The sequence below is a fragment of the Mercenaria mercenaria genome, chromosome 5 (genome assembly GCF_021730395.1).
Source record: "Mercenaria mercenaria strain notata chromosome 5, MADL_Memer_1, whole genome shotgun sequence".
NCBI classification, from domain to species: domain Eukaryota; kingdom Metazoa; phylum Mollusca; class Bivalvia; order Venerida; family Veneridae; genus Mercenaria; species Mercenaria mercenaria.
In genome coordinates this window covers 6345306-6417394 of record NC_069365.1, presented here as the reverse complement: position 1 = coordinate 6417394, position 72089 = coordinate 6345306, and the positions used below count along the sequence as shown (strand labels likewise).

The window sequence follows — 72089 nt, the reverse complement described above, 5'->3', positions numbered from 1 at the left end:
TTCGCTGTATGGTTAATGTTGCTTAATTAGTTGAATATAACACAAAAAACTTTCCAGCATACGAATATCTACAACACATTTAATGTCCTTTAATTAAGTAGTAATGGGATAAATAATGTTTTGCTAAAACAAGATGGATGGTTAATTTCCGTACCAACCATGTGGAACATTTCCTGGTTTATTTTTAATAATTTCCAACCAATGTCAGCTGGCAGAAGATGAATGACATAATTGATATTACAACATTTCTTCGATTCAGTTTATTTACAGAACTGTGACGTCATGTCATTGACTCTTTTATTCTTAATTGATTTTAATTGATGATAGTTTTATTGAGTGCCAAAAAATATATGGTTTTCCGTTACTTTAGGCATACGTTTGCTAATCACGAGGTCCTTGGTGTCAGAGAAATACCCCCGTCTTGTAATTGAATGTTATGTAAACAGATTCTAATTGTCATTGTGTGGAACAATCTTAGGTTACATCAGCTAACGAGGGTTATGTCTTGGTCCCGTGCCTGTGTTTTTCTTTGGCACTTGCAATTTATCCGACTACCGAAGTAAAGTGATCAATCAAAAATAAATTTAATTAGTTACGGAATCGGCCTCCTATTTTTTTTAGACAAAAAGACAATTTTTAAGGCGGGAGAAAGCAGCAGTGGGATTTTTGTGATATGGTGAATATAAATAATCTTTTTATTCCATACTAATTAAGCATTTTGATACTATAAGCCAATATGCAAAGCAGAAATGAAAAAAATACTACAAGGGACCTTTCAAATTACACTTCATTCAATTCATTACTATTCTCCTCCCACTTTAACCGTTGCAAATTATCAAGTTACCCTAGGACCCATTGAAAAACTGTCACAATTAATGCAGTGGACAAGAAAAATGAAAACAAGATTTTTGGAGAGGTCACAAGCTAATTTGATTATTTTCAGTTTTTTGTAAAACCATGAATTCGCTGCAGGACAAATGTGTTGACAGATGTGAACAGTTAATATTTGACATATAAATTATAAAGATATAAAGAATTTGTTCCATTGTACATGTATGTCTCATCCGGTGAGACATTTTTCACCAAAATTAAGCTGACAACTAGCGGTTCTGTTCAGCATAACCACAATGTTATTAATAGGTGTGATAATGAAATGTTGAAAGAGTTAAAACTTAACATGATATCTCCCGCATTTGGTTAAATGTCTAATGATATGTAATGCCAGCTGTTATAGAGTGGAAACTTTCATTAAGATATATTCATGTTGCTAAGAATTAAGCCCTTATTTTTCCCGCATTTTTCCCTTTTTATATACATGTACACATACTGATTCTTAATTTTGCGTAAGGCTTACTTTGATAGCTTATTCTAATCATACATGTTTCAATGTATATCTATGTTGCTAACAGTAATATCATTATTTTCTTCATTTTCATTTATGTACATGTGTAATCTCATTCTCCTGTTATCAGTACCTTATCTACCTGTATTCATTTTCTTTTCTTTTCTTCACTTTTTTAGTAGAATGAATAATAACAACCTTGATGTAACCAACCATGTAAGCTGTAAAATTGTTTACCAATAACTATGTACACAATGTTGTATACGTTATCTAATAAACATTCTGTTCTGTTCTGTTCTGTTAAACCTTTCTAAGATGAAAAAGGTAATTGCAACTACAGTGTTTTCAACACTTTTTTTTGTATTTCATGTATGATGCACTGTTTGCGTTTTACATCAGTCTGCCATTTTTTATTGTGATGTATTTAGTATTTAAATTATCAGAAAACTTTCTCAGTTTTTAATTGTAAATTTATTCTATTATTAAGTGTTACTAATGATATATATCGTATTTACCGAAACATATATATCAATTACAGAAATGTAGTATATCAATAATTAAACTTAAAGTTGACTAGATCATTAAGCAGACGTATACCAAATATTTATTTCAATTTAGATGACCGTTTTTAGTCCAGTAGCTTACCAGTAATTTATTAATATAGAAGAAATGAGAAGTGTGCAAGTCAGGGTAAGGAATTATCAAAAAGAACTGTACTCAATTAGCCTAATATGCAATTATTGTTTTATTTGTTGAATTAAGATAATTCTAGCCAAAATCTCTCTTTATGTTGTTTAGTCATGCTTTTTACAGTTTTAAAGAAAGTAACCATGAAGTATTGATCCCTAAGAGCTAAAATATATGTTTCTTCTCTTAATCCAGTAGATGTAATGGCCTTTCAGTTTCCCATGCAAGTTGAGAAAACGATTTGATTAAGAATATGAAACGATGTTACTTATATTCAAATGACAGTTACATGTGCAAGTATGCAAAAAAAAAATCAAATTTCATTTTGATAATTATAGGTGTAAAATAGTCTATTGATTTAAACATGTAGGTATGCCAATTAAAGCTTGACAACTTTCAGATTGTAAATAGAAAAAGAATACATAAATTTTATCTTATTTCATTTTATTTGAGTCTCATCCATTTACATAAACATATAAAATATTGCACATAAAATATAATGTAAATGACCGCTCTAGTAAGAGTTACACGAGACTTTATACAAATACTACACCATTTTGATATATTATACAACAAGTTTTTATATTCCACTTTCAATTTAGTATATGTATACTATAAGAATTAGGAAGTGTTCGCTTATCATGCACTGAAGTGCATAAAAGAGCCTTAAAAGGCGATAGGTAAATTTTGACAAATGCGCTATATATGATCTAGTAAAAAGAAATTAAAAACATGTACCACCTCTAATCAGATTAGAGACAGACAGATTAGCAAACACTTCCTAAAATGATATATATATATATATAATACAAACAGCAATGCTAAAAAAATGAAATTACAACAATATTTTAAAATTCTTTTCAAGCATTAAAATATTGTATATCAGTGATTCCAAACCTACCAAGCAATATCTTGTGTATTGTATCATTCTGTTGTTAAATTATGTTGTTAAGATGCCGAATAACTAGATTTATAAGCCAAACTAATATTGTCACTATTCTATCATGTGAAAAATTCAGTAAACAAAAAAAAAAAAAAAAGAAAGAGAACCGAGTTTGAAGCTGATGATCGTTAGTCAAACAGTAAAAGGAAACTATACTATTAGAATCTCACAAACCTTAAAATAAGATATGTAAATATGACAACAGGTGATAACCAGATATAAACGTGTACATGTATGCTGCTAAGTGGTTTGGAGTCAAAGATCATATGACTTACAAGTTTTTACTAGACAACAGGTTTTTTTCTAATTTTTAAAATAGTACAGCAGGTTTTGGCTACAACTCTGTTAACTATATCAGGATGGGTGAACATAAATTTTAATTTATCATCATCAGGCAGTAACTGTTCACTTAAGTTACTCAATATGGAGCCAAATTTCTCTAACAGCCAATGCCTTTCGTCATATAAGAAAATATTTGAGAGAAATTTGTTATTAAAAGGATAAAAAAAACTCATTGTTCATCCCACATTGTATCCACTTAAGATAATGAATTTACTTTGATTTAAATGGCCTAACTGGAGAAAAATGCTCATAAATGCAAAGCTTCATTGCCGCACATTGCAATTAAAATGTTGCTGATTATTTTATACTGATCAAATTGTGAGCTGCAACTTTAGCGCTTCTTTGTATTTCATTGTATAAAAAATAGGGTGGTATTTTTATGACCATGTACTGAGTGATGTAAACGTCATATTAGTGGGAGGTATAAATTAATAACTAGCTTTTAAAACTTTCAAGTTTAAATCAATTGTAAAGGCAATTTCTGAACTGGCGCCGCAATATTTTCGTTACTAAAATTTTATCGTGCGATGAGGGTATATTTGCATTTTTTTAAAGAAAAATAAGAACAGATTTGGTAGTTTTAATAGCAGAATGTCGTCATCGTGTTTTGTAATGTCCCAAACAAAGACTATCCATGTAAAAGGTGCCTGAAAATATAACAAAACATTTTTATGAACTACTGGATAGGATTTGTATAATTGACGAGTTTTATGCCAATTAAGGCAATAGTTCCAAGCCAATCCTTTTTATTTTGCCTAGCTACTAATGCAGTTTATTCCATAAATGCTGCTTAATAAATAGCCTTGACATTTTGTCTCCTTTAGTAATTTCAAGAAAATATAGTGTGCATTGATATTGCAGTGACTACATCACATCAGTTTAAGAGTTTGCACTTTGATAGTTTTGCCCGTTTCTGTTTTAACTGAAAAAAAAATGTTCATATCTCAAGCAACAAATTGTTGATATAGGTACAACGGAAACGATTCAAAAATTTATGTTTGATACATATTGGTTTATAAGCAAAGCATAATTTGATGTAATTATTTTGACAGAGTGAAGGGTTTTGCACGCTCACATACAAGATACATATTGCATCGAGAAATATACAAATTCAAATGTTTTATATAAAATATAACAGTATTGTGTATTTTATATTGGAAAGGGTCGCACTGTAACGTGGTAACATAATTATACTGGCAATACAATATTTATTTTATCTGAACATATAAAAGCTTTGTATTAAAGCTGACTTCTTTTCTTAATAACTACCGAGCAGCTGTAGCCACTTTTGCCTTTCGGATAAATTTAAAAATACACTACACCTCCTTTTTTTAAAGAAATAACATTTTCAATGAAAATAAAGTCTTGATAATATAAACATGTTATAAATTATCAAAAATACACGAAAAATATATGCGACGTTTTAAGCGGTTATACTCTTCCAAATCTAATATATATACGGACATTTCAAATAATTGACGAGTTAGGAACCAACACCAGAAAATATATGGTACCTAGTGAACTGAAATAGAAATGTTCCTCACAAATGTTCTTGTTTGAAACTGGATACTTTAATACTCCTACTGGCGGAAAGCATTCGTTCCAACCGATGATCCAACATTCTGCCTTTTGATTTAATAATCGTGTAGCTTGGCATATACGTGTTGTTACTTTATGTACGGTTAATGCAGACATGAAGTCTCGTTTGGTGAATTATCGGTTGATTTTGCTTACTGTGCCGTAAAACCACAATTATTCCTATTGTTGTAAAATACAAGTTGTATGGAAGAAACTCTTTTTTTTGAACTTTCGTACATTTTAAGGACAACTGATATTAATCGGTTATAACCATGATGGAAGGAGCAAACAAAACATTTATTTACATACGAGGAGTTTTATATTTCAATAAATAATTCACACATATAAGAAGTGTAAAATTATAGAGTTTAAGTTTTTGGTAAGTTTTATTTTTCAAAATTCCATAAGGCCAAATGGCCCATGAGGACAAACAAAACATAATACATGGCAGGACAGTGTTTAACAAATGCATATAATGATATAGTTAAGCGGAGAAGGTATATAATAATTGCCTGTTATCATTGTCATTTACAACAATATCAAACATTTAACAACACTTGATTATAATAATAAAAGTAAACAATAATACTGTTTTCATTAAAGTAATAAAAATCAGTGCTTAACAGAACTTATCACAATTTGCATATGAAACATGTTACAGATTTTTGTCATTTTACATATATTATTGTGTTGTAATTAGTGGATACATGTAGTAGCATTCGACTATCAAATTATTGTTTGATACTTAGTGGGTAGATGTGGTAGCATTCGATCGACAGACATATTATATGCTGTATGCTAACAGCATATATACTTTCATATATATTTACACAATATGTACACAATATGAATTGAATATGACTTGTCGAAACAAAACACAAGGTCAACATATCAATTAAAACTGTAAATTTAGCTATAGCTTAATGGTACTATTACGTTTCGACAAAATACACTGCAAAATAGAATTAAACTAAGATTCTTATGGCAGTCTGTCTAAAGGAGATACAAATTAAAATGACTATAAATGAGAGGTTAGTATATTAGTTAAAAGTGTACAGCACATGTGTTCATTTTGTAAATTAATTAAATAATTTATTTATCCATACATAATACAGAAGGAAATACATACATCTGTAACAAAAGAAAATATCTATTATTAAAAACTATTTACATTATTTTCATTGACAGGAGCTGCGTATATCCTTTCTTTTTTACAGCAAAGTCTCTATTCATAAAATCCCCTAATTTACGTATTGTGCAAACATTCTCAGAATTTAACAGTTCAATAAATTTTGGCATATTTGGGTCTTTTCCAGTAATACATGGGAATAAAACGTTTCCTTAAATTATTATATACTTTACATAGTATAACACCATTAAGTACTGAACACTTCTAACGCAACCAAACCGCATTTAAGTTCAACATACATATATTCTCAAATATTGAATTTTTAACAGTTGTAAAATATATTCCACATTTTTCTTTTTTCGTATATTTCTTTTGACAGAGGTATGTGTATTGTCCGCACGAAGTTGGACAGCAGGGGATTTATTAAACGCTAACTCCCGAGAAATTTGATCCGGCGCCGCAACATACAAAATATCTTTTCAATCTACCAAAAACACCTAAACAAATAGTACATTTCATCTGCACAATCTGTCTTTTTTAACAATTGTACAGAAAGTTAATTTTTCAATTTCTTTTGCGTTTTTGACTTTGGTCCAAACAATTAGGCAAAATCTTCATAAATAATTTTTTTTATATGTACGAAATAAATACTTGAATAAAAAGTTAAAGCCTGAATTTAATTGAACGTACTGTTAGTCAAACAGACTTATTCGCTTGAAGAACAGAAAAGAAATATATATATATACCTGCTTCTTTTCCGTAATACGTCCTTCGGAATAGATGCAATGAGGAATACATGTACACAACAGAAAACACGAAGGGGAATTGTAATTACAAAATCTAGAACGGGACTAACTGTGTAGCGGTAGTCGTCATGAATGTTTGTCCTTATTTACCTTCATACTTCAGTATAGTTTAAAAATAAATGTGTTTGGTAGATTAAAGTCCAGTTTATTTTCTTGGGTTTTAAGTCACACAGTGTGCTGCAGACATATTTTGACGTTTTTTAATAGCTGATTCGGATCCGAAATTGTTTAAGAAACAAGTAAGCAGTCAATATATCATTTTGGTTTATACAAAATATTGAAAATAGACAAGAATGCAACAAAACTGAAAAACATTTAATTGATATCCCTCCATTTGCTTGTAAAATACATAAAAACATACTTTGTAAATAAAGTACTTTGTGCCGATACATTCAAGGGAAATAAATCTATAATTTCATTTGTACTTGCGATGCTCGAATTAAATCCCATATAGCTATAAAGATTATAAATTAGATAAACCGCCCACTTGGTTTGGGTTGGTACGGGTAGTAAATTAGGTTCATATAAAGGCGTCTAAAATTACTTAAAAGCACATCTTGTCACTTTAAAATGACACGCCTCTGGATTTATGTCAAACGTTTTGATCTATAAAAAGTACGTTCATTTGTTAATGTAGGGATAACGCATGTTTTTTTTTTCGTGTTATAACGTCTGCAGAATCCCGAGGGATTGGTTGGGGTGCCCGAACCCGTAGGACGAGGGTACCAGCGTATCCCGAGGGACGTTGATATCATTTTTATTTGAATTATCCGTTTTGGGGCCGTAATACGTTTACGTTTTGCCACGGAACGCACTTTTATAAAAAGATGTTATAACAGCACTTCTGCGCGAGAATCTCTTGCAAACACCCCCGAAAAGTGACAAGAACAGCAGTTTTATGATAGAATAACTACAAAAAAGGTGAAAACAACGCGATTCATGTAGGTCATATACTAATACATGTAGAACTATTTATAAAATATATATTGTATATAAAAGAAATAGAAACTCTGTCAAAGTGTTAGTCACGCAGAACAAATCTGTGACAATATAATTCAGGAATTATATATGAATTTACCTGCACTTCCTATCACCATTTTAATCTTTTAATACTCGAAATACTTATTTAATTGTTCTTCAAATTATCATGAAAACAGTAACATTAACCTGGGACCACTTACGGTGTTCCAATCTTTCTTGTCGGTCAACAATAAAAAGAAGTCGTCTGCCTAAAATTTTTCATGCTGTTTTTGCTGGATTGGAACTCAAGCAAGTTTTCATATTGCTCGTCTATGAAAACCACAGTTTTGATAATATTTCGAGTAAAGAAAAACCTTACAATTTTGATTTGAATGAGGCTTCTCACAGTCATGAACTTACCTATTTTCAGTCAAGTTGTCAAATACAGAGCATGAGTCTATGTGCAGGATGAAACTTGCTGAGAACTCAATATTTGAAGCTGGACATTATTTGGAACTATTTCACGTTCAAATTGCTAATATATCCACGAAAGTTAGTAAAGCTGCTAGTATTAATACTCACAATATTTTTTATGTTTTTTAAACCCGGACCCAAAATATATGATAATATTATGTAATCTGACATCGAGTATATCAAACGTACGTAACAACGGTGCCCTATGGTATATCAAACGTTCTCTGCTATTATCATTAAATGTGTGTTATCATTGTTCAATATTATAAAGTTTATTGTTATTATTCTATATTTCGTTATTATTATTATTGTATGTTTCATATTTACATTCAATGTTCATTATTCTTTTTTCTTTTTTTTTTTTTTGGTATTCTTCATTTCGCTATTATTGTATGTTCTTTTTCCCTTCAATGTTTATTTATTATTAATGTAAAACTCTTTATCATATGACCTTTCAATCAACTACTTCCCATTGGTCAAAAATGCCACTTTTCGGGAAAAAATGAAATAAATAAATGTTGTATTTAACTTGTGTGGTATATAAGGTCGAAAGTAGTATATTTCCATTATATAGCGCTGCTTGGTTCCCACCTCGCGTTGTGTCTCATTATCAAATATCATCAGTAACCATTCTTCATCATCATTCATAATCATAAATCATCATCATTATCATTATCATTATGTTCATCATTTATTCATCATTTTTATTCATCATTATATTTATCACCATCATCATCGTCATTCATTATCATCCTTTTTACGCATTATTCATTCATCATCATCATTACCGTTCATCATAAGCATCACTCCTCATCATTCATTCAATTGTCATCATTATATTCACCATCATTCTTTCAATCCTCATCATTGTTATTATCATGTTTCATCTACCTTGACCTTATTCATCACACTCATTCATCATCATCATCGTTTATTATCAGCATCTTTTATCATTATTAATCCAGTCATCATTCTTATTCATTGTTTTCATTCATCGTTATCATCACCACCACCACCATCATCATCATCAGTCATTATCAAATACATTATCATCATCTTCTCGATTCATATGATAAAAAGCACTTCGCCTCGGTCGTTATTACTGATCAGATCATATTCTATGGGCAACTAGCCAATAACTACATCATTCTTAAAGTTTTCTTTCACATATGCATATATTATACTAGACCGGGTTTGATTGAGGATTTTTATGAGAGTAAAGTGAATGTGCAGGAGTCCTAAGGCCCCTAGCACCAGCTTAAGAGGTATAAACTGAATTGACTGCATGATCCTAAACGGTCAGAAAATTTATTTACACTGAGTCCTCATCATACTGGTTGTTTTGTATCTCCTGTATAATAACGAAATCTTTTTCATATGTGTTCATGTTATCGTCTTTCAGAGGTAGTAGACATTTTTTTCGTACGATTATGTTTTCCCCGGAAGCGATTTCGGCATTTTCCTGAAGCGATATCGGCATTCTCCGGAAGCGATTTCGGCATTCTCCTGAAGCGATTTCGGCATTCTCGCATTCTCCGGAAGCGATTTCGGCATTCTCCTGAAGCGATTTCAGCATTCCCCGGAAGCGATTCCGGCATTCTCCTGAAGCGATTTCGGCATTCTCCTGAAGCGATTTCGGCATTCTCATTCCCCTGAAGCGATTTCGGCATTCTCCGGATGGTTGCTGGTATGGATTTCATTGTAAGAAGTAGAATGTCGAAACTACATTAGAAAAATACGTAATCAAACGAAATATTGCAGAATGTCATAACGGGTCAATTACATTAAGATTTTTATTATACATGAATGTACACCACAACCAAGAACTGAATACATACCGAGCAAAATAAGTGAACCAATGAAACATACCATTTTTTTATGTTTAATAACAACAAATAAGACAGTTATTGCTGAATGTTTCGTTTCCTTAACTATTACATTTATTTATGGAAACCAAGACAGTCACATAAACATTTCACATAATTTTTATGAATTTGTGCATTTTGTATACAGTTATTTGTCGACATGTTTCATAAATACAAGTTCAAATAATATTCATTACAATAATATACACAATATAATCATTAAACCAATGTTACAATTTTTTGAAATTAAAAAAAAAAATACGTAAACCAAAACCCTTCAAAATTTGAAAAAGCAAAGGTCAAATCACAGACGTGTAATTTTCTAAATTTGAGAAAGCTCATGTCAGACAGTTTATTCACTACAATGATTTAATGAAAACAAGTTTACTTAATTCAAGTAGATACAAATAAACTACAAATGCGTTAAGACTCGTTGTCAATAAGGACTAATTTATGTAGGAATCGTAGCGTAAATCTTCATTTCTGCCGGGACGTTCAAGTGGCTGAGATTAATTTCTTTGGAATAGAGATTAATTCGATATAAATATGCATACGGGCTGTAATACGCATCGACAACAACCATTTATTTGCTTATTGACCGTATGATACGGGACCGTGATTCAATTGACTGTGATTTGTTGCTAATATCTGAAATAATAATAAATTGTTGTACAGAGTGTCTTCGATTTTGTGCCATCCAATCCACGTCTATATGGAACCGATGCTGGAACGATGTAACTTATGCTAGCAATGTGTACGTATTTGCTTTGGACAAAAATCTCTTAAAAGATCTTTGCCGAAGGTATTTTTCACGTATAGAGCTCACTCATATATTTCATTCACTATTGTTCAAAGCTTATGTGTTATTCATTACCATGGTGAGTTTAGGTGCCATATGGTGACTGTCTTATGATGTATTTATAATTTGTATTACATGTCACAATAATAAACAATTTACTCACTTAATCGTCTTCAATAGGCCACCCACTTAGCTCAATAGGGAGAGCGCAGATCTACAGATCGCGGGGTCGCGAGTTCGAGCCCTGGGCGAGGCGTATGTTCTCCGTGACGACTTGAAAAAAGACTTTGTGTCTGAAATCATTCGTCCTCCACCGCTGTGGAGAAGTTGGCAGTTATCTGCGGAGAACAGATTGGTACTGGTACAGAATCCAGGAACACTCGTTAGGTTAACTGCCAGCCGTTACATATCTGAAATACTTTTAAAAAGCGGCGTTAAACCCAAAACAACCAACCAATCAATAGGTGGACTGATCCACAACAACGTGACCTTATTGTTTGTTATTGAAATATATTAACGTCAGATGATATTCTACATGTTATTGCATAAACTGTATAAGATACAGCCATCCATGTAGAATAAAATCTGGACTCGGTATACGGTTTAAGAATTAATGGCAAGTCATATGTAAATTTATTAAAATGGTAACACTTCTATCTTTCTAAAGACAGTATCCAAAATTTTGGCCTTTCGTTTGGGAATACTCTTGACCTGATATAGCAAAAAATATAATTTCGGTACCCATACATTTTATCAAACGTATTTGTGTTTTATATCTAAGATTAAGATTTTTTAATGAAATTCTTATGTTAAGCAGATATAATATTTTTATTCACTCTTTACCTGAGTGGTCCTTACTCAGCCACCTGACGATGACTTTTGCCTTCGCGAATTAACTGAACATTCTCTTTTATTCTTAACTCTGTGATTGACCACCGTTTTTTATATGAAAATTATTGAAAAGTATGTATGAAGTTTTGTCTTGTGTTCCTAAGAAATTAATTGATAAATTAATTAACTAATAAAATTACTCTTTACTAATGTCATTACATGGGGAGGTCGGAAAATATCAGGATATTTCATGCTCCTGTCTGTGCAGCTACCTACACATAATATGCAAAAACCTCATTTTATCATCTATAACTCGGTCAATTTAGGTAGGCGTGAGGGTTACCATGGACTGTAAGCTGGAAGAACTGCGATAGATCTGTCCTGCTTTTAGAAGCACCTAAGGTAGATTTCCCGGAAGCACAGAGTATCCCCAAACACAGCCATAGAGCCATGCATCGCAAAGTAGGCCCAAAACAAAAAGAAAATATAGTAGATATGTTGCTTCAAAAATCAGACAACAAGAAATTTGGGTTCATCGTCAAGAGCTGTCAAAGCAGTGGAAAGGAGCTGGTTCCCCATCTTCCAAACAGTTGAAGTTGTCTCCCTCAGTTGGCAAGGTTATGCTGGTTGCTTTTTGGGATTCATGTAGAATAATAATGGCTCAGTTCATGCCAAAATGTTAGATACTAGTTGGAAGTAATTTTTAGAAAAAAAAAACTCAAAGAAAAACTGAAAAAGTTGCGTCCCAAGCCGTCCCTCCTTTACATGACAATGCCTTCTTTCATACACCTCATCTACAGTAGAACTTGTCAACTCCTTCAAGCCTTCAAGTGCCTCAACCTCCTGCGACTTTTATTTGTTTTCACAACTGAAAAAAGGCTCGCTTAAAACAAAATATGAGACATTGAGTTCAGCTGTAAATCTGTACCTCAGCAGTAGGTTTACTTCTTGGTTTGCAGAGGGAATACAAAAGCTCCCCCAAAGATGACAAAAGTGTATAGACGTAGATAGGGAAAACTTTGAAAAAGAATAAAAATAATTTTTGAAAAATATTGAAATGGTTTTTGAAAAAGAGCAAAAAGTTCGGATATTTCCCGACCGCCCCTCATACGTCACGTACTTCAGAACGATTTTAAAGGAAAGCATATACATTAGAGAAGGCTGATTGAGTGAGTGAGTTGGGTTTTACGGCGAATCGACACAAAATGGTCATATATCGCCGAGAAAAAGTCATATTGCAAACGCCAACTGTAAAGAATAAACATTGATGTAAAAATGTAAAGCATACATAAAAACATCCATGTAAAAATGTAAAGAACACTATGAATAATGTAAAACATCTTTAAAAAATCCGTGTAAAAATGTGAAGCATATCTAAAATCAGTTATGTAAAAATGTATATACGTATGTGTTAAAATATCAGCTGCAAACATAATAATATTGCAAGATGTAAATAAAAATATGAAATGTTAGATTTTTTGATATATTCCTATCTGCCTTAAAAACGATAATTTATTTCCGACTGAAACGTTTTCAAATAACTCTTTCAAAGATTGAACGTCATAATATGTACTGCGTTCTGTAGCAAAGTCCACACAGTCGATTAAAATATGTTTAATAGTTAGCGGTGTTTGACATTGTACACATTCGGGTTGATCTTCTTTATTCAAAAGATAAGAATGAGAGGAGGCTGAGGTGGCTTGCTGAATCGCAAGTTTTAACAATAAAAGAATATTGAGAAATTTGATTATATATTCATTCCTTAAAAGATAAATGTAAATCGAATGCACTTGGTTGATTGGATTTTGAAGCCCTCTGTCTGTTATAGCTTTCCACTACAGTTTTCTATAAGTTTTGTTGATGACCTGCTTTGCGGTGTGTTGCTCTGGTTGCGATCGCCGTGCTCTGTGACCTCCTGTACAGTGTGTTGTTTTGTTTGCGACCGCTGTACTCTGAGCCCTCCATTGCTGTATGTTGTTTTGTTTCTTGTTGTGCTTTGTTTGCGATCGCTGTACATAGTGCTTCCAGATGGTCTACTTTTTTCAACAAATTGACCTCCATATGGCACAAGTCAAATGAAATATCTAACATCTTAATATATTTGTATAATAACGTATTAATCACTCAATATAATGACACCGCATTTAAATGATTTTAACTATTTCCTATCGTAACAATAGACATCAGATCAGCCATGTATGGACAGTTCTCTTTTGGTGGTACACTGATGTGTTTATGATATCAGAAATTAAGATCTTCTTAATCAACTTATAGCAGCTTAAACATTTTCTCATTTATATTCTTTCGATTGCATCAACTGAAATGTGGCCATTACTTATTCCCACTAGTTCGTTTACATACATCAATCTACATGGTGTTTCTTAGTCTCAGTCGCCATAATGGAAATACATACTGTCAGTCCGAAGTTTCAAAAATTAATTACTTACTGTTTTCATTTTGATGTCTAGATCTGTTAGACGTACAAATGACAATTAGTTCAACCCTCTTTTCTCAATATGTATTATTTTGCACATTTGATTGTTCGATCATCACCAGACTCCATATCATTACGGTAAAACTGTTTATTATTGTTTTTGTGAGTTCTCAGACAAGGAAAGTTTATCATTTTTATACTAGTATACGATAAACAGTTTCTAAATTATTTTTATAATTATTATATATATACTTACACTGTATACTATATGTTTACAAACAGCTCCGCCGTCAACCATATAGACAGATTGCCCAATCGTCATCCACACAGACAACCACACATCGTCAGTTACACAATAAAGTCCGCCACGCCGTCACCCCAAAACCAAACCCAATGATGTCTGAAACAGCTGATTAATTTACGGATCATCCATGAACAATGTGCATTTACAATACAATATAATATGTAATTTTAAACGTGGTAAGACACTAAACACAGCTTAAACTAGTATCTTAAAAGTACGGTTACCACCAAAACGAACATCCAACGATTGAAGTGAGTTTGTAAACTTTACAAAGAACATGTCATAAAATTATATTGATATTTGATTAATGAAACTATACTGTTTGGAAACCATTTTGAGGTGATGAATGAAATTTAATTTCTATTTTAGATAGATTTGCACTAATTTTTATTAGATATTTTTAAAGTAGATATATTTTACACCAAATTCTTGTGTTATTAAAACAATCAAATTTCTCCCTACATGTTTATAAATAAATAGCAATAACGTCATATTCTACAACTTGATAAAAGGTGTCTTACAGATTTAGGCTGAAACAATCAAAATACTCTATGGGATGTTTCCATTTCCTAAAGCAAACTTATTGAATCATTAAAAGAAAATCATTTCATTATCAGAATATGTTAAATGTATTAATACATAGATATTTCCAGCAAATTGAATTTTACTTTTGTTAATAATTCTCATCTTCATTTTGCACAATTATATGTTTCGGATACGCAATAACAGCGTTGTCTGATTTCACAGAGAAATCTTGTATAATTTATAAGGTTTTGAAAAACGGCACACCTTCGGCCACGTGTTGGTAGAAAAGGTTGTGCCGGTATTCCATCTGTTCCTGTTCCGTGTAATTTTATATGCAAGATAAAAAAGTCGCATAGAATGTAGAATATTGATTACACCTGAGCATTTTTCGAACAAAACATTTGATTCGAATTCCCTTAAAACTGGTCCATTTCCGCACCTTTAAAGAATGCAAACGGAAGCAACGGACATGGGAATACCGGCCTAACACGTAAACATGCATTTGTTAAGATTAATTCAGATAATACCTGTCAGTGACCTAGGAGCCGACGGTTTGAAAGGTGGTGGGGAGTGGTAAAAGAGATTGGATGGTTATGAAAAACATTTTCTGATTATATATATATATATGTAATTCCTGGCTCCAAATTCACTGAAAGATATCTTTCTCCAGATCAGAATTATAAAACAAAATTCGTTACTCTAAAGGGTATATTGTTTGCTTTAAATTTATCGTTTTCTCTTTGTCTTTCAATTTCGTAGAATAGATATATACCTTATTTGGAACACTCCTCAAGTTCGTTTCTTCCTGTGTATATACGTATATACGTTTTAATGGGACATTTATATTTGTACGAGGGTTGTCAAATTGAATCATACACATTGGGCTGAAAAACAGTTGACATCCATTCATAAGTTTACAGTCATTTAGGAATACACATGGAAAATTACAATAAAATGTTTATGAGAATTATGATTCTGCATCAAGTTAAAATGGAACAGAACACGGCAACCTTCGCACAACGTAATGTCTTTACCATCAACCACATAAAGATACAGCCTATTGTTCATACTTCCTCACACATGTATGCTCAATGCACTTTCTATGGCCGAGGAACCCACGCGCAGATACACGCGACAATGTTAAATCATTGGTAATTAGTTGCTATATAGTTGTACAGTTGAAACTTCCTGTAACGAACAGATACCTTTTATATACCTCTTTGAATTTGCAAAAGAATAACAAAAATATTTTTTGAAAGAAAGATGTATTTAGTTTACTCTTAAAAAGTCTGGCCTTCAAGTACTGAAAATAACTATTCTGACTTTAAGACAATGCTCCTCGAAAATTCCAGACACCTCTTCCCTCTGCCACTAGAAGTTTAAATAATCGGCCCTTTATATCATAAGAAAGGAATTGCCAAATACTTTGTTCTTCAACCTCATAGCCAACCTTACTTTAATATTAACCTATGATTTTCATTGACCTGCAGCATATGATTGTGTGTAGGGTGTTATTAACAAATGATAACACATATCATTATTGACTTTGATATTTTTTCAATTAAGTTAATGACTTGATGCCTTAATTTTCTCAAAGCAGTTACTGGACACCTACATACAGTACAGTAAGTATTGTATGCGTAAATATCAGTTATTATTAATAAGGTTTAATGCTGTAAAATCAATATTCAGATAGGAAAACAATACAAGTAGCGTTTATTGGCTATCAACAAGCATACAGACACTTAGATGAAGTATTAAACACGTTCACTAGTCCGATTATTTTGATATTTTAACACATTATCCGAGGAAAATACCACTAAATGATATACAAACTTCAAACTCGGATTTGTCCGTAATAAATTAGTTCTTTATGGCGGGTCTTCTTTCTCAAATCAACGTAGATTAGTAAGGTATGTCAGAGTCAATCTATGTAACTACACAGATTTAAAATGGCGCTTACTAGTTGCGTCTCTTTCAGGGATTTTATCCCCCTGGATCAAAATATTTCTTTATACACGATATGTACCTGGGTTATGTGTAGGTCTTGCTGGCATCTAAACGGCAGTACGGTGGCCGTGTTTACTTTTTTGAAGTAGGTGAAACATCTAATTATTCCTGTTGTAACCAGATGTATGTACTTATAGTCATGTGAAAAGCACTGGTCAACCCGTCAATAGTTTTTAATATATGGAAATTTAACTAGTGTTAAAATAACCATATTTTCCATTTAGTTTTTTTTTAATTGATTTTAGCTTCCTCTTTGAAATGGCTTAGCAAAATTCTGATAAACTTAAGCTGATGATATATAATAAAAACAACTATAAAAGCAATATGACCTTTTGAAAATAAACTTATCTTAACTTTTTATATAGCTACTGTTCAACCTGTCCAAACAATCACATTGAACGAGCGGCCACATGTCATGAACAACCAACTGAATTTCCTCAACAAATTGTGTTCTATAAAATCCTTAAGAAAATACACACCTATGTCAAGTTGTCACCTGTCAATAGCAGCCATTTGCGCCGTTTCCCTTGACTGGTTGTTTAACACAGGGTGAAATGTATTTTCAAAATATAACAGTTCTGTAGTGCTGAGATAGGTAGTGATTGTAGTGCTGAGAGAGAGGTAGTGATTGTAGTGCTGAGAGAGAGGTAGTGACTGTAGTGCTGAGAGAGAGGTAGCGACTGTAGTGCTGAGAGAGGTAGTGACTGTAGTGCTGAGAGAGATAGTGATTGTAGTGCTGAGAGAGAGGTAGTGATTGTAGTGCTGAGAGAGAGGTAGCGACTGTAGTGCTGAGAGAGGTAGTGACTGTAGTGCTGAGAGAGATAGTGATTGTAGTGCTGAAAGAGGTAGTGACTTTAGTGCTGAGAGGGAGGTAGTGACTGTAGTGCTGAGAGAGGCAGTGATTTAATCAAGTTTTGACATATTCTTGCTATCTCTAAAATGTACTTTTAGATTCCAATGCATACTGCTTAAAACGACTCTTTGATGTCTAGGTGTTTTTGATATTGACGTTCAGGCAGGTTTCTGTGTCAAACATATGCCTAGCACCTTGTTATAACGAAAAGAAAACGTACATAATAAAATCTCCTGCGTGTTAATTGTTTAAGTTAAAAGCGTTCGTATATAAATAAAGAAGTATATTGTAAATTTTCAACCCGTTTATGTCATTAAGTTGCGTTTATTCTTACTATGGGTACATTTCTAACCTATTTACGTCAATAAGTTGCGTTAGTACTTTTTAGGCGTACATTGTCAAAAATGTGTTTTTACTTGATAGGGGTACAGTTCCAACTTATTTAGGGAATATTTCTTACCTATTTATGTCGGGTTTGTATTTGATAGCTGCCTGGCGTACAATTTCAACCTATTTGAGTCAAAAATTTGTATGTGTACTTTATATGAGTACATTTCCATCTCAAACGTGCTTGTGTCGATACATTATAAGATAAAAAGTAAACTATACACAAAGAAAAACAATATTTCTAACAAATTGTAAGTGGGTAGATATCTTTACTTAATTTACCATAAAAAGTTAGCTACACGCTTTAGGACAATATTACAACTTTATAATGACTTTACAAGTTTCGTGAACATGCAATTCTTTTTATACATTGTTTCAAATAGTAGATAACGCTGCAACATGCGCTTCACCTTGGTATTTATTTTCTTCAGGGATTCAAGCTCTTTCATAGACACGTAATTAATAGCTGGCTAAATCAAACGTCCTCTAATAAATGACGTCACGTGTTTAAAGAAACATGACCTTAAGGTCAGACGATAAAATTTTCATCTTTTGATTTAATGAATGTTATGCCCCTTATTCGGTACAAACATAGAATTGTTTGAATCCCTACAGATAAACACTTACTAATGTACAAAGGCGAATGTTAGATTTCGAGATTACGCGAGATTAAGATGGTTTTCGCCATTTGTATTGCAAAGGAAATTTTGGAGTGGGATATGTATACAGTCTTTGAGGGGGAGATTACAATCTTGAAATTGTGTAATTGTTGAAATGCAAAATTTTCCTCATACTTTGTTATCTTAAGATATTAATCCTTAGCCATAATATCACTGTTGAAATTAGTTTTTTTTTTTCGCATCTCTTAAAACTTTTAGATAAAACCGTAAGTCCAGATTACTGCTAAAACGGCACTCATTTTTAAATTGTCTTAACCATTATCTTTGTATTTTGTGTATTAATTGACGAAAAACTGAAAATGTCGGTTGATAGGAACAAGATTAAAATCAGTTGGTACGCTAAAAGTGAAAACAATAGAATACCAATTTATTTCAAATAAGATGATAAATCACCATAATGCCGACATTGTCATAAATATAGACCAGGTTTTCCGCTTAGTGTCATGTTTATATTTTATGGACACCGTTTTCAATTAAGGTCACACTTTGGCTCTTTCTCAATCTCACCAAGATTTACTTGTCTTCAAAGAACATACCAATTTTGTAACCGCCAGTCGTGTATCGAAGCTTATCTGTAAACAGAACAGGGCCTTAGCGATGTGAGCATTTGGCCACGGTACAAACACTACCCCTATTAAATCAATACCAGGGTTGCGCGCAGGTTTTAAAAGTTTGTAAAGGAATTGAAAGATAAGGGACGATATTTTGACACTCAGATTTACCGGGCTATTATGCTGATGTTTACCCGCGATACAGACTGACATCTGAGCTGATAGTCTTTAGTTGTCTGCCCTAAACATTTGGTATGCTTCGGATTCGCAATCCAAAAAGTTTTAATTTTGAATTTGTAAAGTAAACATAAAAAGGAAGCTCGTAAGATATTGCATTTTTCTTCTGCCATATTTATCTCTCGTCTGATATTTAACGCGTGTAAGCAAATAAAATAAATAGATATTACGCAGAGGAACAAATGTCAGGATAACACAATCTTAAATATACACTATTTATTTTTGTATTATTTTACTAAATTTCAAATCCGAAATTAATAGATGTGATATACTTACAATAATGCACGTGGTTCGCTTTAGAAGTATATAATTCAAATAATACTTTAGATTAAAGAATTTCAATAATGTTATCAATCCATATGTAAAATGCATGTGCTAGGCGTTATAAAAATCTGTACATTCGGCCTTTTTAATATCAATTTTGTATATATCTTTTTTTGGAAAAAACGTACTCGGTTACATCTCTGAGCAGTCTGATTTTCTGATAGTAGATATTAGCCCGCCTGATTAAGTCAATAGTGAGAACGCAGATCAACGGATCACAGGGTCGCGGGTTTAATCCCCAAGCGAGGCGTATGTTCTCCGTAACAATTTGATAAAAACATTGTGCATGAAGTCATTTAGTCCTTCACATCTGATTCGCGTGAAGGAGATGGGGTTTACTTACGGAAGTTAATACTAGTAGAGAATCCATGAACATTGGTTATACCATTGAAGTACTGTTGAAAAACGGTGCTAAACCCAAAACTATAATTAAATTTTAAAAAATGATGATAGATATTAACATGATAATAACAAGTAAATTATAGATCGAACTTAAGATAGTCTTTATTTGTGCGAATGGAAAGATCTGTTTGCAGTTGGAAGAAGGTTATATGCGATATAATACCTTTAATCAAAGAAGGCATAATGTCGTTCAAATGAGTAATGAGATAAAATGAGCACACTACAATTGAAAAAAAAGTTTACAAAAAAAAGTAATTAAGAGAGAATTCGTACTTTCTACATATTGATGTTTTAAGACCTCATTTCTGTTATTTCAGTTTTGAAAAAAAGTAATTTAGTACACATTATTCTGGCCAATATATTTTATACAATCCAAACGATACACTATTGTAAACTGTAGCAAATACATATGCTCCCCTGATAAAAGTGGGTTTGCATTTAACATTAATTTATAATGCATGGTATGCAAACATTAGGTATCCCTGTATTATTAGCTAAGTATTTAGGATATACGTGGTCGTAATTAATTTTCTCGCACATTTGTCATAGACACACGCTGACCGAAGGGAAAGTGGACACTAACCCGCATGCCTATTTAGAGCTTATCAGATATCTGTCAAATTATCAGAAACCAAACAGAAGTCCAGCGGTGATAAATACGGCGGTAGTCCCTCTAACCAAACGAGGACAGTTTAAACAAATGGTCTACCGTTACAGCAATGATATGCGCTTAATGTGCTCTTAGGTATCTGCTGATATTTTAAGATTTAATTTTCAAAATGAGTCAGATTTATAAACATTGAGGTCAGAGGTTACTGTTTTGGGACGGTACAAGCAAAGAAGTTTTGGTGTTTTAAGCAATCAACGCCTAGCTTAAGACTGGAGGAATGTAATATCTTTTTCAAGGAGATAGTATGATTGGATAAATTTTGTATTGATAGTGTAGCGTTAAAGAACCATTTTGTTTAAAATCAATATTAAGAAGACAGGACAAAATTTAGATAGTGTTGAAAAGATTGTACAAATTAAGATTCTTTATACGTGAGATAATGATTAACAATCAAAGAAGTGAATATCTAAAATTTTAACTTTCACAGTTGTTGAAGAAATTCGTAAATGAACGAGACGAGTGTTTTACCATTTAGCGACTATTTATACGGTTCCTAGTAAATAACGTATAAATGATACAAATGGAAGGCGCGAGTGCATATTATAATCAGCCTATGCAATATGCACACGACAACAATTACAGTTCTGTGACTAGTGCGTATCATTCATCACAGCCAGCATGTGTGTACGCCAGAAACACCGGTAACGGAGGCTATGGCGGTCAGCCGATGTCCGTCGTGGAACAAGGACTTCATGGAATTAATCAAAACGCTCAACAATTGTCTCATAACCATGGAATACAACAACAGGCCATGCAACACATGAACCCAGGGGCAGCACAGTCTCAAATGGCCAACACGACGCCTGCACACATGCAAAGTGTACAAAGTGCCCATCATCAGATGGCGGTTTCACAAATGCAGCTACCAACACCTCCCCCGGCACACCAGCCACAGAACACGGCTCAGATGTCACCAGACGTTGATGAAAGTGGGTTACATAGTCCGCAAAAAAGTCCGAATTCCAACTTACAGTTCCCTTGGATGAAAACGACAAAATCTCATGCAGCACAATGGAAGGCGCAGTGGCCAGGTGAGATCGCTTTCATTGTAACTTTCAGAAACATTTAAAGCATTTTATATTACATTCTAATTTTTATAAGGGAAGAATGAATGTTCCCCAAGCAAGTATTTTTAAGTTTCCTAGTAGATATAGAAATGCAGACGTGCTTTATCTCTTTTGAAATACACATTGCCGAACAGTGAATAATAAGTCAAGTTTATTTTCGAAAAAAAAAAAAAAAGTAACAGTATCAATTTTATTATATTAAATATGTTAGTAATGACTTATATCTATCTAAAGACATAAGAAATGCCTATATTGATTTTCAATTCTAATTTAAAACGAATTGTGAAGAAATAACAAAATAAATCGTATATATTTTCTAGCAGCGTCCATAATACCGCAACTGGATAAATTATAATATATAAAAATGCATAACAATAATGAGATAATAAATTGAACGGAAGTAAATCATTTCATGAATTTCGGAAGGTCGAATATTCCTTTATATAATATACTTTATTAAATATCAAGCAACACGTTAATAAAGAAAAATAATCAAACTATAATACACATATAACTGGAACTGAATGGATGTGGAAACATTGAATTGCTCCGAATTTACAAACATTTAAATGCAAATGCTCACAGACACGTGTTTATTGCATAATTATATCAATTTGTAAATATATATTAGGCCAATATTTATATCTGAAAAAATGAGTATCAGTGTCAACCAAAAAAATAATCTGTTTGTGTATGTACGATAAGCAATTCTTTATGTTGCGATTAAAATAATAATAACATAATACATGTATAGCTAACCACAGTATAAATGTGTACTACCTTTACACACAACTAGAATGTTTTTGACACAGTTCATATATTATGTCAAGTTAAATTCATTTGATTAGGATTTTCTACGTTTAAAATGAGTTTCAGAAAATACGGCTTTGTAGTGAAAGATGCGCTTTAGATATCTCCAAGTTCATATTTTGTCAAATCCCATGTATCAATTGCAGCAAATATTGCAGAATAAATTGAATATTTATATATACTAATACAATGGTACGTTTTGAATTACTATAATACAAGTAATAGAAAACAGATGCATTTTTGTGATCTTTTCCGAACACCACATGCAAATGATTAACAGGACAAAACATTTAAGTTATGCTAACATAATTTTCGCATTTTATTTAAGTAAATATTGTTTTTAAAATCATATGTAAAAAGGCCGTAGTATAATATTTAACGTTTCCTTAAAGTTGCTTTGTTCATTTGATTCTCTAGCATTTGTCATTTCTTTTTTAAACCGAATAGAGCAGAACAAACGTGTTTTACAACCATTCACTTCTTTCAATTAAAAAAACTGTTTGGCTGAAATTAGTCATTTTTTCTCATCTTTTATATATGTGTATACAGTTACAGTTTTTTTTTCTTTTAATAGCAGTTGTTACATGTCTGTACAATTTGCTGTTCCTCATGAAACAGAACTAAAAGTTGTATAACCATACAGTAAATGCCTATTACAGTAGAACTTTCCTGCTTTTTTCGAGTTTTGAATCATAAGAATTTTGATATTCCTATAACAATGAAAACATAGTCAGCCATGTTCATTTCTTTTTCATCAAAACATATGTAATGGCGTTATTTAATTTGGCTTTTAAAACAGTTTTGGTAAACAAACACTTCATCGATAGACAAAAGTGCTTTGGATATTGTAGATGATTGTTGTGTTTTAAATGTTACTACGATGTAGGATTAGATACTCCTCAACAAAAACTATGTAATATTTCATGTGATTAATAACAAACGTTGTCTGACTTGACACTAGTGTATTACTTTGGACCTCAGAAAAGTCGATTAATTGATTTTCAAGTATCTACTCATAAAAGTACGGACAATTAATCATACTCAAAACACACTATATTAGTAATATTTCGGCACGTTAATAAATGACAATCACAAAACATCACGATAATTCCATCAGTAGCACAATCATTCTCATAGTTTTAGATTTAGAAATATTCTAACATGTTTCCTGCTTATTATATGGCGAAATGCACATACTTAACAGCATGTTAATAATGGTACAAAAAATGGTAGTGCAACTTCCTTCAAAACTTAATAACATTACGTAGAATCCAAATGATAAAACATAATAAGACAGTAGATAATAATGAAGTTTGATTTGAAATCGCATTTCCATAAATCTATGCTACTCGAAAGACAGGATAAACACAGTATTTGGTCTATTGAAGTTCTTTTTGTTATATATTAACATTTTGATTATAATCTGTGAACATTTTCACAACCGTACACTTATAATCTGTTAAAGATTCTGTAAGTTTGTCGTTGAGCGCAAGATGTTGACAATTTGCCTGTAAGTTGAAACTGATTTGTGTAAAATTTTAAACAAGGTGATGTCACCATCTTAAAACGGAAACCTTTTGCCACATCACACACCATGGCCCTTTATGTTGCTGCTTTTGATGTCCTAAGTGTATTTGTATTTCAAATTCCTCAGCATGAGGTGTATAGACTGATATGATAAAAGAAGGACCGAAATGTTATGTATAAATGTTTAAAAATATACATTTTATCAGCTAGGAATTACATGAGCTCAAGATTGTGACATTACCGCGACCAGTTATGGACGTCAGATGACAATACGCATCGTGTTTTGACAATAATCTTGGTATGGCAACAATAGCAAGTAAAAAAGGCTTGTAAAAGGATTTAAGACAGGAAGTTTTCTAATTGCTTCTTTCGGTAGTTATTTTATGTGAGTTAGAACAAACAATTACATGTAGAGCTGAGGACACAACCTTGTTATATTTCCACAGCCTTACTTAATAAATTACATGTCTTATTTCGATTGGGTAAACAGATTGCGTTGACCTATTTCACATTGTTAAAACTTCGACAAATAACAGCAACGTTGCCCATGTTTATCAAATATGTCCACTATTTACATTTCAATTCTTTACAGAATTCCAGTCTCCAAATTTTAGCACTTTTCATCGTACATTAGTACAGTTAAATTGTATTATAAATAAAAATGATAATTATAACTCTACGTAACGTTGATAACAAATTTTTCTTTAGCCAGGCTTAAGTATGCTTTATAAAAAGCAGGATGTTTTCAACATAGACGGGGAAATGACAGACATTAATTAAAATAATAAGTCCTCAGTAACATTAACATATCTTTTCAACAGTATGCAGTACTATGAAAAGAACTTACCAGCTAAAAAACATAGACACTTAAAATGTATCTACAAGTGGTTAAAATATCAATCATTTGTATCAGCGCACCAAACCCTGTAATAAACAATAATCTGAGAAATCACGGGAAATTGTTGGAATAGTTTTAAAAATGTAATTTTATGTTGATGAAATGAAACACCAACATTACCTTTATTCAGCGCAAATCTCAAGAAGTGACCCAATGATATACACCAAAGAGTGTGTGAAATGGTCAAGAAAAAAAACAATTTACCTTATCAGACAGAAAATAAAAAATGTAGAGAGAAGGAATGAAAAGAGACATTATGTCAGCACGAAATTACAAACTCGTTATAACAGAAATGAAAAATCGTTGGTGAGGGAAAGAAGAGTTGTACCATTGTTAACTGCCACACAAATTTTCCCGTGTTACTCTATGCTGATAAAATAAAAAAGAAGCTATGGTCGTATAGCGGAATAGTCTCATCTGTTAAAGATATACATGAATGCATCGTGAAAAGAATGAAAGGAAATGAAGTTTTATTGTAACCTTTTTATGTTATGGCCATCTCTCTATTGTACCCAGATCAGTAAAAGTGTTTGAGAAAATAGCACTATTATTCAAATGACTGAAACAAAAAAGTGGTTGTTTATTTGTAGGTTATAACACCTTTACCGATAAATTGCGCAAATTCTGCAGCGGAAATATTTCGCAATATTATTCCGCGAAAGGACGAACGCAGATTTTATAATCTTCTATTACATATACGAATTTCTCCCATTGATATTATATATAAGTGATATGAAAGTGTTCCTTAGTTACAGCAAAATTGATTACAGTTAATGAATTTAACACGAGGACACACATTAACTAAATGACGAAAACAGTGTCGTCACTCATCAGATATAAAATTTAAAAGTTAGTGTGGAAAACAATTGATTTTAGTACGTGGATGTTAGTACATGTTCAACAATTATTGAAATTACACAGGGACATATTAATAAATAGACCCAAGATGACTAAAATCTTAATTAAATTTATTTGTAATCAAATCGTGATAATGCAGTAAAATAAAAGAATCTGACAATCCAGCAATATCGGAGACTCTCCTGCCTTTTCATAAATTATCAGCTTTGATATATCATATTTGAATTTAGTTTAATTTCGGTATATTTTACAGTACAAGAAAAACCCATTCACTTCTATACCATATAAACAATCTTTTGTCAAAAGTACATGTCACAGGGTGAAAAAAATGTGCAGTCAGTCCGGGGCTCGCACCCGGGACCCCTCGCTTACAGAGTGGGTGCTTTACCGGCTGAGCTAACCGGCTGCCTTACATATCCTCTCCTCTAACGTGACCAAGTCCGCACCGTGACATACACCCTTACAAATGGGAAATTCGTCCTCGCATTCCGGAGGTACATACTATTGCAAGCGTCGTAACACTGACCAAGCAAGCATGCCACGATCCCGTGTTGGGCGCTAAATGTCACAGGGTGCGAAAGATGTGCAGTCAGTCCGGGGCTCGAACCCGGACCCCTCGCTTATAGGGCGAGTGCTCTACCGACTGAGCTAACTGGCTGCCTGACATATCCTCTCCTCTAACGTGACCAAGTCTGCACCGTGACACCCCCCCCCCCCCCACAAATGGGAAATTCGTCCTCGCATTCCGGAGGTACATACTATTGCAAGCGTCGTAAGACTGACCAAGCAAGCATGCCACGATCACATGTTGGGCGCTAAATGTCACAGGGTGAGAAAGATGTGCAGTCAGTCAGGGACCCGAACCCGGGACCCCACGCTTACAGGGCGAGTGCTCTACCGACTGAGCTAACCGGCTGCCTGACACATCCTCTCCTCTAACGTAACCAAGTCCGTACCGTGACATACACTTACTGTAAATCTTATCAAATTTGTGTATCCTATTGAAAGCATGCATGTCTACATAAACCACCGTGGTAACATAAAGCTACTGAGTCCTTGGTCTTTAAATAATTTTCAAAAATACTACAATGCTTTAATTTGATACTAATTTCGTTTAAAATGTGTATCGAGTGCTAAAAAGACATACATGTATATAGTATTACTTTATGGAAAAACAAGTCCGCACGAATTTGAATGAAAACGTACGGTGCATTTTTATTCATACCATCATATAAAAATCTCCCTACATTTTTCAAATATGCGTCGTTTTTCTCTTCTTTTAAAGTACACATTCCCTTAAAATCTAAACAATTAATTTTTCATAGTTCTTCAAATACGAGCATTTAGAAAAGTAAAAAGGAAACTATCTGATTTCGTTTGTATTATTTAATGACGCAGACCTTGTGTTGTTATCAATTTTGATTTTTTTGGATCAAGGAGTCTTTTTATGTCCGTTTTTGCATTATAGACAAATGATGAAACACATTGCATTCGAATCTGATATCACTATATATACTTGAATTTTATTAACAAAAAAAAACTGCCTATGGATTTACTTGTGAAATAATCAACATATTAAAGGCACTGACCTCCAGATAGTACAACAACAAAATGGTATTTTTAGAAATCAGAATATTACTGCTATATTTCTTAAAAATGCCTTAAAACTGACAGATTATAACTTATAGAAACACAAGAATTAGTTGTTTTTACTTTTTTTTCATAGATAATTGACAAGCGTTTGTAACGGGGTACCGGAGGTAAACTGCTTTAATTATAAAGCTTTGTATTGTACAATCGTGTACGACATTGGCCAAGATCGCAGGAAATGTTTATTGTTGCGTCGCCCCAAGGTTCGATTCCCGACTTGGGCATGTTTTTCTTTCTTGACTTTTTGGCGTTTTCAAGATAGTTTGTAAACATAAACTCATGTTCTAATGTTCATAATATGACCAAACTTTAATTTCAAAGAAAGATCATAATTCTAGTCAAACTTTGGATGCCTTTAAATATCTTGATCCTAATTAACTGAAAAAGAGTACATCACAATTTCTCTCGACGTTCAAATAAATATTGAAAATTGCTGAAGAAAAGCGGCGGATTGATTTGAAAGTATTAAAGATGTATGGTGTTATTTTGACTGCTTTGTTTTATAGATATTCTTAATATGTGAATTTTAAGATATACAATATACAATATACTTTGACGTAAAAGATAGGACAATATTATCCTAAAAACTCACTAAAATCCATAATTTTACATTTAATTTTTTCCAAATCATCTATGGTACCACTTCCTACATTGGACTTACACCCTAATAAAAGTTCATAAAGCCACTCTAAATTGATTAATAATTCTTCGGATTTTTTTTTAAATTAGAGCGAGCGAGCGAAATTCGTTTTAAGTATGTTTTTAAAGCTTTGACATTTTTAGAGGCCGGTACATTTTTTCGAGCAAGCGGATTATATGTTATCATATTTTTTTTTATACTTATCTTAACTGTTTTAAGATTTCCACCCCCCCCCCCCAAAAAAAAAAACGAAAAAAAAAAAACAACAATTTATAGCGTACACATGTCTACGAAAGTGATATATATATATATATACTCAGATTATCTATAAGTTACATACTTATGCAAATGTTTGAAAAGAAATATATACATTTGTCCTCTAAAACACAGGTTGAAATTAATTGTCGTGCATATGGTATGCATACATAAAGATCATCTACGATTTCAGCAATATTTGCTCTGATGTTTTGTATCTACAGATATAATCGTAGTAAACAGAAATGGCAGACACTGATAAATACAAATTCACGGAGTAGTTTGTTACTGTTAAAATATGGCATCTATTTTGTTATAAAAACTAAAAATGCCATTTTGTCAAATGCAGGAGCAATGATTCTATTCTTACTGACTGAATTCGATGTTAAATGTGCACATGCACAACTTTCTTTTGTTAACATTCATGTCTTTACAATGTATACTGTCTTGGATAATTTTGTACCTATCTTTTCGAAATTTATATAATATTATATGAAGAATATTTAGAAGAACAATTATTGTGCAACACAAATAATATGATCTTATAACCTACCAATATATACTCACGGCAGTGTAAATCCGACCAGTGTCTCATAACACATATTTGACTGGGTGTAGGCCTATAACAAATGATGCTCTCTATTTTTATTACGTGTGCAGGAATATGTATATACTATTTGAATTGTTATACATGTAACATTTTGATAAACAATAAAATTGTAAAAATTGTAATTTGTACAACACAGAGTTCCAATAGGCATTTCACCAAAGACAAGACCTATAAATTAGCTTTTATGGAATCTTTTATTGAATATTCAGGTGCAGTTATTTTGTTTAGACGAATATGTTTTTTTTTTAACTTTAGGATATATTTTTCAAGAAATGTCCCTACAGAGTTTTAGCTCTTAATTGAAAAGTTTCTGTACAAAGTGATAATTTCCGTAAAGTTATGATAACTGCCATCTCTTTTGGAAGACTGTGAATGGAGTATAGTTTATGGTAATACTCCATTGTTGTTTCAAGTCTAAGTAAACTGCTTCAAACTCAGATATCAACTTTTCAGAGAATAGAAATAGCTCGAAAACCAGTAGCCATATTTGTATCTAAGTCAAGATATGGTATTTAAATCTATTTATCAATAACACTGATGTTATTGTTCAGCAGTACAGTCTAAATGTTTTGTTGTTTTTTTTTTTGCTTGTTTGTTGTTTTTTTTGTTGTTTTTTTTTGGTTTCTTTTTTCCCATTTTTTTTCTGTACATGCAAGCGAGTTAATTTATTTTTTTCCTCAGAAATTAAATTTTATGAGGCCGATATGAAGAACTACAAATGAATTTAGAATGACCTGTATATTTTTCTTGGGACTAATTTGTCATTAACCAACTTGAATATAGGGTAACTTACGATCATATTTCAGTGTTAAAATTCGCCAGACAAACATCACTTGGCGAATTGTCCGTAGTATACCCTAATTTAGACCCTTAGCCTGCAAATGATGTTCACAACCATATTCTATTCAAAAGGGAGGGGATTATATCTCCAAATAGGAGCGGAAATACACAACAGCCGTTCTAGAATTCAAAATTATTACGGGGTAACAGGCGCACGGACGTCCCTGATTTGTTCCCGAGTGTTAATTTGTGGACTGCTGTGCCCCATGGTAGCTCATACATTTTTAGGCATTAATTATTTATATAATTTAAACTTACAGTAACGGACGACCATATTTCAGTGTTAAATTACAATTTTGCGTTCACAAATTTCAAAATTGTCCATACGTATTATATATGATAATACATAAATCACAGATTTAGAGCGATTGGGCTTTTTGTATATCACAATTGTAAAAATAAGAAGCAACTTACTTTAAAAAAAGAAAGAAAATATCTTTGCTCCGCTCTGTAAACTAAATTCTGGTCTTTAAAATCTGATTTTCATACAAAACATAAACACATCCTGGCTCTTAAATACAATCCCATTCCCCGGCCTCCCCCTCCTCCCATAGCACAAACATAATGCAATCAATTCTTATCCTTTTATGCATTTAGCCCTTTGCAAACTAGGTTTTTCCATATTATCACTAAATGGAGTTTTTATGTCCGTCTGCTTCTTGCTTATTGTTATTTATATGCAAATTTGGTTGAAATTGACATGCATAAAACAATATTCCACAACTTCTGTTAATGGGCGTTCCGCTAAAAATAGGATGTAGGTGCAGAATTGGAAAGGCATTTAGTCTTTTATTATTATTATTATCAGTATTATTATTACTATACCAGATTTATATAGCGCCCTTTTCATGATAGACACGTTCAAAGGCGCTTTACATATAGCAAACGCAGCCACACAGGGCGCGAAATTCATCCTCTACTGGTACAGACACAGAGCGATCTGACCAGAGGGACAGAATAAGATAAAGCCCCCAGAACATATAGAGAGAAATCCTTTTTAGATACAGACTTGTCCGGCACTTAGCCTAGCTCTTTGCGAATAGACAGTCTGGTTCTTTAACGTGCCCGGTGTATAGTGCGATGCACGCGAAGCCGTCTTTCCTGGGAAGAACCAGTACAGGCCGCTAATAGTCTTATTTTATAAAACAGACTGCAGTTCATTCCAGTGACCTTTTTGAATGTCCATAGCCTACATTTCAATGATGAACATAGCTCTATGAATGCGGAGGTTATACACTCATAAAATCACTGTGTAATCAACAAAAAACTGAAATCAAAATTGTACCGGTTGTGTATAGACCAAGTGACAAATTATACGATACAGTTATTACATGACAACAAGATATTGCAAAGAAGTTAATGAAGCAAAACGAAACTGAGAATGGAACTACTATTATGTTTGCTATTTCTGTGTCTAAAAGCTAGTGTTTCGGTTTCATGTCCTACTGTTCCACCTTGCAGGAAAATAATCACAAGTCCATGAACATTACACCACTAGGGTATTGCATATCTATGAATATAATTGGAACTTAAGATAGACGGGCAGAATAATCTACCAAAATATCGAATGTCCGTATCTCTGACAAAATCTTAGACCCAACGTAAAGTACTGTTAATTGCAGCTTCGACATTATTTCTACTTCTCACCTGAACATATTTTATAACCGATAAATGTGTAAATTAACAGAAAGGATATAATACATTCAAGTAAATGGGTCTGGCAACAAGTTCTTTCAACATTTATCAACCACTTCCTAGAAATAATAATTTTAGTATGTGAATACATAGCCAGAGTGTAACGCGAAAGAAATTTAGTAACTTTCTGTTAGTGAAATGTTGTTTGACTAGTTCTTAGAAAATATATAAGAATACAAATTTATCTAGAACTATTAAAAAAAGAATTATGCTTTAAAAAGACGATTACCAATAATGATACTATCGATACAAACAAAGGTTAATACTAAAGTGTTTTTGGACAGATTTTTGATAAAAATAGAATAATCGAATATCGTTTATTTACTGATGCGTAAAAAACAAAGATTTTTTTGACGTTTTGGTGTGGAAATGATTTGTAATTTGGTTCGAAATCGGAGGAAAAACAATGAATTGGCTTTATAATTTTACAAATGTTCTAAAACAGAATTACTCAAATCATTCTATTTAAGCTGACGTTAATGTCGCAAGTAGGAGAATCATTTCGAACATTTCAAACGGGTAATTATGAATTATGAAAAAAATGAATAAACAAAAGTGTGTGTTAACTAATGCAGGAATAAAAAAAATCTAAAACGCTTTCATTAGGTTATAGAAACATTTGACCTAGATGTATGAATAAGTGTCTTACTGTTGAAGTTCTCCACATTATGTGATATTTTCATCCATCTAAGCAAATTCGTATGTAATCCGACAAACAGAAAAGAAATTTAATGAACAAAACATGGATATCATTTAATAAAACATAACACCTATTCCATTCTAAAACGCAGAATATAGTATTTCTGTTATGAAGATTTTTTCTCAAGTGTATGGCTAGATGGAAGCCAGGTATTTATAGTCTATATACGGCAATATGTGCAAAATAAACTACCAAAGAAACGGTCTGCATAGGATAAATTTGCTCAAAGAGAAATTAATAACGGCAATAATAATTTATCTCCAACCAAAGGCCTGTACAGAGTGCCTACAGAGTGATTAAATCCGAGGAACGACGATGGATTTCGGAAATAAATAGACGTCGGCCATTGTTAATGTTTCGCAAATCGAATTGTTTGCTATTAGATCTGGTAAATAAATCTGTTTAAAGAAATTGCTTTAAAAATATACAAACTTAGCATATCTTTCTAACAATTAACCTTTTAATTCAATCATTTAGAAAATTGTACTGGTCGACATATTTATTTTGCATCGAATTGAATAGAGGTTTCAGTTTTGTGGTGTTCTGTACTTTCGGCATCAGAGGTCACCCGGATATAATATTAAATTGACGATAATAAATGTACATTTTACGTTTAGGATTACGCATTAGTATAAACTCAGTTTGAAATTATTTAAAATGAAAATCATTTTTAATTAAGTAGCCCTAATGTATCAATAGCCTTACTAGACTGATTTAGGTTAATAACCCCATTTCAATTATTGCGTATTACCTTGTATAAAACAGTGATAATATATCGAGTCGAGTATCTTTTTTTTAAATATCAGCAAGAAATGTTCACATAATTTAAAACTTCAAAGATGATATAGAATAAATTTCACGTGATGAAAATTTTGAAATAAATATCCTGTTTCTTAACTATACTGATAATTGTCTTTTAATTTAACAAACAAACAGGACGGGAAAAGACAAAAGTCGATCAATACGGAATTATTAAATTCTTGCGCTCAATTGCAATATGGTTAGAGACAGTATGACCGACTGTTGGCCGCGAGAAGGAAAATTGCATAGCAATTAATCAATCCAAGTTTAATTAATTGCTGAGTATTTATTTTGTTCATGTCAAATATTGACAACAGCGTGGTGGCCACTTAAAGAGTGATTTTGTAATGTCAATCTATGTAAACATTTCATGTCAAATAAATATTCATGAGGTTTGTTCATGGATATTTATTGCTTTGAAGACTTGAAAGTGAAACTCTAAATTATTGACCTGTTGTCTATTGTTAAATTCCGGTTGTTTGGCCTTTTGTGATTTGCTGAATTAAAGTCCTACTTACACATGTATTTGAAAGTGAGTCATACTAAATCATAACTTAATAGCCTGTTCGTGTATTATAATTCGAAACTGAGCTTTATGGAGCTGGCAACTTGGTCCTTGTTTATGTAAATACAAACCGATTCTAAATGAAACAGTTTTCTAAATGGGTCATCTCTCTCTCTCTCTCTCTCTCTCTCTCTCTCTGTATATATATATATGAATGTGTAAACATGAGTGCAGCACCAAACCGTGTGTGTATTCACACTGTATTTATCATACACAAAGCTGATAGTTATACTGGTCTAAATCAAATAGATAATGAACAACACAGTTTCTTGTCCAAAGTGGACAGTGTGTTTTTTAAGAACATTGTTCTGTAACACTTTGACATCAGATAATTCATTTGTCGCGGATGACCAAGTTAAGAATGCCCGACATTGCACAGCGTACTATATTTTCAATCTGCAAATTGAATGTTACCTTTCAATTACGCCTTGTAATATTTAAGTAATAGAAGGCCTAAAACTAATCTTTAAATCCTAAGACAGGGCCTAATTTATTTTCAAGCCCCTGCGTAAAGATGAAACCCTACCTAAGCTTGATTAACACTTTATATTTTACAACATTTTCCTAAAGTTTCATTAACACTTTCGCCTGGTTAACACACACTAGACAAACATTTTGTTTTATTTGCTATGTAGACTATTCATGTTCATTTCGCTTTAGTTAAGGTTTAACTCAGAAAAGTGATTCTACCCATACCATGCCTGAAACAAGGTCAGGGTAGTCACCAAGGTCTTCCGCCACCATCAAAAGCTGGGGTTGTCACCATATGACCTATGTTTGTGTCCGTTTGACCTTAAACCGGACAACACAATGCTTCATAACCATGTTAGATAAAAATAACTAATAATAAAAACAAATACAAAATACTATCCTGTTTCTTAATGAAACATAAAAGTGTAAGCACTATTCATTTTCGTAGCCATATTTTAGTTATCAGATACACATGGTTTGGTGAAAAGTTGTTTTTGAAAAAATTATATTTACTAACATTAATAAAAGTTTAAAATGATGCCAATAGGTGTATTTAACAGTGTACAATTAAACATATGTTTCGGGACTTCTTCCAATGTGTGCGTTATTCAGCATGATTAAAACGTGTATGAAAACAAGGGACTATGTGTACATTCATAGGTTATCGTGCGCTTTAGTACAGATGTGCTTATTAGTTGAAATTAATAAATAGAATTATTACATATTATGACAGTCGAAAACGGCCTTTGAATATCATGCATCATACTATCCTAACTAAAATCACTCACTTAAGTACGTCACGTGGTATGAGTAAATCACTGTTAGATTCACGTATTCATGGGTTTAGTAGATCTTACTGAATTAACATCACATTACATGTTGCAGTAACAAAACTGTACTATTTACATGTATCTGAACTCAATGTGTCGAAATAAGGTTATAGCCACAGGTGTGCCAGTCTTGGTTATTATGTTGAACAGTGTCGTAATATACGGGCCGATGACCAGCTTCTGCAAAAGGCCAATTTTAGGATACGTATACTATTTACATAGGTGTAACAAACAAGACAGCTTACAATAACACCGCAAACCTCCACACCAGTGAACATAATAAAGAAGAAGAAGAATATCTTATTGACTTAAACTGTTTCTCGTCATGCATATATACATACAATAAACACAACTTAACAACCAGGTCATAGTTATTGTAAAATATAGCGACTACAATAACTATACCAGTAGTTTAATAAAGTCTCTGCTTTTGTATATTTCATCAAGTCAGTATCTTTCCGAAAGGATAAAAACACTCATATTAGTGATAACACACAGCGTCTATACGGACTATGAAAACTATTTAGAAGGGCTCAATTTGTAAGTCACACACATTTGCTGATACATTATGCTGACATTTCGTTGCGTTCACTTAGAGACGCAATATGTAAACCATGTTATAAAATTAAGAACAAAGTTTTCTCAGTTGTGTCATGCAAAAAGTTCTACATTGTGTGTAAAAGTTGTTCACACCTAAAACACAGTACTGATTGGTCAGTTACAACCTAGGATCGACCTGTTTATACAGACATTCCATTACCCTTAGCGGTTTGTGCACACTCTTACTTGAATAGCTATCGTATACATTTGAAATCATAGAGATTCTTTAATCCACATAAACAATGCTATCTTCTAAATCCGTGTACAAGGAATTAAACATTCAAACAATGAATAATAAGCTACCTGAAAAAAATGGTATTCCTACCCGTCATGGTTAAAATGCTAGAAGTACACAAATGTTTTATTTAATAACATATTTAAGTATGTATGATTAACCGAATACAACAAAATACACATGCACAAAAAAGTGTCATATGTATTACTATCCGGTAAAATCGCTTTGTGTTTTCGGACTAATGTACTTGTCTATCTTTTATCAATAGATTCACTTTCTTTTAAAGCAAAACGAATTAACTCCAACTAAAAATCTTTTTTAGTATAAACTGTTTAATTGTTGTTCTGTTTCTGTGTAGTTCTATGGTAAGCGATTAAACTTAATCTTGATGCATTTACCCGATGAAGAAATATCATTTTAGGCTGAACTTAATCTTTAGGCCAGATATTGTTCAAATGTATAACACAGTGTAGCAAACACTCATCTACTGGTTAAAATCGCGTAAGAGTTAAGAGACAAAATGGCATATACTCACTTCGCAGTTGGTATTTTAAAAACAATTTTAAGTCATAATCATAACATTCTATATGGGCTATGTGTATTTTTACCTTACACTTCTGTCCCTGTCTATTTGTGCAGTCAATTAATTGCATCCGAATAGTACGGAATTTAATTTTAAGGTACTGTATTGTTTCTTTTAAAGTATTTAGGTACTTTTAATGTGAAAGTTGTGTATAAATGTAATGTATGGTATAGTTTGATAGTTTATTTAAGTCTCATTACCATAAACATGTTAAAACTTTCATAATGCACATGATAATTATGTATTTATATATATAACGAACGTATTTAACGTTATTGGTCATTCAATAAATGAATTATAGGAAACATAATAATATCACTGCACGTTCATAGACTAATTGCATTTCATAAAAGTCAGATTACCTTCGCTATCCTTTAAAACTGTCTTCAAAAAGCAAATATCATACATGATCAGATCAACGGTGAACTGGTTAGTGATGATAATCTGGACTAAGATAAAAACTTTCATTTATAATTTTCTGTAAAAGTGGTTGTTTACATTTATATACACTAAAATTCCTATCAGCTTAAAAAGTGGTATGAATATACCAGCTAACACAGCAAGTATATTAACCTAAGTGTAGTAAATGTGTTCCTTAGAGTTATATATAATGCTATTAAGTAATACCATTTACATACAATACAATTAAACAATTTACCTGTATGTACTTTTTAAAATCTATAACTCTGCCTTATATAGATGTTTGTTATTGGATCCTTCTAAGATAAACAGAACAACAGAGGCTTGTGTGGAGCAAGACAACACAAAGCCCGTACAACCCACTTCTGTTTAACTTAAACAGATCAAACACCATGATTACTGACAGTGATACAAACATTTTGTTCTATTATCTAACATTGAATGGCAGGATTTTGCAGCGGTTTTGACGATATCAGTATTAGGTAGAATAAAAGACAATTTATGCTCATATAATAAATTTGGAAGCCCAATACATATGTCTGTTGCTTTATTAAACACTTCATTTATGATGTCCACATAAGCCAACTAAATTGGTGCGACCCCACAGTGAAATTTCGGCATTAGCTCTTCAACATATTGTGCAGTTTCGTATGCAAATTAAAAATTTCTATACGTTCTTAATTGATTAAGCCCAGTGCCTTTTGAACTGTTTAATGTATGGAGTGATTCCATCCACTGATATACATATTCATTGTGTTCTTGTATTATATCCAACAGTTCATTTTTGTACAAATGAACATTTTCTGTACCTATATATTAAGAACAATTATATTTTCTAAGTAGTACTCTTACAATAAAATTCTAGTGTTTACAATTTCTTCCGTTCATTGTTTGATAATGATTAAAAACCAATTTATTTGTTCTGCTATTATTCATTCTAAAGAATCTACACCACAAATTAACTACACATCTTAACTGTTAAGGAAAAAACGTGCAATCCCTGCTCATTTCACCAGTAACTGCGGCATTTGATGTGTACCTGCCTGTCCCTAAGAAAAAACGCATTGCTCTATTCTGTATGCATCAATACATGTGAATCTTTTAGTGCCCCAAATCGAGGCTCCATACGTAATTACCGGCCAGACAAGAGAATCATACAACTTGGTATAGACATTGTAAAGCATACCACCTATGCTTTTAAATTTTGCAATAAGCAGTCTTCACGCTCTACCAGCTGCCTATGACACAAACTTTGCAGTTACATTATAGTCTAGAAATTCGTTCAAAGTGATCCTAAGATATATTTATCAGTATACTAAAATACATTATTTTACATTTAAGCACAAACTGTGACTGAGGCATAGAAGTTGTTCTTAAATGCATAAATTTACTCTTTCTGAGTATTAATAGTTATGTGGTTTACATCACACCAATCACACAAAGTTTTTAACATAGACTGTAAACAAAGCTCATCTTTAGCAAGTAAAACAACATAGTCAGCACAAAACAAAATGGATAGTTTTTGTCGTCACCAATATCAATGCCAAGATCTAAAAGACAAATCATTTATGAAGAAGTTGAATAAAACCGGTGAAAATATACACCACTGACGTACTCCGACTATAACGTCAAACCAGTCGGACATGTATCCATCAACTTTATGCAAGACTTCACATTATCATGAAGGAAACATACAATGGCCCTCAATATTTTATTATTAACACCAAGATGAGCCAAGCGACTCCATAACAGAGACCGGTCAATGGTGTCATATGCCTTTTTGAAGTTTATATAAGCCACAAATGTTGCATACTTCTTTTTTTAATCTAGACTCAATAATAGAGGTTAAACTTGACAAATGGTCAGTTGTACCTCTCTCTTTTCTGAAGCCATTTTGCTCATCACATAACAAATTATTACTTTCTAACCATTCAGACAGTCTACTGTTTAACACAGAACAGTATACTTTGTATATGTCTGGTGCTAAAGTTATACCTATGTTAGACATTGGATTTCTAGGATCAGTTATACGTGATTTTGGGATTGATCATACCTTTTCCCCAATCAGTGAGAATTTTACTTGTATCAAAACAGAAGATAAAAGGTAAGGGTAGATTTCTCGGAAGCACAGAGCACCATAAACACAGCCACAGAGCCACGTTTTTGCAAAGTAGGCCCACAACAAAAAGAAGCTGTAACGGAAAAATATTATAGACGGTTGCTTCAAAAGCCCAACAAGTGCATTTTAATTTTATGCAAAATATAGAAAAAGGCAGAGGAAGGGGTAAGGGGTAGAAGGAGGTGGGGGTATAAAAGGAAAAGTGGAAAAGAATGAATATTAAAAAGGGAATGATGTTATTTAATCACAGTTACCCAACAACGTAAACCACATCAGCGCAGACACTCACGTACAAAAGACACACACGTTCACGCACAAGCAAACACACATATAACTAACTTACATAGATAAACAAACAGACAAGTAAGATACATCAACACTGTACGATATCGCCAAAGACACACAGACGCACAAGCACACACACGCACACACATAAGCAGGACATTAAAGTCTATGTAAGACTGTTATAGCTACATTATTTTTAAATATTTTATAAGGAATACCATAAAAACCATAGGTTTTATTTTTTCCTGCTCTTTTAAGACTGCTTTATGAACCTCTAGTCTAAGAATAGAAATATGACAGTTTATTTGTGCAGTAGGAGCATCACCATGCTGCGCATTCATTGTATAACTGGAATCTGGGTTTATTGTTTAAGGTACTGAAAAAGGAGACTTTAATTCAATAAGAGTTAAATAAATTTGTGTTTAGTAGGAAGTAGATTACAAATAAGCATATGTCGGGAGCTCAGTTGTCTGAACATTGCATAACAACGTCAAACTATGTTACCAGGATATGTTTTGTATATAGGGTGCTTATATTAACTGAAACTTATGATCGATAACATATAAACTGAAAACTATTAAAATGTTGTTTGTACGTATGAAAAATAACAACAACATGAAATTTTAATTATCCTTCAGTTAATATGTGTGTTTGTTGGGGACGTATGACCGGATGCATTTGAACTGAATCCATGTTTATTTCTTCTTTGACAGAACTACACAATTGTAAACAGTGGTGATGTAGTTAATTGCTTCGCTTGAAATTAAAACATACTTAAAATACTAGAAATCTATTCAACTTTGTCTTTACTGTAAAAAAGTTCATTCAGGTCCTATCTTTAACAAGCGCAAAAATAAATGAGTACTGAACTCTTGAAATGGTATTGGTGCGTTCAGACTAGATGATTTAACACGCCAGCAGTACTCAGTTCACGCCAAAGCAATTACTTTGCATTTCTGAGTCTGATGAAATGATAAAAAAAAACATAGTAAGAGGTGTTTTTTTTTAATTCATTGCAATTTGGTGGGTGCTGGGATATTCATATATACATGAAACCAGTTTTCAAAGACCACCTTTGGGAAATGAAAATGCTAGTGGTCTCTCAAGACAGGTAAATTAACTTTTTGTTTGGTTAAATGAAAAGAGATAATAGTGCCTTTTGTAGGCAGGTTTATGTCATTTATTGGGAGGTTGTCTACAGCACGGGTTTGACTGTACTTGTTAATGAGAAGGAGCTACATAAGTTCCATTAATATCCGATGTCACAACCATGTTTTTGCAGTGAAAATGTATTAAAAGAGTTCATCACTTATTAAGACCGAGTAATATAACAAATAACCAAACAAGATTATGTGTGATTAGGCTTTGACTTTATTATAAATTTTCAAATGACAAAAATGGCATGTTGTGAATATATAACATGGTATATAGAAAATATTTAAATGAAGTATTGCCATGCAATACAGTGTCCCCTAGTGGAAGGCTTATTTTCTCTACTGCAGTGTAACATATTTATCTGATATCTATCAATGACGTATAAACAGTTTTGTATAGTATATAATACATGTTATAACATGAAAATTAAAATTTGCGTATATAAATATTTAAAGTCGTTGATTGCTTATGATATCTATAAATATAAAAAATATTTAATATCGTTTCTGATAACATTTCAAAATGAAATTGTGGGAAAATGTGAGACAAAATGTAAGAAATCATCAAATTAAAGAGAAGAAATTCTGAAGAAACTATACCAACATTTTTAAATGGGTCCATATAACACATTAACTTATATTAAAGTATTTTACAGACGGGACAGGAAAAGATCGATGTTGACTTTTGACCTTCAAGTGTGACCTTAACCTTTGAGATACTAGTACGAGCCTGTGTGTTCCGACGACACATCACCTTATTATGGTGAATATTTGTACCAAGTATTATTAAACTCACTGTATGAATTGTTGAGTTACAGCCCAGACAGAAAAGAAACACCCTCTTGACCTTTGACCTCTATGTATAACCTTGACCTCTGGGCTAGGGGTATGAGTGTTGTGCATGACATGTCGTCTTATTATAGTGTACATTTGTGCCTAGAAATATCAATATCCCTTTATGGATGGTTGAATTACAGCCCAGACAGAGAAAACCCTCTTAACCTTAACTGTGAACTTGACCTTCAAGCTAGGAGTCCGGGCTTTGCGCACGACACGTCGTCTCTTATTGATATTTGAATCCTGTTTTGCATGACAAAGTTATGGACCGGGCAGCAAAAAGCCCTTATGACCTTTGATCCCCAAGTGTGACCTTGACCTTTGAGCTAGGGTTCTAGATGACACGTTGACTAATTATGGGGAACATTTATGCCAAGTTATACTGTAATCCTTTGATGGATGACAGAGTTCTGGACCGGAAACGAGGCAGACCCGGTTCATGTCATGTTAACATTTGACTACCAAATGTGACCTACGTTTAAGCTACGGATCTGAAAGTTGTACATGACTCTTCGTCTTATTATGGGGTACATTTATGACAAGTCATATTAAAATCCCTTTGTGCATTGTTGAGTTACACACTGGACAGGAAGAAATGTTGACCTTTGATTTCCAAGTGTGACCGTGACCTTTAAGCTAGGAGTTCGGCTTTTGCGCATGACACGTTGTCTTACTGGGAAATATTTGTGCCAAGTAAAATTAAAATCCCTTGATGAATGACAGAGTTATGAACCAAAAAATAGCGGACGGACGGACGAAATGACAGAATGACGGACGGACAGACGGACGGGCGGACGGAAAAGCGCCATTCTATAGTTGAAACTTGTTTTCAACCAGTAGGAGACTGATAATATGAATGACATTGCCCGTGCTTAGATGCACAGAAGCAACATCACAACGAAACCATGCAAAAAACATCATAATAAGCTCAGAATATACAAGACCTTTAGGAACTAAAGGTTCTGGTTATTCTTACTATAGAGAAAACGAGGCAAAATACAAAGCAAAGTCGGAAACAAGCTAAGTCCCCCGAGTTCTTGTTAGTTTGTATATAAAGATTTTTTGCACATGTACATGCATTACGACACGAATGCTAGGGAAGGAGTTATAGCAGAAGCTGTTACAATTGATTTAAAACCATCCACGTCACAATTATATTACAAAAGTATACAAAGGATTTGACATAAGTATATGCACCGTTAAGAAACCTAAGATCACAAGACACGCTGTCACTGGTTGGCCCAGAGCATTTCGTTCAATGATCCCAAGTTTTGGAACTCCCTTCCCGTTACGGAAGCTGTTTCAAAAGCCTCCTAAAAGTCCACTTATTTGTATAACATTCACAAACTGACCAATTTTTTTTTCTTTTTATGTCACAGCGTAGAACAGTATTTTATCATAGGGTCAGTTAAGTTCTTCTAGATGTTTATATATGTTTGTCTTGTTTTGTTTTATCTATATGTTTTTGTCAATGTAAAAATGCATTTTTATTGTGTTGACTTCGTAACTGTATTTTTTGCAATGTATTCTGTAAAGCAATTTTGAACGTGTACATGTGCCTAAAAAGAGTGCTATATAAATGTGGTATATTAATAATAATAATAATAATAAAAATTGACTGAGCTAACCACCAAATACCAATGTGTTAGAGGTTTGTAGCTATGTGGTCCACAAATGCTATCAACAGTATGTACGGACCTACATGTACATATGATAAAATGCTACATTCGACTGATCACTAATGACCGTACGGCCGATAAGTTGAAAACAATCATTTTTATATAAAACACAGTCAACCCGTGGACCACACGGTCAGTGCACCCTCTGGTGCTAACACCAATAGTAAAAATGACCACCTGAGCGTAAGGATTGCTTCTACAAGAATGCCATCTAAAAACAGTGATTATTTTTGTACTGCCTTTGTATCGGTAAGTCTTTCAAATACGTATCAAATAATCTGTGGATCATTATACAAATTTGGCTCACATAACTCGGGCAATGTTTTACAAAACCAACAAGACAGAATAAGACTCTCGCTACTATGCTTAGGAGTTAAATATCATGAAATAAGTCACGAGTACAAAATGATTCACTTGATTATGAATATATTGACTTAATCATCACTAAGGCGGTTTTCATAAAGTTGAAAATACATCACAGATTTGGCTCACAAAAGACCTTACGTATATTTAACTTACGTATATTTAATATTCTATATTGAAAATTTTATTTCAAGCATATTTAGTTTAACGTCGGCTAATTGAACACATATACATGTACATCTAATAAGTTTAGCACATCATCAGTTTTGCATACCGTAGATTTTCGAAACGGCGTGACATGTTTGGCGCAGTAAATTTGCCAAAAGCAAGGTCCAGCGGCATGATTCAACATTGTGCCGCTGAAATATATTAAACCAGGGTAGAGTGGGAAGGGAATTGTTGTGTACAAAGAATGTACATGTTGTTACACTAAATTTGCCCAAGAAAAACCCGTGGGATTAATTCTTGTCAAACTAATATGAAATATATCAAACCGGGGTAGAGTGGGAGGGAATTGTTTTGTACTACGACTTTCAGATAAAGAATGTACAAGTCGTTACACTAAATTTGCCAATAAAAATCCCGTGAGATTAAATTTGTCAAACTAATATCAAGCGGATAAGCAGTGAGGCGTAACGTTACGCAAGACAAACACCCGCCGTAATTAAAAAATAGAACACAAATTTACAATATACAATGTAATAGAAAATGGAAGAACAATTTCAAACTGTTATTAAATTTATTCCCGACTAGTTTCGGCTTTCAGTGCCTTCATCAAGGCTATAATTTTTACAATGAATAATGTTGATGACGTCATGCAGAGCACGACGTCATAACAACTGCGTCAAAACGTGGCGTAATTTACCATTCAAAAACATTATACATATAATACAGGAAATGCACAATGTAAAGGATCTATGAACTTCAAGATACATTATTTCCAGAGAAAATGCAGATAGCAAACAGGATATTAAAAGTCTGGAAAAAAATTAACAGTTATAATTTACTGTATTTTATATATCAAAAGTTCTAATAGTTCTAATAACTTTACAGAAAAGAAGTGTAAAAAAAAGATTAAAAAATACTTAATAAATTATTAGTACAAATTTTTGGAGTTCATTCAATTTGGATAAACCGTGTCTAACGCATGCATCCAGTAAGACTACTAAAGTAGACGTTTCCAATCACCAATTATGTGTTCTATGGGCATAAAAAAATGTCATCAGTTGTGTGAAGGTTGGAATTAAAATGTTCAGAAACATTAGATAAAGACTCTGGATTATTATTTATATCCAATCGGTCACTATTCATGCGTTTAGAACACATTTGGTTGGTCTGTCCAACAAACTAAAAATTACACCTTTTACATGTAATAACATAAATTACACTTTTGGAACTACATGAAAGACTCTTTCTAATTCTGTAGTTTTTCAAAGTTGCAGAAGATGTAAAAATTGTAGATTTATAGTCGAACAATGTGAGCAGCGAGCTCTATTACATTTAGAAACTTGACCATTCATACTTGGTCTTGTAATAGAAAAATGAACCGAAATATCATTTAAACTAGTAGGTCTCTGGTACGCAACAATAGGCCTGAATTTAGAAAGGTACTGAACACTATATTTATTAGAAAGTTGTAATAAATCCCAGTACTTATTCAAAACCGCTCCAACGTTAGGTAGAGATGGATTGTAAGTACATACAAAAATAATTAAATTATTAGAACTTTCATCTGTTTAACTGCTAATTAATGCATAAACACAAATTTACATAATAATAGGTCATACAAATCAATACTGCTTAACGTAAACAAATATATAAAAGAGATATACAGGCAAAACAACAAATGGATGTATTGCAAATACAACATAACTTTAAATACTTAAAACATCACTTTCTACAACTCATTCAAAACATTTTATATTGCCATGAGGGTACAAGAAAAGAGATGATGATGAATTATGAATTAGTTGTGGAAAGCACGAAACAAAATTACAAAATAAAGGCATAGTATATGTTAGCTAGTACAATGCTTTGTCTCTGGTGTTGGATCTTTAAATACAATTATAAACATGTTTATCAAAGTTTAATAATATTTTTGAAATAATAGGAACCAAATTGCCTTCTTCCTTATGTACTTAAAAGAAGTATGCATTTTAATTCAGACATAGAATCCAAAATATGAGACTTTTTGTTTAGATTTCTCATTGTTTAGTAAGTGTAAGGCAAAAGTGAGCCTCATAACCTATCTTGAATACGGTTAATATCAATTTTTAAAGACGTGATTGTTGAATGATTTAGGTCCGAATTCTCAAAGAATAATATGCTTCGCATCACTTGTGACTGCGCATGTGATATATTGCGGACGCTCTTGTTTTTATGAATACGGAAATAAAGCCTTGAACATTTAAACAAATATGTTACAATATCGAGGATTAATTTTTTCTACTAAATTAAAAATTCATATCCAGCAGTTAATTTTACAATTGTAGCACATGCTCCCATTAAAGAATTTATTCTTATATGTTCTTAAAATGTTCGGCAGCCAAGACCGATGTTCGTTTATTGCTCATTTTAGTAATTCCAAAGCAAACAGGTGGTAATAAGTCAAACCTTGTTAAACTTTTTACAATAGTTTATAAGTATATTAGCTAGTTTTAGTTTTTATTCAATTCTTGTTTAAAAGATGACAATCTTTATTTATTGCACTTCATCTATAGAAGCATGCTTCTACGGTTTTGAATTATAACTAACCGGAAAATGAAGGATTATTTTATACAAGAATTATCTAAGAACATTGCCAAGTCAGTGATGGCGCAAAACACCATACAATATAACTACTTTTTTGCCAAGAAAATGTTTAAAGTAAATCTGAAGGTTATAGATCATTGTTAAAGGGATAGTACAAACAAAAACATTGGAAGTTCTGAAAAGAAAAGAAGAGTTTCATCTTGCTATTTTTCAACAAATCTTTACATAACATGTAATCTAACGAATCGCGAGTATATACCTGTAACTGCAAACTTATAATGTCTTATATGTTGTTTGAAAAAGAAATAAAAGCTTCTTTAAAGTATTATATCATTCGGATAAAGCAAGTTTTGTACGAAATGTCCTCTACTTTTTCTACCAAGTTTCCTTCTTAAAAGTTTTAATTAAATCTAAAAGGCAATGCATCGTCATTCAGAAATAAAATGTAATATTATGTAATCATGTTGGGTTATAGTGAAGGAGTTTAGTTCCTTAATGACTCGATACTTATATCATCCTATACAATTTAGTATCAAATAGTAAATCATTTAAGTTTAAGATGACTGGTCGGTTAGCTAATATCATGTGTCCTATACCTTAGATATACACAAAATCTGTGAAATAATACTAAAATGAGGAACAAATGCAATTGAAACTGAAACGCCGTATGGAAATTAAAGCTTTCCTTGATTTAAAAAGGATTTTAATGTCACAAGTAGTTCCATTTATTTATTTCTTGTATAAATTCAGGTATCAAAAATTCAATATTAACTTTATACTTTAATTTAGTATAAAAATGAATCTGGCTTTAGATAATTAACAATAATAAAATGACGTCACAGTGTTGATTCAAATTGATTGAAATTTACAGACAGAGCAATCATTAACAATATCAAAGTAAATAAAAGCATTACACTTAAATATCAAACACAAAAATCTCTATACTTCCCAAAATTACTTGGAATTATAAATGACTGTAATGATAAATTGAAAGGGATCTGCGTTCGTGAAAGTAAAAGTAAACTAGCTAACTTGCCATCCAATCTGCCGTATTGTATGAGGGGATCTAATACAATGCCATCGGGAAAACGCATGTTTAATAACATTGTAGAATAAAACAAAATATCTGCGTATAGTTCTTGAATTGCTTTCAACGACAAGTTTGAGAATGCAAAATATTTGCTTCATGTGATTCATCCGTCGTTTGGTACAATCTGATTCTAAAGTCATTAACACTTAATATATTGTAAACCTGTTTTCATCTCAGCCTTAAAATGATAATTTCTTTGTTTTCTTCGTTTCTTTTGGGTTTAACGCCGTTTTTAACAGTTTTTAACAGCAGGCAGTTAACCTAACCCGTGTTCCTGAATTATGTACCAGTACAAACCTGTTCTACGTAAGTAACTTCCAACTACCCCACATAAATCAGAGGTGGTGGACGAATTACTTCAGACACAGTGTGTTCTACCAAATCGTCACGTAGAACATACGCCACGCCCGGTGATCGAACTCACGACCCCGCGATCCGTAGATCTGCGTTCTCCCCATTGAGCTAAGCGGGCTAAAATGATAGTTTCAAAATACAAAATAAATATTCACTGCAACACGAAAATCTCTACACACTTCAGTGCCGTACGTATCAGGATATTTTGCTCTCTTGTTTTCTCTAAAGAATTGTCAACTTATAGGACCTGTTCAAGTTATAATGGATGAGGACTTCTGTTCCATACTATGTATCAAACTATCTTTATGTTGTAAAGTCAAAATTTACATGTCACCTGTTAACGTCTATGTGTAGCCTTACATAATCTTGTTTAAAAGCCTATGCTACAACCTAATTAACAAGTTTGTTCCTTTTTCAATTTTGGTCGAGTATTGAGGGCGGTCTAAGTAGTTTGTTATGTGTTTTGTAATTTACTTACGACTGCAAAAGGTTGTAAAACATGCAACATCAAAGATATATCTACTATGTACAATGCAATCGTAAAGAATTAGGTAAAAATATAAACATTATTTTCGTTTCTGTTTACCTAGATATAAATGGAACATTCAGTAATGATCGAGGTCGTAGAACAATGAAAAAAACATTCTTTAATTGCATGTTATGGAACAGTTTCGGCGTATTTAAAATCAGACACATGGCCTGCCGGGCCGTCATTGGTGTTTAACATGTTGCTCTGACTTTTTAAAGCTAATAATACGCGATGTTTTTTCTTTAGTATATATTTACTCGATCATTTATGTATTTTACATGATTTTTGTCACAATCAGTCATGTATACTATGGATTCATTCCATCTCTGGAAAAACGTAGAGAGTTAAAGTGAGTTCCTGTGCACCATTAACCAGTTTAAACTCACAAGTGGCGTTGATGATGCCCCATTGTGTTTCTGTACTTGTCTGGAGGCCACGCAGAGTCAGTATACATGTAATAGAATTCCATTCAAGCCAGTGTTGGGAGGAAGGGGGGCGGTGGTGTGGCGGGGTGAGTGTGAGGGGTCTTGCCCTTTCAGTTACCTCTCATGAACCGACTCAATAAAACCGAGCTACTGTGATTGGCTGCATTTCAGGCTTACGGAGGATCTTTTTGATTTTAATATTAATCACGAATTCACTCCTTACCTGACGTGTGGCAGCTGTAAAATAGTCTCACCGTACCTGAACGCAGTGTTGTTATATTTACTGGTCCTTTGAAATCATGGAGTCCATCAAGTCAGTGTCTGTGTAATAGAATTTCGCTTATGTCGATGCCAGGGGGCATGAAGGCTGTTGTATTGCCATTACCTCTCATGACAAGACCAAATCAAACTGAGTCTACTATTATTGTGCTTGGTTAGTTTAAACATATTTTATTTCAAGTAATCAAGTAACATAGTCATTGTGCAAACTACATGATCAGACAACAAGCAAGTAAATGCTTATATTGATTCCTTTTCATTATGGAGTTGGCCTAATTATCATTTCACTTCTTCAAATAACATGCCTATATAACATGCAAGCAAGATATATACAAAGACAAAATGAAATGAAATAATATTTAAGGGACTGCTGTTGTAGATATCCAAGTGTTTATAGGTTCAATAAACTTTAAAATTCGACAAATATAGACGTACTTCTTTAAACTACCGGCGTATATTTTATCAAGGCCTTAAACTAAGACATTATATGAAATTACTTTATGAATAAAAGCACATGTATCTCAGTTAGGCCAGTTTGTACGTGGTATGTCTATTCGCGCTGACTGTGTATCTTTTCCTCTTGTAATCTGTTTTGTTTCATGATTACCAAGTTATATTTCATGTTTGATATCTCCACATTACGTATGCAAGATAAGTTTAATTTTTTTTTTGGTCTGTGTCGATTAGCTTTAATTTGCTTAAGACCAATAAAATATATGTTATATTTTCTATCACATAGCCTCAAAACAACTATATAGAGACATCGACAACAATAAAACAAATATAAAGTTAATGCCCCAGAGTAGTGTATATAGATGTGGTAAATGATATCCCATGTGTTATGGCAATCAAACTGAAAATTAAACGAATTGGGGTACACTTCTGCCATGACATAAAGGCAAAATGTTTGCTATATCTATAATAAAGCTAATTAGCTAGTATCAAATTAGATACTGTGTACTAGACTGATAAAAAGTACACTTTCCTAATGTAATCAACTATTTATATTTTGTGATTAGCTGTTCTGTAATAACTACCGTCGCGAGTCCTTACAGATAAAACAATAAATATATTTTACTGATATAAGACTAATGTTCGTGATAACCTAAATACAGTTTGCTTACATTTAAAAAGTTAGATATACCCGAGAGATATTGACACGCACAACAATCTGTGCTGGTAATTGAAAATTCAGGTTGCATGACGAAGTAGGGATCTTCAGTATTGAAGGGGTTTATCAACAATCTTACGCAATGCTCAAGTTGCATTTTTCTACACGTACCGGCCAAACATATCAAAATCTGTGACAGGTATTATCGATCACATAATGAAAGGATATTACAAAAACCTAACTGCAAAGATATTTACATGAAAGTTTTCTCTTCAAAAGCGCAGTTATAACTTTCATACCGACACCTGCAGGGTGGCTTTCTTGAACCTTTATTGACAAGAGGGTTAACAAAAGCTCTTGGTCCATATTGAATACGGAAATGATAAATTGCTTATCTCAAAAAATAGGATTTTTGTGATTTTATTATAATACAATAATCGTATACCATCGACTGACTGCAAGGCTTCCCTAGAAAAAAAGGAAACAAAAACATATTTGTAACTTGGTGCAAGTGTTTATTTCGGATAAAATATAATCGATATTTATGTACCAATTCTAAATATTGTTTTTTACATCAAATAAAACACCAAGTTAAACGTGTTACTAAAATGGACCTCCTACTAAGCAAATATTTGATTAAATATGATATTCTAAGTTACAAGGTAATAGTAACGAAATTTCAAAATCAATAACATTTAGCATTTTATTTGTATATATACTACTGTGATCGTACTCCCAAAGGTTAAATATGATGTGTCACTCGTTGCAAGCTTTTAAACAGACAATCGCTTGGTTTTGTAATATATATTGTTAACAAACCTTGCACCAGGTTATACATTAATCGTCATAAAATTACTGTAATAAACATTGCTGTCGTGAATATTACTATAGTTTTCTGAAAGCAGACCATTTTTAAGATATGTCGCCCTAGTTTAATAGGCAAGTGTGAGGTTTGCCACAAACACGTTTAAGCCGATAGATTCCTTACTAACAGTTCCAATGCAGTGTTTTATCTTCGTTTCTTTGTGAGTTTCAACGTCTTTTTCTGTTCTATTATACTATTATTTGTTACTTGCTTATCCATTTAAATTGATTGAACTAATGTCTAATCGTTGTTTTGCATGTACAACATTGCCAAATTGAACAAGGCATTATAAATGTATCATGTAGTGTATCATGTAGTAATGTACACTTGCATTAAAATTTATCAAATGAAAGTACAAGTGTTTTGAACTTAAATAGATAATGTAGTTGTTTTCTAATCTGCTTTATAAAATGATAGACTAGCGGTCAGAACAAATTATGTTAGGTTAGAATGTATCCTCCGAATGAATGTGATATTTTTCATATGATAATACAAAGTCAATTGTTTTCTTGAACTCTCGTAACAATTAATAATCAAGTTAAGTGAACCAACTTTCATTAAGCTAATTAACCATTAGGAACTTTTAAATATGATTTTTAAATGTATAAACAACTTAATAAACTCAATAACTGAAGATAATGATCGACTAGTGCTGTAACGCTACGGCTTTCATTTGTGCATACGTCTTGGTGTCATTTAGGTCAGACATGCTATCAGGTGTGTGTTGTGTATAATACTGATATAACTAGACCAGGTTTTAAGATTTTATCTCGGTGGTTTTAAGGACTATTCTGAGAGCATTAAGTGAGCTTGGGGTGGGGATTACGTAACTTTTATCACTTAGAGCTGTCAGACAAGTATCAAAACTTAAACCACATGGCTTTCACTTAATCCTTTCGAGATATATTTTGAAAATTATAAGATATTAAATAATCTGCTTGTAAAGGCGGTAATGTAAAACAGTAATTATATAGATTTTACAAATTCCACGGGAAATTAAGTGCATACAATTTTGTACATCCTATTTGTAGTATGAAGACCTTTCTCACATACAATTTTGAATAATGAATACATTATTTGTTATAATATACGATCTGTTTTATATATTACAGGGGCCCAGTATTCAATGGAAGATGAGAATAAACGAACAAGAACAGCATATACCCGGGGGCAACTACTTGAGCTTGAAAAGGAGTTTCATTTTAACAAATATATCTCACGGCCTCGACGGATAGAACTTGCCGCCATGTTGAACTTAACAGAAAGACATATCAAAATATGGTTCCAAAACAGAAGAATGAAATGGAAAAAGGACGAAGCAAAAAGACGTCCGCGTCCGCTATCAATCGGAAGTGCTGATTCTCCACCTAGTCCTATGTCGTCACATCAAGATTCTCCACGTTCAGAAAACGAGGCAGACAATAACAATACAATTCATACAAAACTTGGTGCAAACAAACTTGAAATCTCACTTTCAGAAATCGATTCAAAAATCACGTCAGACAAAGATATAGAACAAAAGAAACATAGTGGTGATGTGAAATCTGCAACAACATTATAAAAACTGCATAACACAAATGATTTCCTGTCAAATATAATGCTAGTCTTCATTGATACATGTTGCTTATCATAAATGCTAATCCCCAATTTTGTCGACATAAAACGTTATTAAATATTTTGGTCATGCTTTGTTCAAGTATTATCATTGACTTACAATTGAGGTTTAAATAAGTGATTAAAAGCTTGGTCAGGATTTCTTTCTTGATTTGGCATTTTCAAGATAGTTTAGAAACAAAAAACTTGTGTTCTAATATTCATAATATTACCAAACTTCAGTTTTAAAGAAATATCATTTTGTAGTCTAAATCTGGAGGTCATTGCCTTTAGCATTACAGTACGTAATTTAGATAAATATATATTTATGAATGGACAGGCACATTTTCAAATGTACCTAATTATTCATCTCGGTATATTGCAGTCTTCACGTTGGTTTTCATTCGGACTTTTAGTAGACGATACGACAAACCGTCATCACAATCTAAAACGTCAGCCAAAACTTTGGAAGGGAAATAAGCAAACAGTATTCTTCAAATTTGTAATGATGGCATTATCTTTCTTGCAAATCAGTATTTTATTATCGATCATTAACAAATGGTGTGACACTGAACATTACTGTTAAACATGTTAAACTGACTTAGAGAAGCCCTAAACGTCGAAACATGTTTATTTTTAAACGATATTAAGGCGTTAATAAAACAAAACATCAGACATACAAAGCGCATAAGTGTACAGGCAAATTTAGGAACTCATTTCGTAATTTAAAAAAGCGTTTTAAATTTCAAAATATGTAACATATTTCTGAAATCAACAACCAGAAGATATACTGAAACGTTTTTATTTAACTTTTGAGTAGACTCTTAAAAGTAAATATAAGTAATTGCACTTAACTTTATTAAAAGGGGTCCAAGACATAACTCTAAAGTTTTATATGATTTCATATTTTCAAATCCGTTTGCTTAATTAAAAGAGCATGAACGTTATATATTAACATTGTAACTAAATCAGTATTTTACTTACTCCAGACAATTTTATTTAAACTTTTATTACAAATCTTTATACAAAGACGCATCTGCAGGCCTGATTGGAACACTACAATTATCATGGATACAACAATAAGTACATTGATATTCTAAAGTAACAATGTTGTTCTGGTCGAAATTTCTACATTTTTCACTGTCGGAGCTCCCTAAAAACCAGTCCTGATAACATGTTTGGAATTCAGCACATCTGAAAATAGAAATAGCAAAGCTAAAAATGAAGCCGCTCGAGGGTTTACTATTTTGTATCTAATAGATGTACTGTTCACCACCGGGCCCTTTATTGCGTGTGGGTGGGATGGGGGTCCTTGTTGTCGTTTTCCTGGGTAAACAATAGAAATTTCATGTACATAATGTGCTTCCAAATAATGAGTCTGGTAGATGCCCAGATAGTTTACCATACCATTTAATTAAGTGAAATTTTCCGTGTGTATCACAATTATTAATATGAAAGGTGTTCAAACAATATCCGAAAAGCGCTCTAATGTCTTTGTTTCTGGTCCTATTTTTATAAAATGTGGAAGTACGCTAAATAAACCATACTGAATGTGTAAAATTTTAGATATCAAATTTCAGGCCCAACGATATTATGGTGCTGTCATATCAAATAAAATTATTCAATACAACTCGTGTTTACAACTGGTATAATGTTTCTTGACATTAAATACATTTGTTCACCTTCCTACGAACAAATATGAACTGTTTATATTTATAACATATCGTATGTCTGGTACTGACTAAATAGGATATAACAAGTGACTAAACGTTATTGTACTGACGTTTGATAGACAATCATAATGTTGTTTTTCTTCAGGGCATTGTCCCTTAAACCTGATGCAGCATATATTTTGCTTCTTTCCTTTTTTATTCAAAACACAAAATGTGATCGCATAAGTATCTCTGTTCACACTAATTTTTTTTTCATCCGATGAACACAATACACGGTCAAACATTTCAATATTGTCCCATTTATGATAATAACAATTAAATGAAATGAAAACTGATTATAAGGATCATGATTTGTAACAACGTAAGTCAGATACACACCCCCTGGTAACCTTTCTGGTTCCATTCTTATGATTTTCAAGTTTGTTTACACAGTAATTATTCGGAGGAGAGCATGTCTTTATCTCGTATAGTTTCTCACAGAGGAAGTCCGGTCCCGAGCACACTGCGCACATAACTGTTAGCGGAAAAAATAATATAGTTTAAAAAATACATAACTGACAAAAACGCTTTGTGTTTCATGTTAAGCAGTTTGACACCATCAGTCAAGTAAAATTTCTTTTCATAAAACATTTCAAATACATGTATAAAAGGCGCTCAGACCAACATGGATAGTTTTTCTTGAAAGATGTTGTTTCGAAATATTATTTGCATCTTCAAAGTATATATACTTCGACTTTCCATATCTGAGAAAACTTATTTTACAAATACATTTTCATGGACTGTTATAATTGTGTCCAAAACATACTTATCTGTTGCAGAGCCAGTAACAAGAAATGATCAATTTATATCTACCATTTTGTCAGTTCCCCGTTAATGGAAGTGTAAAAGTAATAATAATTTACTACATTTTACCATTGAGAGTATCGGGAGACATCTATAAGACATACATAGATTACTAACATTATGTAATACTTTAAAATATTTATACAAAACGAATACATTTTACAGTGTATACATGTATACACCTCAACATAGGAACCTCTGGAGCAACTCCCGCTTACTTATTCTGAACAAGTTAGGAAATACATGTTTATCTGTTATGAAAGGCACTCGTGAAATATAAATTATGAAAACTCGCATGAAAACAGTGGGCGATAACAATATTTGGTTTATTAACAGTTGCAAAGTAATCACCAGCTTTGCTGTTTACATACTCGATAAAGTTTTTGCATGATTCTCAATTCTAATGCAGTATTCCACTTACCTGCTTTCGGTGGAATTGTATATGGCTGTTTTGCACTAGTAGTGTCTATAGATACTCGCGTTGTTTGCAGCGACTGTTGTGTCACAGGGGGCGGTCTGTACGTTAAAACTGTATTATTTGCTGTACCATTTTCTGTAGTATATAATAAGGCAGGTTGCATAAATAGCAGTTTATTTTACTGTCACGAATTTTGTTGTACATAATGGCAACGGCGTTGTAGAATTCACGTTCAGCTTCGTGAATTTCGTGAATGCAGGTGAAATACTTGTTTGATTCTTACAAGGGTGCTGTTATAACAAGACTATTTTGTCCTGTCAAACCAGTAAAATAAAGTATCAAGTTAAGACAGAGTAGGAAGAAAGTATCTTGACAAAAAGCTAGATATATAGGTTACATGTCTAACAATTTAAATGCAAAATATGTGCCAGCATGTGGATTTGAAGAAAATCTATGAGAATAATGAACTTTACTTTAGTGTCAAAATATCCTTCATTTAGTTGAGAACGGACTATCATTTTGGATATATATTTTCCCAAGTACTTAGAATTAACGTAATAAATATATTGTCAATAACGTAAAAGGCTACCTCTATCATGAATTGTATAAACATTATAATTATTCTTAATTTAACAGTTAATCAAAACCTGATTTATGCGGGTATGTTATTCCGTCCGTACGATTCTGTGTCTTGTTTACTTTTATACTCAATTCTTTCATAAAACTGCGGTTTCTCAAGAGCGTTGTGACAGGTGTTAAAAGAGAGATTCTCGCGCCCACGCGCTGAGAACACACCTTCTTTTCCCGTAATACAGCTCCATAACGGATAGTTAAAAAAATGACAACATAAATATGTACAACCTCTAAAGCATTTGCAGTTAATTTAACAAACAACAATTAAATTGCAAGCTGCATGATAGTTAATTATGAGATAGCTCTACAAACAAAACTTAATTGCATGTTTAATAAAGTTAAATGCATTTAATGAGGATCTCTATTTTTGAAATAAACATCTAAAAATTAAATATTTTGGTGAAGATCGGCATATCTTTCAAGTTATCTTGTTGCACAAAATATAAAAAAAGTACGTAAGCTGTATCTTAAGATAAAAGCAAGATACGACATAAAGCACTTACCATACACGGAACCATAAGCTCAAGCAGCAGTAGCAAGAGATCTATAGCAAATATGTATGCTCGTCTATGTTCTATAATTCTACAATTAATCTTTGAAAAGATCCGCTGGAAGGAAAGCAACAACAATAGTAGACTCGATTTGACTGAGTCTGTTCAAGACAGGTAATGAAAGGTAAGCGCTCCTCACGCCCCTTGGCAATGGCTTAAGCGGAACTGTTATCTATAAACATTGAATGTCATCCATAAACATTGAATGGACTCAATGACCCCAATGGACCAGAAAATATAACTCCCGAGTCCAAGAACAGGGAGACTTTTTACAGCCGCCACACGGTACTTAAAAACAGCTATTGTGATATTTAATAGAATTTTCGAAAATACTTCCTGCAAGCATAATACCCAACCAAAGAAAACAGAATAGCATATTTTGATAGATTAAGTTTGTTCATGAGAGGTTACAAAAATCGTTTACTGTGACGAATCGCCCATATATGAGTCCATATTAGACAAAGCTATTTACCATCTAATTAATATCCGACACTTGTCGTATGACCATTGTATCAGCTTTATACATGTTTTCTTTGCCACTTTGAATTTTGTCCGAGGACACAATAAAACATCAGTTAAAAGCAAGAAAATGTACATGGAAGCAGGAGGCTCAAGAAGCAGTAGTATAAACCATATCCACTTCTTAATATATCCTATAACATAGATCGAAATTTGGCATACATTTGGCATAACATAGAAATAAAACATTAGAAATAAAATCGGCTTCATAATTATATTTTTTTAAATATTATATCATAAAAATTATATAAACAAAGAGTTCAATGTATTCAGTATCTATTAATGGCAATTCTGTTCTATTCTGGGGCAGGAGTTTCTGAAATTGCAAAATATCTTCGTTATGATAAAGGTGATACTTCTTCATTAGAAAAATAAAATTGTAAGTTCTGTTTGAACAATTTATTAATGCCTATCTGTATTTTATCATTAATGTCCCATCAACTGAAAAATGTACCTAAAACTGTATATTAAATAAACAGTGAGCAAAGTGTATTTTATATTGTCATACAGGTGTTGTAATAAATCTCAATTTCCTATCATAATTTTGTACATGTAACTTTTCAATAGAACTATGATCTTTATTGTAAATTTGTGACTTAATTAATTCTGAAGAGGTGTAACGAGGTTATTTGTAAGTGTTCGGGAATACTCGGATGATTACGTCTTGTTTCGAGGCCATATGATATATCTTTTGCAAATTTTAATCTAAATAGCAAGTCAATAGAACTCTTTGTATATTCAGCTTTGAATCAGATTAGTGCAAATCAATGGAGTGAAAAGGACATTGTACCATCCAATAGTATATGCTTTTAGGCAGAAATCAGAAAGGAAACACTATTTTATATGAAAATGAAATAAATACATATTCCAACTCTTTTCTAAAGTAATAAATCTGATGATCATGTAAGTTTACAGTTAACTAGATAGAATTATCTCGATCAAAATAGCGAATATCTGAGATAGACCTCAAAACTCTATGCACAAGTTCCAAAGTTAGTGACTATCTAACTGAGATTATTTCCACAAATGAACAACCTCCTTAGTATCTTGAAACTTGCAAAACAAAAACTGTAAGAAAAGAAATTGGAACGATGCACAGGGATAAATGTATAACATAATGTATGAAATAAACCTTGAAGCGATGGACATGTGCTCTCTAAGTACGTGTTTTATATGTATTTTGAAAAACAATACCATGTGTACTTCTACAAAGGTTCTTCAAAATGTTAGTTTGTGTTCCATGCAAGTGGTCTATGTCTTGTACTTCAATGAGGTGACTCTGATCAGTAACGATATGAGCAAGTTCACTGTTATTCGTGTGTGCACCTACACTAACTGCGTATATATCGGATCCATGTCTGAAATATTCATATTTTCATTATGTGATACATATAGAGTATATTACACGAGTCTTTTCATACTGAATTTATTAAACGTGCTGAATAAAATAATAAAATATTTGACTCTGCCGAGCGCTTTGTCATTCTTATTCAATGAGTTAAATAAATTAAATGTGGAAAGACACCCTTTTAATATTTTATTTTTATCACATTGTAACTTTTCCTTCTGAAACATAAAAAAGTTCTTCTGTCTTTAACTATTATAGACCCAAGTCTGCTATACTCAAGACGACGTCAATGTCAAGGCGTCATTACACTAATGTAATAGCAAAACTACGTAAAAGCTTTATTTCGCTTCCACGACGCAAAAGATATGATAACTAAATAAACTCAAACGCCCTCGTACCTTTCCTTACAGGCTAGTGAACATACATAGAAACTGTAAATATGTTCGACCGTGTCGTTGTCCATAAACAAGACACAGTGAAAACAGTAACCAAGGCATCAGTTTTGAACTTAGAAAAAAAGCAGGTAATTTGTAAGTAAGAAACTTACGATTTTAAATGCCTTGCTGCATGAAAGGTCTTCACAGGGTCGGTTGACTTCCCATCTGTTACAAGAATGACTTCTGTTTCCGCTCCATGTCGTCCGAAGCGGTTAAAGGTATGTAATGCCTTTTGTAGTCCGAGGTCTATGTATGTTTCTCCATTGCTATAAATGATAAGTAACTGCCGTAGCTGACACTGACAAACAATTTCATGATTCACAACGTACTGAAAACTTTATCGGGTCAAGCTATCCATAATTAGTTTGATGTTATATATGTTATATGTCTAGTAAAGGTTTTTTATTAAAGTAAATCAACAAAAAGACATATATATTGTCTTCGTTGGGCATAACTCCAACAGAGAATTGTTCTTACACATTAATTGTGAAACTGTACCCAATAGGCCTACATGTATAGTTATAGTATATATTTTTTGCTTATTGACCAAGTGTTTTCATTTTCACTTAACTATATAACTTTTATAATGTTTGATCAATAAAAAATACACAGCAAATATTCAAACTTTTACAAGCTCGCAAGTCATCTGCAGGTATGTACCAAAAACAACTTAGTCAGTAATATTTCACCTGAACGGTATTTGTTCGATAGCCTTCAGAATCTCATCCACTGTACTAAACTGTTGAAGTTTGACGTATACATGGGCCTCTGTTAACACAAATGAATTTTATCTATAGTTGAAATAAAATCTTTAATCATTTATAATCAGTGCAATAGACTGTGTGTAATATTACCTCATGAATGTACGTATATTAAATATGATTTTGAAACGATATACATTATGTCTTAATTTTGATACTAAAAATTTAAACATAAAGGCAAATTACTTTAGATACTTTGTTCTACATAATATAAGATACTATGCAATAATTTTTATCGTCACTGTAAAAATACATATTGCAGCTGCTAATGTATGTTATTCTTTAGTTTTTCCAATCAAGTTTTCATAATTTGCATTCAGTGTCATACTGTAAAGCAGTCATTTACTTGTTGAGAATGTTACGACACAAAATTCTGCGTCAGCTGTGGTTTCGGATGCAATGGTATGTACCATTTCTTTGACAAACTGTAGTTCTATTGCGAATCCATTTTGTCCCAAACTTCCAGATGAATCGATTACGAAACATATATCAAGCGTTCTGTTATTACAGCCTGAAATGAGGAATGTAGTGGCTACAATGATTAAAACAGTAAAGGTGATGAAGACCAAACCGCTTTTGTAAATATCTCTCTACAAACTTCTATAATCTTTAAAAAAAGTTTCGATATTGTTCGGATCCAAATTCATAAAGTATCTTAGTTGAAAAAGATAAGAATTTAAGACTTTCTCTCATAATATTCCGTTTCATTTAAAAAGAATCCCTTTAATAATTAAGCTTATATGTTCATTATCGAACAGAACGATGAAATTTAAATCTATCAATTATCTACATAATACTGTAATAGAAATTGTACTGAAATAATAGAAACAAACGTGTAAACTTTGTAAAATATTGTTTTAAGTTAATATAACTATGAAGGACCTTAAGTTTTCTAATGCTGCGCTCAATCTAATTTCAACAGTCGCCATTAAAAATTAAGTATTTCAATATAAAAAGTAAAAATTCGCAGATCTGCAAACACAGCAGAAATGACAACGTTGCAGGCTTGGTTTGACTGAGCCTAATTATGAACGGTAGTGGAAATGCATGGTACCGTCAACGACCTCTAGAACTTAGTTGAGTAGAACTCAAACTTGACATGGTAAAATTGGTTTGCAAAAAAATACAGTTCGGTCAACTGTTACAACAAATGATAGCGCCAACAAATATTCGGGGTAAGAAACTATCCAAAGGTACTAATACAACCTTATGAAAGTTTTGAGAAGACCCCTCTTCCAGAATAATGACTGCAGAGAAACGAACTGTACCTATTGGTAACGTCACTGGCTTCCGTGTGCTGGCTGATGTATTTTGTACAGGTGTTGAACTATAAGATAATGACGTTTTTGATGATGGTGTGACATTGTTTGTTAAAGTGCCTGACGTTTGCACAGACACGGTTGATGTTACAGGTGATGTAGTGATTTCTGTTGCCTCTGTCATTCCATGACTTTTTTCAAAAGATGATGTCATTGTTCGTAGACTAGAGGTTTGTCGGGTCGACTGGTCATAAAAAAGCACAGTTGCGCTTGCATTGTTAAATGTTATGGACGTAAGCGAGTCTGTTGAGGTAGCCACAGCATGAGATGAAGAAATATCAGACTTTGCTGTTGATGTTTTCCAGATGTTCGTACTGTCAGTAGAGTGTGGATAAGACGTTGTAATATTTAACTTATATGTCGAAGTCATTGGTTTGGTTGTGTCCATTCTGGAAGTTGATGACATTTTTGTCATTTTATCTGGAACGCTTACTGAAGATGTTACGATGGACGACGGTACTGATTTTGGAATAGTTGTAGAAGTTCCTGTTGTATTTGTATTCGAAGTACTGGACGTCAATACTGCACTTAGAGTACTTATTGCGTTGTCTGTCGAACGTTTCGTTGGAGTCACCATAGGATTCTCAGTAGACGTTAACACCGAGCTTAATATATGTGTCGTGGCTGACGCTGGGGCAAGTGATGTAGTAGTGGTACTTGCATGCTGGTTGCAGATGTTGTTACAAAAGTCTTCCTGGCAACACGTATAGCAAGGTCCATTGTTATTAGCTAAACTTAGTTGCGCAAGCGTTTGACATTGCTGAAATAATAATAGTATACTTTTAGAGTCTTTCAATTTTATTTACATTGATAGATAATCAGTCTATATATTTATCAATTTAATAGATTTTACGGACTCTTCGTATTCGACGGACAGACTTTAACGCAGGTAATGACAAATATAAAGTTTACGATGATAAATAATCAAGAGTTGTATTTACAAGTGTTGGCACACATTCACTTTTCCATTCGACACTAAATGAAACTGTTTGTTGTAATGCACACATCTGAAAATACATAAAAGATGATCTAGAACTGATTAAGATAGAATTAAAATGCTAATATAACCATTAATATTCGTCAAGTTGAATATCTAACAGATCGTATTTCGTACCAATGTAAAGAGTATATACTTGTGCATTAATAAAGGCCGGAAGAAAAAGCTTATAGAAAACAGATATAAATGTTACGTGTTCCTGATCACACAGTGTAACATCTCGGCAACTATTGGGGTTGATCTGGTTGGAGCAGGTAAAGCATAAGGGTGGTCTTTGTGGCTGTTTTGAAGCTGAAGTCAAAATAGAGATAAAAACGTACGAGGGTTAAAAGGTTTAAGTAATATGACTAGCTGTATCTCTAATGGGCTATATTCGACAATATTTTGACATCAGCCGTAACTATACGCATTTTGTTTATTACTATGTTAAACTTACAGTGGTAAAATGTGTCACATCGCTTATACAACAGTCTTTTCATCTATCCAATGATCTATCTATGATCTGATCATGATTTCCCAGGCATACCTACTTTGCATCTTTAAAGATATCGTGATAACGCCGCGGCAAGTAAGGACACAGTGTGTCGCGCTAAAATCACATACAAAACGATTGTTGTTGCTAAAGCAAGAGTCAAATGTGACTGAAATTAAGCAGACCTTTTCGCTGAAAGTATCGACTGTTAGTAGGAATAGGGTAGTAATAGGGGCATTTGTTTGTTTTCTGTCAAGAGAGGCACTCGCAAATAAATGTTCAAATAGGCAAATGCTCTGTGGGTGCAAAAATTACAAAAGGCAATCCAAAAGTCTTACAATCATAATATTTCAAATACGTCTAAATAGGGGTCTCCATGGTCGTGTGGTTAATGTTGTCGATTTTGAATCATTTTCCCCTCAAAGTTGTGGGTTCGAGTCTCACTCGGGAAGTTGAATTCATCACGGGCGGGCACCTTGCTAGAACCGCCGACCTTCGTAATCCAGCTGGACGGCTTCCTCACCTTCCGCGGAAAGCGAAAGTGACAAATTGAAAATGCCATAAACAGTTGCGTTCTCAACTCGTCGCAGTATCTAATGAGACTCTTACATGCACGCAAAGATCAATAAACCTACTGCAGCTATTCGTGGTCATAGCTAAAAGCATTTACAAGTTGAAGTCAGTGTATTGTACATACAACTAATATATAGAATTATAAGATTTCTTACATGGGTTATATAATTATGTAGACTTCTTTTAGCACATCAGAATCAAATAATAAAAGAATGCAGCGACCATTGTCCAATTTGGATGTCTTTATTCCAAGAAACATTGTGAATGGTCGCTATACGCTCACTTGTGATAGCAAAAAGTTTGTCATAGAACTGTTTAGAAAATTCACCAAAAATGTTAGAAAATGTTGTTTGCCAGCCCTTGACAATTGATAAAATAATCCTAGAACTTTCAAGAGTTAAATCGGAATGCTTAATGGCTTAGTGTGAAATTACGAATATTTCGGATTTCGCAATTAGCCATCATGCGATTTTGCGGCACATAATCGTAGTCTGACACTTTACTAAATTAAGTAATTAACGAATCAATACATCACGGTGGTGAAGTGCAAGGTCACGGTTACGAAACAGTAAAATAATTAAATAAAGAAGTAGCGAATGCCGTAATAGAACACAGTAAAATACCAACGGACTTACCTAGCACACAAATATACTCTTTATATCATGAAATATTTGCCAGCAGTTATTTCCTGAATACTAACCTTTCTGACCACAACCTTCTATATTGCAAAACTCGCCGTCACAACACTGTATGCACGTCACTATATCTGTGCTTGATATTGTGTCTTGACGTTTGCTTATTCTTTTCTGACCAAAAGAACGTTTGCTCGTGCAACGACTTTCCTTCAATAAAATATAAATAAAACATGTAATTCCCTTGTATTGCTTATCAATTAGAAATAGACCGGAATTTCATTTTATATAATATACTAAAAAGAACACTTACAAGCTCATGTCAATTTGAAAAAACATAACAGAGTGTTTCTGAAATTATTAATCTTTGCTAAGACGCTGCAAAGTCAAATAGTGTGTTGGGCAAACGGTAGATAGGTCAGATGGTGCTGTCACCATGTCGGTACAGATTCGAATCCTTACCCATGATAAAAGCAGTATTAAACAATCCCTGTACTTACAGATGTACAACCCATGCTGTAGAGCACCAAGCCTCCGCTAGACACGACCTGCTCAACGTAACATTTACTGCTACCCGAACATGTTGTTATGACACGACAGTCCTCGGGATGTGGCATTTCCTGGCACTCGAGACATTGTAAACCATTTGCTGCAATTATTAAATGTTCTAATAAGAATATAAGTATTTATTATTGACTTAATATTTTCCAGCATTTCTATTTTAATATATCTTATAATACCTTCTTGTCATCTTTCTATTAGTGTTCTTACTATTTAACATATAGAGGAAATGTGTTTGTTTCAAAGTAAGATTGAAATAATTTCTATGAGTACACATCAGATGCAATACTTTCACAAGTGGCACAGTCACGAGGGAAAATGGCACAGACACGAGTAAAAATGTAAGACATTTTGATCTTACTAGTAAAACAAACAAACTTTTTTTATTTCATATTTTGACAACATTTACCCATTTCATAAGTCTCAACGCACCTGCGTACAACATAATCAACACAAATTGCAGTGGGCAAGACTTTTATTTTGGACGAAGAAGCAGTCACATAATACACAATTATTCAATTTAACAAACATATTTTGCATGTTGAAACTTTTGTTTTTATCTATCTAAAAACAGTATTACACTAAGTTCGTCCATATCTGTAAATTGCATATCGGTCCGACCTCGGTCGGATCCGAAACAAACCTTTGTAATAATTTATTTTATACTTCTATAAACCATACACTGGTAAATATGACAGATCCCACCGAATATTCGTCACAGGAATGACAGCCGCCCACGAACCGAAACCTCTGTGAGGCAAAAAAAAACGTGTGACCGTAGCGTATGCACGTAGGATTTAACTAAAACAGATAAACCCTAATTCATTCCTCGGAATATCAGAAACACGGACTCTATCTGAATATGCAAATAACTTTCATAAAGTGAATGCATCTGAAATTTTTAATCTTTACATGTATGTAAGTAATATATATTCACATTTTTTCGAATTTGAAAAGTACGTGTAACGTAGCCGAAGTCAAGCCTAGAACTGGATTTTCCCTCCAATAAAACCAAAACGTTCCGTATGAAGTCATGTGACTCCACACTTCACTTAACCGCTCAGTGTACTACAATAACGTTGAGACATTCATTCTGCACTATACTGCGTAACGTGCAGAACTAGCAATTTCTAACCTGTTCCAGTGTAAAAATACCAGATACATATCTCTAATATTTCGATCATTCACTGAAAAGCATGAAATAAATTGTATTAAATGAATTTAAATTGTTACGATTAACAAGAATACCAGATATTTGAGAGAAAAGAAACTTCCAGAACATACCTAAAATAGAACCTTTATCTATTCTTTACATAACCTGCCGAAGTTGTTGGTTATTTTTGTTGTTGATTCTTTGTTTTTTTGTGTTGTTTTTGCAATAGAAAATTGCCTTACCTGTTGAAGTAAAATAAACCGTTACTAAGATGTATCCCAGAAATACGAATAATAAATTCATAACTGCAACATATGCTTTGTTTCACGGTGAAACTACTCTGGAATAATATTGTCTTTAGTCTTTTATTTATAAGGAAATCTTAAAATATCTTCAATAAAATGGAACGAAAAGGTCAGTAAGTCTGAATTGCAAACATCTGTTGAAATCGTCGCTGCATTTAGTTACGAATCTTATCAGTGACACTTTCGTAGGTTCACATACTACATTTCATTCGTGCTTGTGCTTTCTTGTTTTGTTCCACTGTAGTCTTATATAATGTCATGAAGAACAGACAGTCTTATGGAATAAACTCCCTGCACTCCTTTAACGCCATTTAATCAAGAGCTATTAAGGACAAGAACTCCCGATTATTCAAAAGCCGTATCATACAAAGTTTGAATAAAAGGTCAAGTGAAATATGTGAAAATGGAGACAAATTAACATTAACTTACAATTTTTCTATGGATGAAATAGAAAAACTGTTAAACAGCTAAATAGACTAAAGTAAATATTTATAATTATCAGTAAAACGTTTTAAATGCGAAGCTGGAAATCTTTACACTTTTTTACGTTTGAAATATCCAGCTGTTACACAATCCGTTCAGACTATCGCTTTTTTGTGAATGAATAAATGAATGAATGAATTGATTTTACGGCGAATCGACACATAAAGGTCATATATCGCCGAGAAAAAGTTAAATTGATAACGTTAATTGTAAATCATTATCTAAAACTATTAAAGTAGAAAAGTATATACATATATAGCGTTAAAAAATTAGTTGCAAACATAAAATATTGCGCACCATAAACCGGTTTAAGCTCCCCAGTGGTGTTTTTGCCACTGACCGTTCCAAGGCGGTGCCCCACTGTGTTCCTTTGTTTGTTCGTTTTGTCCTAATGTGTTGGCTTTGTGTGTGTGCGCGTGTATGTGTATGTGTGTGCTTGTGGTGTACGCTTCTGCGTGCTGTGGGTTTCGTTTTGGGGAGGCTGCGTTTTTGGTACGTGGCATTCCCTGTTTTGATATTTGTCTTTGTTTTTTTTTTTTTTGTGAATAAAAATCGAAAAAGGTTCAGATTTTATGATATAAGCCTATTTGTTTCAAAAATTGTAAAATTTTGTCGGTAGGACTTTGCTCAAACAACTCTTTTAACGATTCAACATCATAGTATGAATTGCGCTGTGGATCGAAGACTACACAGTCGACTAAAATATGTTTAATAGTTAGGGGTGTTTGACATGGTACACCTTCGGGTTGATCTTCGTTGTTCTCAAGATAAGAATGAGTCAACCGAGTATGACCTATTCGACAAAGAGAAAGAACAACTTCCTCCCTGCGAACAGATCTGTTTCCTTGGTGCCATTCACCTGGAGTAGGTTTAATGTCATGAAGTTCATTGAACGAAACATTGTTCCATGATGATTGCCATTTAGTCAAAATGTATTTGTTGATATTTGGTCTAAAATCAGAATATGGTAATTTAAATTTAGATTGTTGTAATGAAAGTGATTTCTTTGCTGCGGTATCAGCATCCTCATTTCCATAAATATCAACATGACTAGCAATCCAACAAAATGTAATGGACTTTTTAAAAGATAGTTCATGAACTCGGAGAAGAATATTTTGAATGAAAAGATTTTCCATATTGCGATTGTGAATTGATTTTAATACTGAAAGTGAGTCGGAAAAGATGATAAACTTTTCTTCATTATATTTTGAAATAAATTTAGGGCAAAATCAATAGCTTTTGCCTCGGCTGAAAAAATAGTAGCGTTATTTGGCAAACGTAATTTTGATTGAGGTAGGTGGCTATCGGCGGCACATCCAACCTTTAAATCATCTTTTGAACCATCTGTGTAAATTGGAAAATGATCTTTATAAGTCGACTTGATTTCATTATATTTGGACTGGAATATTTCAGGGTTTGTTTCAGACTTTTTCAAGGCAGTTTTCATATCAAAAAGAACTGTTGGAGAATGAAGAGTCCATGGTGGTGTATTCGGAACTAAATTTTCTTTTATATCATCGAATTCAAAGTCAGTTTCCTTCATAGAATTGTTGATGCGAAATCCAAACGGTTTAATTTGTTTTGGTTTTCTGTCATACGAATCGTGGTACTTGGGTTTAAATATGATTTTATGAGCAGGATTAGATTTGTTGGCAGCTACCCTCAGAGCATATTGCAATGACAGTTTTTCACGTCTGGTGTAAAGGGGAGGGCGGGGTTCATTTGCTTCAACATACAAGCTTTCAACAGGTGATGTTCTAATTGCGCCAAGAGCAATACGAAGACCTTGATTATGGATGGTATCTAACATTTGTAAATAAGATTTCCTGGCTGAGCCATAAACAACACAATCGTAGTCTAGCTTGGATCTAATCAAAGCCCTGTAAAGTCTTAACAAAACCTTGCGATCTGCTTCCCAATCAGTATTTGAAATTACCTTCATCAGGTTCAATGAGTTCAAACATTTGGTTTTAAAGTAATTTATATGTGGTATAAAAGAAAATTTTTTATCAAAGATAATACCAAGAAATTTTGCTTCGTCGACAACGGGTATTTTTGTACCATTTAGGAAAAGCTTAGGGTCACAATGTTGTTTCCGTAATTGACAAAATTGACAGTGGACACACTGAGTTTTTGATTGGGAACATTTGAAACCATTGTTTATGGCCCAAGTTTGAACTTTATTCAAACACTGTTGTAATTGGCATTCAATCGTACGCATATTTTTTGAACGATAACATATCAAAAAATCATCAACATATAATGAACAATCTGTCCCTGGTAACAAACATTTCACAATATTATTAATTTTGATGCTAAAAAGTGTAACAGATAAAATAGAACCTTGTGGGATTCCCTGTTCTTGCTCAAAAGAGTCAGAAAGGGTAGATTTATTTATTTATTTATTTGGGTTTTACGGCGCACCAACACAGTATAGGTTATATGGCGCCAAACAGGACTACACATTTTGGTTTCACATCTCACTTACATCGAAATAAAAACATGAGGTATGGAATCAAAATTTGCATACCAAGCAAAACTAAGTGTTAAGACCCTATTAGTCGCCTCTTACGATCATGCAATGGTAAAAAAACAAAGACAAATATCAAACAGGGAATGCCACGTACCAAAAACGCAGCCTCCCCAAAACGAAACCCACAGCACGCAGACCACAAACACACACACACATACACGCGCGCACACACAAAGCCAACACATTAGGACAAAACGAACAAACAAAAGAACACAGTAGGGCACCGCCTTGGAATGGTCAGTGGCAAAAACACCACTTAAGAGCTTAAACCGGTTTATGGTGCGCACCCAACCTCAATCTTACCCCCACCATGTTCCAAAGACACGGGACAGTGTAAATAAAAGTAATCCCCTCCAGGTAAATCTCTAACACACGTAATGGAAACAAAAAGGCATGGCATGTAAAACACAAAAATGCTCGTGTATAAATATATAAAAAGCAATCCTTTAGAACCAAAAACGTATGTACTCAATGCCTTTTCAGAAGACAGAGCAACAAGAGAAACACCCTTAAGGGCCCGACGAAACAGGCGAGAAAACAGATATCAAAACAGTTCAGTCCTGGTAGGATTTAAAAACTGCTTAACATAGAGTCCTCCCCCTCTTCCGTCAGACACAATCAAAGAGGGAAGCGTAGTGTCCAACTGTAAACGGGTTGAACACTAAGCATGCGGTATGTCTCAAAACAGTTGGGTCGTAACCTCTTTTAATAAAACGTTTTATAATTTTACCAAATGGAAAATTACCATGACCCAAGATCTTACGAAGTTTGTAAACCACATCCCCATAAAAAACGGGTTTAGAAATACCTTCTCGCAGAAGTGTCTTTAAATTACTTTTGGATTTTAAAACTAAATCAGAATTACGATAGTAAAATTTAGCAAAATATTTACGAAATTTGTAATAGGCATTGGTTTCAATTCTTTTGAACCAACACGTACTTTAAAATTGCGATCAGATAAAAATTGTGATATAAATGTTGGAAGACGACCTTTTAAGCCTAAGTCGTTAAGATCATTCATAATACCATATTTCCATGTAGTGTCATAAGCTTTTTCTAAATCGAAAAAGACGGACACTAGATGTTCTTTTTTAACAAATGCATCACGGATAAAATTTTCCAGTCGAACAAGATGATCAGTCGTGCTGCGCTTCTTGCAAAAACCGCTTTGAAAGTTAGTAATTAGGCCTTGAGATTCAAGATACCAAACTAGCCTAGAATTGATCATACGTTCTAGAGTTTTACATAAACAACTAGTAAGGGCAGTCGGTCTATAATTACTGGGGTTCGTGCTATCTTTCCCAGGTTTTGGTATTGGAATAACTATAGCTTCTCTCCAGGAATCTGGAAAAATGCCAGTTTTCCATGGAATATTGTAAATTTCAAGGAGGAGGTCTAATGATTTTTGTAGTAAATGTTTTAGAAGTTGATAATTAATTTGGTCTGGACCAGCTGCAGTATCATAACATTTGTCTAATGAGTCTAGCAATTCTGTGAGCGAAAAGGGTTTATTATAATCTTCATCATTATTCGAATCAAAATTTAAAGGTTTACTTTCTTTAGTCGATTTAATATCTTGAAAACTTTTATCATAATTGTTTCATGAAGAGTTGTTCGAAAAATTGTCGTCAAGAGTATTGGCAATGTCCTCCTTGGTAGATGCAATAGACTAGTCTGATTTTGTTAGATGGGAAACATTTGAAATTTTTCCTTTTCCACTTATCTTACGAATCATTTCCCAGACTTTTTTAACCGATGACCTAGAATTAAGTTTGGAAACGTATGAATGCCACGATGTTTTCTTTGCTTGTTTTATAGTTCCGCGAGATTTTGCTCTCAGAATCTTAACCTTTTTAATGGCTGCTCTACGTTTTCGAACAGCGGTCTTACAATCATCATTATACCATGGCTTACTTTTATGTTTACCATTTCTTGAAGTTTTAGGAATGGACTTGTCAGCAATATCGGACAGAAGAACAGAAAATCGATCAACAGGATCATAAAAATTTGTGAAATTCTCCAAAGTCAAATCATTTTTACATAACGTTTGAAATTGCTTCCAATCAGCTTTATTAAATTTGAAGTATGAAAGGTGGTCTGAAGGCAGATTAGAAGTATTTGAAATAATAATTGGAAAATGGTCACTGCCATGCAAGTCACCTAGTACTTTCAATTCAAAATCAAGAAAAATATTCGGTTGACAAATTGTCAAATCAAGTGTAGAAAAGTTACCTGTTGCAGGATGAAGATACGTTTTTTATCTATCATTTAATAAACAGAGGGCATTTCTTTCAATGACTGTTTCAATAATTTGACCTCGAGTGTTGCTGTCAGAACAGCACCAAAATTCATGATGTCCATTAAAATCTCCCATAAGCACAAATGGTGAGTGTGGTAATTGTTTTATAAGATTGTCAAGATCTTCAAGTTTAAGTTTAAATTTGGGAGGTATATAAATCGAACAGAAAGTAATTGGTCGATGCAATGTAACGTTTAATGAATTTGACTGAATATTTGTATTAAGAACAACTTGTCTGTGTGGACAAGCATTATTAATAATAATAGATGTACCACCAGAAGCTCTTTCAGTGTTGGTATTAATGAAGTTATACATTGAATAGTTCTTGAAATCTATTTTGTCCGTTTCCTTTAAAAATGTTTGACTAAGGCAGATAAGTGAAGGACTGTATTTTGATAGAAAAAGGAGAAAGTCCACAACAATTCAACTGGATAATTTTACTTGCCATTTACAATGTAATATTTGTTTAAAATGGTAAACAAAAATTGCACGACTGGAAATTTAAACAATATATTGCTGCATTGACTCGGGTGGTGGGACCCTTTTGATCTTCACCTCCTTTGTGGTAGTTAAACTGGACGGAGGAGACAATGGCGGATCGTCATTCTCCTCCCCCGTCAACCGGTTCAAATCAAGAGGGAACCGGTTATGGGTTTGTATGGGATCATTTGATCCCTTTCCAAACCCATCAGTTTTCAAGTCAATTTTTTGTCTGGATGTTTGACTCACCCCACGTTGACTGGAACTTGACATTACGTTTAGTCTTGACGACGGCGTATTTGAATATTTGGGTACATTTTGTACAACTGGTGGTAGTGTTGGTTTATTAGCTGCCTTTTGACTTTGTGGTGTCTGCGTAGGTTTTGCTGTTATTTTCGGCTTTTCCTTTGGTAAATCTGGGACAGGTACAGAATCGGTTTGCGTAGACGCGTCAGAAAACGTTGTTGATTCGTTTGT

The 72089-nt window shown here is 33.0% G+C and overlaps 2 protein-coding genes and 1 non-coding gene across 4 annotated transcripts; 1 reads left to right on the top strand and 2 right to left on the bottom strand.

Annotated features, from left to right (window-relative positions):
- The first annotated feature begins 21155 nt into the window (after window positions 1–21155).
- LOC123556351 (pancreas/duodenum homeobox protein 1-like) lies at window positions 21156–52713 on the top strand. The gene is made up of 2 exons (XM_045346996.2): window positions 21156–22164; window positions 52142–52713. The coding sequence occupies exons 1-2, from the start codon at window positions 21645–21647 to the stop codon at window positions 52588–52590; spliced, it is 969 nt and encodes a 322-aa protein (XP_045202931.1). The 5' UTR covers window positions 21156–21644; the 3' UTR covers window positions 52591–52713.
- On the bottom strand, window positions 26880–26951 carry Trnai-uau (transfer RNA isoleucine (anticodon UAU)). The gene has a single exon. It is a non-coding gene; the product is annotated as a tRNA-Ile (tRNA).
- A 902-nt stretch (window positions 52714–53615) lies between the features above and the next one.
- LOC123556350 (uncharacterized) lies at window positions 53616–65921 on the bottom strand. Of its 2 annotated transcripts, XM_045346993.2 has the most exons (13): window positions 65755–65919; window positions 64299–64447; window positions 63867–64008; window positions 62315–62412; window positions 62066–62131; window positions 61074–61884; window positions 60152–60316; window positions 59734–59812; window positions 59155–59310; window positions 58454–58617; window positions 55560–55691; window positions 54674–54809; window positions 53616–53816 (listed from the first exon to the last, which is right to left on the bottom strand). In XM_045346993.2, exons 1-13 carry the CDS (start codon window positions 65813–65815, stop codon window positions 53633–53635), a joined length of 2343 nt encoding a protein of 780 aa, XP_045202928.2. In that variant the 5' UTR covers window positions 65816–65919; the 3' UTR covers window positions 53616–53632. The 2 variants fall into 2 exon arrangements, with proteins under 2 accessions (XP_045202928.2, XP_045202929.2); XM_045346994.2 differs by lacking the exons at window positions 53616–53816; window positions 54674–54809; window positions 55560–55691 and adding an exon at window positions 57460–57575 and having other exon boundaries at window positions 65755–65921.
- Window positions 65922–72089: the final 6168 nt, after the last annotated feature.

Coding starts and splice junctions, on each gene's coding strand:
- LOC123556351 (XM_045346996.2), top strand. CDS start 21,645: ATGATACAAATGGAAGGCGCGAGTGCATATTATAATCAGCCTATGCAA. Junction 22,165..52,141: donor ATGGAAGGCGCAGTGGCCAG/GTGAGATCGCTT, acceptor TATATATTACAG/GGGCCCAGTATTCAATGGAA.
- LOC123556350 (XM_045346993.2), bottom strand. CDS start 65,815: ATGAATTTATTATTCGTATTTCTGGGATACATCTTAGTAACGGTTTAT. Junction 59,311..59,733: donor ATCGAACAAATACCGTTCAG/GTGAAATATTAC, acceptor TATCATTTATAG/CAATGGAGAAACATACATAG. Junction 58,618..59,154: donor GCAGCAAGGCATTTAAAATC/GTAAGTTTCTTA, acceptor TGAATATTTCAG/ACATGGATCCGATATATACG.